This window comes from Physcomitrium patens, chromosome 14 (assembly GCF_059467195.1).
Source record: "Physcomitrium patens ecotype Gransden chromosome 14, ASM5946719v1, whole genome shotgun sequence".
Taxonomy (NCBI): domain Eukaryota; kingdom Viridiplantae; phylum Streptophyta; class Bryopsida; order Funariales; family Funariaceae; genus Physcomitrium; species Physcomitrium patens.
Window position 1 is genome coordinate 4,301,403 of NC_143423.1, and position 61,347 is coordinate 4,362,749.

Genomic DNA, 61,347 nt, shown 5'->3' on the forward strand with positions numbered 1-61,347 from the left:
CATGTGTGGCACATGGCCAATTTGTTGACCACGTTTCTAATCCCAAAAAGTCAATTAAAGACACCTATAAAGTCAAAGTAGCATCTATAAAGCTTCTAAGAAGCTTCCATATCAAATACTATAGAATTAACTTACTTTTACCTACTTTTATTTATTTCTACCTATTTATACATGTAATTATTGGCTTACATGCATATGTCCGTGACAGCCACACATGTTGGTAGCTTGAAAAAAAAGCTAACTATATGGCCTACACATAAAAAACTTGCCTTATAAGGTAAGGCATGTGTCCTGCAAAGTCAACACATATTAGAAGTCTTATAGAACATTGCCACAAAGCTCTTAATTAGATAGTAAATATAGAAGCAAGAATAAAGCCTTCTTCACTCTTGTTAATTTTTTTCTTGCTTCTAGTTTAGATTTAAGAATTTCTAATTTCTTTGTCTTTTAGCAATATCCATTCCAGTTTTTTTTTAACATATATACTACTTTATTGGTATTTTGTGATTTTTTTTTTGACATATATTTTTCAAGTTTATACATCTTCTTTCAGTTCATTTCTTTGACAATTTAATATAAAAAATTACAATGTTAATACACTAATGATGTAACTCAACAAAGAAATATAATACTAATATTCTAAAACATCATTCTAAGATGTCTAATAACCTCTAAGACCATGAATGCACTTAATAATAAGTAAGAGCAAAACTACATCAACAATTGTATGAAAAAGTAGGATTAAAAGATACTAAATACTAATATCAACAACAACCATAAGATCTATTGCTCACAACAAGAAAGACTTCAAAGAGCTTCAAAATTCACAAGTAAAGGTGAGTGGATTTACAACCTATTGAAAAAAGAGAACATTGAATTCATAACATATAGCATCAACAAGGTTGTATACAAAGAAATTATAGAATAAGATAACTCTCACTTCTAACATCTATTACTTATAAGTGGTGGTTGTTGCTTTTAACAACAATTTCCATCATTTGACTTTTACATCCATCCAAGAATATATAAAGTATATTCTTTAATATCTTATCAACTATAAAGATATATCTTTAATATATTCTTTATATTTCTAAGATCTTTTATCAACTCATCTATCTTAAGAATATTCTATAATATATACTTTATATTCTCATCAAGTTTTTGAATATTTTTTAATTGATTTTTTATCTTCTTAATCTTATTCTTAATCCTTGAGCTTATCTTTCTTTCATAAGATATCTTTTCACATACCAAGAATCAATCATTTGATTACTAACAACTTACCTAAGATAATATCTTCAACAAGATAATTTATTTCATTTTAATATTACTTTCTTATTTTAATATTATGTATGATTTAAAAAAATAAGTGAACGAAAATATCAAGCTAATATGGCTTGAGATTTTTTAACTTATCCCATCCCTTTGATGGATTCAAAGTAATTGAACCTCGCCTCTAGATGCATGCCTTTCTTGCCAAATTATTCATTCAAGATTTGATATTAAGATTTGCTCCATAGAAGATCATCTTGATATATAGAACTAGAGGACTTCAGCCAAAATAGATAAGAGTTGGGTTCTTACATATTTATTTAATTATCTTTGATATATTAATACAAAAATCAGGCTCTAAACTATAGTAGGCAATGAGGAGGTACAAAAACAACTGAATATTGTTTATATGGATATCTGCCAACAAAAAAAGTCTAGAGGAAACTAGAGCCAATCTAGCATAAGTTATATAATATTCATTATTGTTCTTTAATCATAGACATATCTACAATTATTTAAATAATATGAATAAATAAAAATAAATAAAAGTATGATAATTTCATAATATCTTCTAAAAAAAACTTCTTAAAAGCTTTATAGATGTGATTTCATCTTCATACATATTTATATGTGATTGATAGATTAGAAACTTGGCCAATAAATTAGCCACACATCACATGTATTAGTAGCTTGTGATACAAGCTAATAATATGACAAACATATAAAAAATATGCTTTGCAAGTTTAGATATGTGTCTCACAAATTGAACATGTATTAGAGGACTTATAAAATATTACCATGTAGCTCTTAAATAAATAATATATATATAGAAAGAAGAGTGAAGCCTTCTTTATTCTTATCAACTCTTTTCTTGTTTCTAGTCTAGTTTCAAGTATCTTTAGTTTTCTAGTCTTTGCCAATAGCTATTCCAATTTCTTATTAAATATATTTATTATCTTATTTTTAGTTTGTCATTTCTCTTGATTCATTCCTCATTTGTTTATGTATTTTTTTTGAATCTTTATCTTTGACATCTTAGAGAGAATTTCTTATGAGTATCACCCAAGGGACTCTCAATAGCTTGGACCTCTCACCTTCTTCTTATTCATACTTCAAAGCAATAGATATTCTTAGGACTACTATCTTCTGGCAAATTTAGTATGTCAGATATTAAAGGACATTTGCCAATGACCATTTTTTTCCAATTCAAGTTTTTCTTCAAGCATGGTGTGATACTATTGTAGCAAGCATGGCTAGATGTAACCAAATTATGAACACCTTCAAATCATGCATCAAGCAACTCCAATAAGAACAATTGACCAAGTTCTATATTGTTTGGTATTTAAATAATGTTTTTTTTTTTTTTTTTTTTTTTAGTAGTTTAACTGATCTAGTATGGAACTTAATTCAACCTTGTAACATTTCACCTGTCTTGATTTCATGGGATCTAGGTAGATGATATAATTTAATTTTGCTCTAGTGTGGATAGAATCCACCTCTTATTATTTCAATTGGATGACAACTATATCTTGTCTTTCATTGATAAATGCCTTCTTTCAAAAACAAAAAAAAAAAAAAAAAACAAACAAACAAACAAACAAACAAACAAACAAACAAACAAAACAAAAACAAAAACAAAACAACAAAAAAAAAAAAACAAAACAAAACAAAATAAAACAAAACAAAAAACAAATTAGTAAATGAAAATCAAAGAAAAAGTTTAAAAAATCATAGCATCATTTATTAATGTTTAATTTTTAAAAATCAAATGTTAAAAACAAACCACTAATTAAAACTATAAAATTTATATGGTTACATTTTTATAACCATATGATTTATAATACATTTATTTAGTTTTTTTAATGAAGCATATATATATATATATATATATATACTGAATTGGGCAATATTATATCTCAATAACTTGCTAAGAAAATCAAGGACTGTCATTGTTACTAGGATTAATAATAGGTTACAAATATAAAAGTATTGACCTCTTAAATGATAAATAATCTCTTTTAGACAATATTTTTTACATGAATGAAAATAAGTGTACTGTTGCAAAAAAAAAAAAAAAAAAAAAAAAAAAAACTAGTGTATACACGTATGTACACGTGGGAGGCACATCACACATAATAATCTCAAAGCAGTTTTGTTAATTTTGCATCCTTTACCCTCAATTATATCACATCCTATGTTGCATAAAATCAAGGTTGTCCAACCATTGCAAAGTCAACTCATTTAAATGAGTCCTAAAAAAAAAAATGAAATGAATGAACTCCACAACCGCTGGACATGGACAAATCACTTCAGTCCTTGATAAATAGAAAAATCTGTGGCATAATGTTATTCAATGTTCTTCAACTCTTTAATGAGCCAAAATTAGATAACACCAGCCAAGCCTTCTTAACAGAGGACTTTGAACAATCGGCGTAGAGTGGGTTTTGCAAACACCCAGTCATAATAATAATAACAATAATAATAATAATCATCGCAAAAATAGGCACTGAGTACATGTGTAAGTGCATTTGTGTGGAATATATATATATATATATATAATGAATATTCTAAGACATACTTGATTTCAGGAAACAAGAATGCTGTGAAGACAAATAAAGGCTTACAAGTCAGTCGGTAAATAATACGCTTCGCTATTCAACCATGGCTGTTTTTATTTATTTTAAACTTTCATTGCTTTTTTAATGCACGCCTTGAGTTCCACGTCAAAGACTGCAATTTTGTTCGGAAAGAGCAAGAGGGTTCAGTCCAATTTCCCAAATCGCAGTCCAAAATCCAGAGTACTCTCATAGTTTCGATTTTCCCATTAGGATATCCAAAAGTTTAAAAAAATAGTGGACCTGGCAGAGTGCAACTTGTGCAGGGCTCATCTCGGGGGATAAATTTTCATTGCCACAATGCTGGATTTCTGGGGATAGCTGATATTCTTCTAAGTCCCGTTTCCATATGTGTTTTTGGGTAAGTCTTTTTAGGGTAAAGTAATTGGAGTCGTTCTCATAATTAACTAACCCTAGTGTTGCACCCGATGTGAACCACTTTATACATAGATGCGGTATCCTAGTTCATGTTCATTGTATGTCCTGCTTGCATGTCAAGGTAAGAATTGAAATATATCAATAAAATTTGTTTTAGTGCGCAATAGTGATCTGCCAATGAACACTAAATCCATCCGTTGCCTGTTTCCAATTTTTGAGTGATGATTTATTCTTTTCCTTGTTTGAGATTTTGAAGAGAGTAGCAAGTGAGGAACTCCCTCGCGGATTGACAGTTGCTCATCTACCATTGACGACTGCTGTTTGTACTTGGTGAATTCGGACAAATCTTATGAGTAATACAAATGTTTTACTTCTTTATTCATTGAATATTTTTGATCGGTCTTCCGATCTTATCTTCAACGACAGCGCAGGTAACTTGCATCATACCACATGCATCACTTGGTTCAAAACAGTTGATCTCAATTGCAGTTTCTGTGGCGTGCATCAATCAGGTTCTGTACATGACCGTCTATTCTGGGAAGGCTTAACCTTACGATGGCAGCACCTACCACGGTTGATATATTTACTGCATTCGAAGAATGGCCTTTTAGTTGAAACATGTTGATTCCAGCATGTTATAACGAGACCTTACTATTGGTTGAACAAGCACAACCGACTCAAAACCCTCTTAACACTGGAGACAAATTGATGACTTGATTCGAATCATGACTAACTGCCAGGAATTCTGCATCACATCCTGGCAGGTGAGCCTCGTGAATTAGACAGATGAACATAAATAAAGCCAGTGGCAGTCTGATTCAATGCAGTTTGGGATTTCACCTCACTCGCAGATCATCAAGTGCAACAGAAATACATAGAACTCGTCAGAAGTTGGAGAAGAGTAGAATCAATGACACATCTTAGATACTCGTTTGTATACTACGAACATCACAGTTCAACCTCCACAGGTGAACGAAAGTATGGCTGTTTCATCAAATTGTAGAGCACCATCAATCTAGAAGAATTGCATGCATCGTATCCATTTCTATCCACCACTCCATGCCATAGGATTAAGTATTGATGGTAATTGGGTCTGGTTTAATCCACTGTTTTCTCCAGAAATCCAGATCCTTGAGATATCACAAATTCTGGTTGCAGCTCTATGCAGGTGGCATTGTGCAGGTGCAGTTCCTTCGATCCACACATCACAAATGTGAGAACCAAGACCAACTTGTTTCTGACAGTTTGGTGATGTGATTTACGCACTTGGTTGAAGAGGGTGGAGAGCATTAGCTGCCTGTGCTACAATGTGACCGCGTACGTGGCACTGAAGAATGCCAGGCGTAGCTTCGATTGCTGTTCTTCTTCGAGGGCGCTTCAAACAAGATCTCCAACGAGGTGGCGTTTTAAGACAGGGATAACCACGTCTGGAGAGCTGAGTTGGGGCAAGTGACCTTCTGTATGCAGCACCTCAACAATGCTGGCGCCGCTGATTCTTTGGTGAATGTAATCCGACACTATCACTGGTACTGCGAGGTCCCTCGAGCTTTGCAAGATGTGGCAAGGCACAGTCACCTGCATGTAGCAAAAGTTTGAGACATGACCAGTCATGTAGGTGTGCACGTGTGTTTACTTGCCCCAAAATTAGCACGTAATTCTGCATTGCATACGGCATTTAGATACTTGGATGGGGAGATTGAGATGGGGAGACTGCAAGTATGACGCGTACCTGTGGTAGTATACTCCGCAGATCGCTTTGGAAGATGGTTTTTGCCACGCTGAACGCAATGTCAGGACGAATGTTAAAAAGAGTTCGACCAAACTCCTGTACTGCCATGGATTCTATGTCTGCACCTACTGCTAATGGAGCAAATCCTGAGACCCAAGCCTTGAAGTTTGATTGCATGGCTTGGAAGAGCTGGTTGAGATCGTCCTGCTCAAACCCCCCGAAATAATCTGCATCATTGAGATACCTGCACGGTTGCTCCATTCAGTTATGCTGAACTCACACACACTGCAACTTTTTGACATTGATCAGAAACACTTCAACCTCAAAGCAGTTAGATATTATAATTAACGTCATCAACATGCAACCCTCTCATCGAGAAGCTGAGCAAATGTTTACGAGATTAGGGCTGCTGAGAGTCCGAACCTGGGAGAGGCAGAAATCGTAATGATCTTTGTAAAAAAATTTGGCCGAGCTAGCGAGGCGAGACACCCAATCATACCAGAGACTGAGTGTCCAACAAAAATGCACGAAGTGATCTCAAGCTCATCCAGGATAGCGAGAAGGTCGTCAGCATAGCCGTATAGAGAAGAGTATCTCTGAAAGCAGTAATATTCAGGATCGGTTGTGCCGGCTCCCATGTTGTCAAACAAGATAAGTCGGTACTCATCGATGAGGTGAGGGAGGACATGCTTCCATACTGATTGGTCAGTACCAAATCCATGTGCAAGAACCACCAGCTCTTCGCCGTGGCCGACCACATGAACATTATGAGCCTCCAACAGAGTCGGTCCCGGACACATGCTCTACAGCACGTCTGTACCCTTGAGCCTCTCAAAATCTGGTGATTATCTTCACAAGGTGCGCAATGTTACTGGAATTCACAGATTTCAAGTGACCTCTGCACATTAATATCAACAAACAGTTAATTAGATACAAGGCATCCAACTGAGTACTTCACACTATGAAACATTGAAGCTTCGCCAATCTGTAACTGCGGCATCCTAGTTGTTCCCTAAAGATCGTTTTGAGCAGCTTTGACCAAGGCTAGCCTCAGATATGTACATCAAGCATCTTCTCATTGAGGAGGTAAAGCACATGTTGCTTGTACAACTTCATGGCATATTCGAATCTCCCACGAGAGTCACACCCAATAGTCTGGAGAGAAAACTATACAACCAAAAACCCTTATCACCCCATCGGTAATCACGATCCGACTCCGTGATTACTTAAATGCTGATATGATATTCAATTTCGGCAATTACTCATACAACTTGCGGGCAACTATCTTACACATAACCAAATTAGAAGCAGAAAAGCACGTTAATAGTGTCTCATTCAAGTAGACATGTTCCGAACTTCTAAACTTGATTGAGTTACGAGTGGGCCAGGTTATGCTTCCCATGAGATTTCGAAGCACTGATTAGGCCAGGACGCTCACCGAGAGGTATGCTTGACCAACACAATTAAGCACGGACGAACATTTGAGCCCCCTAGAGAATAGTCGCTCTCGCCACCATGAAAGCAAGAGTAGCTACCGACTTGCAGCTATGGGAAGAGCACCGCACGTTCTGAAGGCACCAAAAAAGGGTCCACGTCACATTCTACATTGCGAGGAGTCTTCGCAGGAAGACTGAAGATGATCGTCAAAGAACACTCGTCATGTCGTTCGATATGCAACACATGGGGCTCCTACAGACACAAACCCCTCAAAAATAAGCTCTTCAAGGCCACCCCTGCCCCATCTCATCAACAACCAAGTAAAAATATAATCGCTGGCGCAAACCACTCTCTATACCAATCACACACCACTCCTTCGACAGCACAATTGCACGATCCCACTTTCAAAGTCGCACCCCAAAAACAGCCAGGCAGCGTCGGCGCATGTAATACGTCGAGAAACGTCCAGATTGGAGCCCAATAATTTAAGCGCCGTGAAATCCTAGGCTTATTGCATGGCAATTTAATAAGATAGGAATTGTGATTGCCACTGGCGTATGGCAAGCAGCAGCTTCAGCGGTTTACTGTGCGCACCAGAATGCGAACGTCTTGGAATTGGCTACCCACAGCTACCAACAACCTACACATTCTCAATAATGGATGCTGACCGTAGCCCAGTAGATCAGCTATTCAGCCAAGGTTATGGTAGACTCTTGTCTAGAGGCAGTGTACCTTCGTCATTAGGTACATGGAGCATGTACTCCAACTCCCGAGTGGATTCACGAGTTGGTGCAAGGACTGTACCCACTTCGCAGGGTTCTGTAGCGGGAATGCCACTGACATAATGTGTGTTGCCTGAGTGGACATTGACAGAAGGACAGATAGGGGCAGACTATGTGAGTAGGTTGCAACAGTGCTGGTGGGCTATGGCTATTGGTGTCCAGATACATCCTCACTTGCATATCGTCCTCGGTAGCGTTTTCAATTACTTCCAATCAGAAATGTTTCCTAGAATTAATGTCAGATGTTTGCAATGTGAAATCCAAGGAACGTGAGATCTCATTATTCCGTGAGGAAGCCCCTCGGTGTTCGAGCGTCACGAGGCAGCCCTCGCTCGAGGCTCATTCTCTTTCTCACGGTCCCCCTCACAAGTACCCTCCGTTTGTTCCGTAGGAAACCAATTCTACGCATTCTCTTTGTTCCGTCGATATAACTTGACAGTGCAAACGCGGAAATTGAAGGTTGTGTGTGCGCTTTGGTGTTTAACTTGGGTAAACGTACAGGTTAAGGTCTCTCGCACACCAGAAATAATTGAAGCATGTCTTTCTTGAAAAAAACAGAATGAAAAAACTGATTGGCAAAAAAAAGCACAAATTAACTGAAACTGTTCATTCTTGATGCATCTGCTTGCTATAAATGTGCAAAAATGGTTCCGAGTGTAACTTCATCCTATAAATCTTACTAACACATTCACCTTGATATACCAGGTGATGGCGATTCGGATCACGAGTGGAAGTTGTTCAAAAATCGTGGCCAAAATTTTAAACCTCCTCGTCACAGCATTAGGAAGTAGCAACTTTGGAGACTTTCAGTTGTATTCTTTCAGTTCAAGGAGGGAACCACTCGTCGTGGAGCCGCGTCTAAATCACATATCCGCTTGTGCAATTTTCAATCCTCCATTTTCACAACCGCGTTGTACAACAGACCTGTACAAGTTTTACACGACGTGAAGTGTGAAACTGCTTCTGTGCTAATCGAGCGTGTTCCAAACAGGGATGAGGTGCCGGAGCCTCTGGTTTCCAGCATCCCCAACTGTATTTGCCTGAAAGACTGGAGTTGGGGTTTTGCCTGACAAATGGATGTTTCCAGCAAATCACGTGGATAAAAAGCACTTTGCATGAACATGTCAGCTGTCCCCGATTTGGTACTTCAGATGATGCAATGCCCAGGCTTAAACAACAAAAAGCAAATTCATCTGGAAGGAGCTACAACTCCCATCTTCAGTCTTAACCAACAGCTCTAATTCTCAGTCAATCAGATCGACAGATCAAGGAACTGGGTTTTCTGAGGAATTCATGGATCTGAGGCAACATTAGCCAAAATATTCGTAAATCGAGTTTCACAACACAACGTCTAAATGCAGCCATGGATTATTGGGTTCGAGAGAAGGATGTCCGCATGCACGGTTTCAAAGGTTGGACAGCGAGAAACAACGATAGCACAGTGTCGCCCGTCGGCTTCTGCGAACCCAGCTCTCTCCCTGTTAAAGCGTGGCTTTGAAACTTGTAGCATGCCTCCCATGGGCTATCTACATCGCATGGTGCTCTCTTAGTGTCACAGCACAACGCGGAGTACGAGAGCGTTCTATTTGAGGTGTGTGTATTTGAAGCTCAAAAGGTGACGATGCTATCTGAGCTCCATTTGCACCATAAAGTTATAAATAGGAAATACTAGACGATGAATTAACGTGTCCTGGAATCCCGGCGCACCCGCTGCGCTGCGCAGTGGCGCGCTCAATGAGCTGGGTTCCTCGGTTCTTCTCAATTCGAGATTGAATTCCAAGCCATCTACCTCTTTTCGCCCGTGTCTGTTCGTTTCTCTCGATCTCAATCCCTATCCCGTCTCGCGCTCTCTCTGAATGAACTGGTGGATCGCTGCACACCACTCCCTTTTAGTTCCAGTCCGGTGGATTACTGCACAACATTCAGGTACGCGTGAATCAGCTTTCTCATCATTATATGAAGCATGGGGTTCACCAGGGAATCCTCGATGTCGGTTGTCATGCCAGATCTAGATGTCCGTGTTGTAGACATGCATTGTAGTCCACAGAAAGTACTATACACTTCGTTTGGGTTGAACCCATCGACCTGAATCCACATTGCCACTCGCGGAGTACTACATTGATCAACACTGTTAGTCAGAGCATGACCAGGATCTGCATTGTGTCGAGATCATTATCTGGTGGTTGAATTCGGTAGGTCCAACGGATTAGACTCATCACAACTTGTTGGCGAGCACAGTCGCAATGGCATGATTTACTAGAATTTTATTTTGTTTCTAATATACTCTCAGTCTTGACAGAGTAAGGAGAAGACTGCGAGTGCACATTGTCGGACAGCACTGACCTCCGCAAAGTTTTAAACGCTACCATCATGGCCGCTCTGGATAGGAGCGCGTCGGGCTCCTTGTATCAGAGGTCTTCCTCCATGTCGAAGACCGAAACGAGCGACACTACTCCTCTCGGGGAGGCAATTCTAGTGAAACAAGCGTCGCAATCTCGTGATCGCATGCGCGCGTCACCAGAGCGCACGTCCTCGCCCCGAAGTGAAGGGGCCAGTGCTGGAGTCTGGTACCGCAACATTGTTATCGGGCTTGTGGGTACCCTCCTCGTAGTTGCTGTAGTAACCTGGCCCAGTTTCGGCTCTCCAGCGATCCCTGGCGAGCCTGTACCGGCTCCGGCTACGGAAGAGGACAAATGGGAGTCTGCCTCAAGAGCTCTTCCCTTCCACCTGTACATCAGGAATGCTGTTGGAAGGTCGAAGTTTCTTGTGACGGATCTAGTTCCCGATGTTACGTATCACAGAGGGCCTATCCTTACTGGTGACAATAGAAAGGTACTGAAAGTGCATGTGATTTTTTACGGTGCTTTCACTAGAGCCCAGAAGTCTATTGTCACATCCTTCTTGCAATCATTCACTGCCCCCAAGTCCTCCCGCAGCTTCCCCACTGTTGCTAGCTGGTGGGCAATCGTCACTAAATACAAGAATTCAAGAGGTGCCTCAGTTGCACCCACGGTGACGCTCGGTACCCAGGTTCACGACTGGAAGTACTCCTTGACTAAAAGTTTGAAGCAAGGTGACATGGAGAAGATTGTCACATCTTCTCTGAAGAAGGGATTGGCTTTGGATCCCGCTGGTGTCTACCTCGTGCTCACCTCCGACGACGTGAACGTCCAAGGATTCTGCAGCTCTCAGTGTGGAACCCACAGCTCCATTCGTCCCTCACCTCTCACCAGAAAGACGAGACTCCCTTACGTCTGGGTTGGTAACTCTGCAAAGATGTGCGGAGGTTACTGCGCATGGCCATTCTTCAAGGCTGCCTATGGAGCTGGGCCTCAGACTTCTGCACTGAAATCTCCTAATGGTGATGCCGGAATAGACGGTATGCTCATCAACGTAGCTGCGATGCTTGCCGGCACTGCAACCAACCCCTACGGTAATGGCTACTTCCAGGGCGACGCTAGGGACCCGCTAGAAATTGCTGGGGTATGCGCAGGAATCTATGGGAAGAACTCTTACCCTGGATATCCGGGTGAACTTCTCAAGGATTCTAGAGGCGCCAGCTTCAATATGTATGGCGCTAACCGTCGCAAGTTCTTTCTGCCGTGGGTCTGGAACCTGTCTAAGAAAGAATGTGCCGGTCAGGCGTAATCTTTCACTCATTATCAGTGATCGCTGTTCAGATATCCAGTGCACTAAGGCGCACCACGCAGCATGAAAAGTTCCTGCTGATGAACAGCCCAATGTGTAGATTTACGAGTTACATGATTTTTCCCCATTTCTAGCCGCTTGGAATTAGGATTAGCACGATTACTTCTAATTGGCGGCGTGAGCCGGCCGCACCAGATAGAAGAGTCATGCATCGCCGTCGCGGATGTAAAAGATAGAGCCGGCGTCTGATTGTTCAATGCGAAACCAACATACTTGTTTCGCTCCGTCGTGTTGAATGCGAAGCATACTCAACTGCAGACAGTAAAATTGTTTTCCAATATGTGAGATATGCAAGTGGGCATCTACAGAATCCTTTCAGTCTCTGAGCGCTAAGGTCCCCATCTCCCCCAACTCATCTGCAGGACATGTCACAATATAAAACACCGACCACACTCTGCGTTTTTACGTTTGTGGACAAACCTTCAACGTATTGGGGTGTCTCAGTGATGGATCATTGCCACAACCGGGACAAACTGACAAGTAATCTACCCCCCCCCCCACGTGTGACGGCCACAGTACAATTGTTTCCTGAAGTATTCATCTCTTGACAGTTGGTGGACGAATCTTGTATAGCAGAGAAACGGGTTATCAGATTGAGTACATCCGAAGATGTAGCACCTTTTCTATTGTACGAAGACTTTGCATTCAAGCTGTTGGTCGATCGTACACACTCATCAATGAGGGGGTGAGGTCTGTGCAGCACACTGAACGTCCTGCTCCATCCTATAACGAGCTCCAATTAAATAACCCGAATTTGCCGTGATGTAGCGCAGTACCGCCTTGTTCAGATCTTGTGCACTAGCTTGTAAGGGTATGCACTTTCTTTGCATCTGCAAAAGGTCCTGCCAGCCACACAGTTCTGTATTCTGAACCACCTTTTGTAATGTCTTGTATGTAGCTATTGAAACGTTGCACCGTCGCGAGTAACCGACCTAACGCAGCCTGCGTATCCCCAGAAACTTGTCGTATCGCCGTAGATCTGGATTAAAATATCATGGCAGTTTCGATCCCTTCGTTCGCAGACTTGTCCTCGTATGTAATTTGAACGTGATTGAAGGTTATCCGATTTCGAATCCTGTGGTGGTTTACACTAACCCACTTGTGCAATATGCACAGAACTTCGTGCATCGTTGTTGCAATTTTATGACCTCCGGAGTTGCAGATTTTCAACCCTGTCCAATGTATTCTTCAAAGCATAACTTTTTCTTGAAAAAATTCTGAGTTCTCTACCTAGCGGCGATGTCCATCGTAGAGGCACAAACCAGTATAACAATGCAGGGAACCAAAGCAGCAGGGAAAGATCATGGATCTACCTTGTTGCGAGAATGCGATACCGAACCAGCATTGCATCCCATGCCGTCACTCCGACACTCACAAAGATTAGAGGATATTCCAAACTAATCATTAACATTGTCACTCTCGACAGACCTGAAAATCGTTTCCCCCCTTCCTCTTCAACAGGTTTTATATAACTAACCTATTCCAGGATGCACCTTTGAAGGCCCACACATTATGTAGAACGAGCGGCATGTATACAAACAAAAACAATACCACTGATTTTTTCTTCTTTGCAACGCGACATTACTCCTACAAAACAGTTGGATCTTGTTTAGATGACCTATTCTTCCACCGGCCCACAATCATTGCCACAAAAGCAAACAGCAGGGGATTTACTCAATCAACCCCTTGCTGCGGTAGGAGCAGCAGGGTTTGTCTCTTTAAGGTAGAGAGAGGGAAATGAAGAGCAAGAGTCACAGCCAGTGACACATATCTGATTGCAAATCTATACTCAGACAAGGACTATTTCGCCATCACACGGCTCCAGTGGTACCCAAAAACAAAAAAAAAAAAAAAAAAAAAAAACACCATTAGAGGTACTTCTAATGTTTTTAAAAGAGTTTTCAAGTCGTTGGGTAGGCCAAGAGACACCAACGTGCTCAATGCAACACCATTCAATAGTAATTCTCAGTCCTGCCTTCTTCTCAGCCCACATAAAAACCCACTCTTTATTTGATTTTATTTTATTTCCCTAGCTTCAACTGACGAAACTCTGCAGTAAATCTGCACATTTCAGAAGGAGATTTTATCTTCGTGGAATCACCGAACATGGGGTCGTGCTAGCCTCTAATTTGCATGGAGCTGGTGGTTGCTTTTTTCGACTTGATTGAGGCTTAAGCATCAATTTGTTGCTAAGTAAGCGAAGTTTGATTTGCCTAAGTGACCTGTATGAAGATAATTAGGCTGGTGCGATCAAGTGTCTCCTCTTTCATCTGGAAAGTCTTTGCTCAATTATTAGTGAGCCACTGCTTGCAAAATAAATAAATGAACAAAATAAATTTAAGTAAGAAACAAAAACAAACAATATAAATTGTACCGAGATGAACTTTAAATCGAAATATTTTGTTTCAGCAAGTATTTTATTTTTTATTTTTATTTTTATTGTTGTTATTATAACAAATATTTTGTCATTGATATCGAAACTTATCTTTTAGAAGGCATCTGTTTAATCCTTAAGTCGTCTCTTGCGTTTTTTATAATTGGGCTGAATGTGAATGTAGATGATTAACAGTTGTAACAACAAGAAGAACGCAAATCGAAAAGAAAAAGGCAAATGAAACTGGTAAGAGATTCTTAAATTCTAAAACGAACCATGAACATGTATGGGTTCTTAAAGTGAGGTTTGAGGCATTCGCTTTCCACGTACTCCTTTCCAGTGTGGAGAAAATAAAAGGAAGAAGTGTGCTTAATAAGAAATGTGATACTCTGGGGTCATGGAATATCCCTTTTTCTGCATTTCTCTGCTAACAATCATTGAAGATACAAATTCCCCCAATCTGTGAAGTCATTTGAAAATCCAGCACACAAAGCATGTAAAATCATGATTCTCAACTGTGTTGAAATTTGACACCCAGAAGCATTGGCTGTGCAGGTGACAAAGTCATGCTGTACCAAACTCTGTGCCGAAGGAAGAGTGGGAAAATATATATCTTCATATATAACTATAAATAAATGTATATCATAAAAACGAAGTTTTATTCTTTACCCTAAAGTATGTCAACGGATCAGAACGACTACAAAACAGCTACTGGGAAAATTGACTCAGATTTACTGTATGCCAATCCAAGGGCAAGTTGGTTTCAGTTTTCGTTTCAAACAAGTTTCGGGGGTTTAATATGATATCCACATCAGCAATACGTTCGTTTTATTTGTAGAAAAGGTACTACACCACAAACCTAAGCAGGTCCTCTGCAGAACAAACGGTAACGAATTCATCACACAGGAAAACTCGCACCAACTGCGCTGCACTACATGCATGCGACTTTTTTGAAGTGCACAACAACACGATCATGGCCACCAACGATGTTTCTGTAGCCAAGCCGAGAATAGTCACGAAAGGATTCAACCCGAGTCGACGAAGTGGTCACGTTCCATTCTGGTTGGGAGTGGATGTGCGACAGTCGAGAGTTTTCGTATGGATGACGGAGCGTGTGCCGAATGATCCGAGGGGATGCAAACGAGCAACGCAAGCGCTTCGTCGATGAGATTGGCAATCGTGAGAGGGACCAGAAGCCCAGTGCGTCAAAATTACGCCAGGCAGCCCATACGATGGAGACCAGGTGCCAGCCAGCACTGTGCGAACAGACAGGAGAGGATGGCTAGCGCGCAGGCTGCGGGTAAGGGGGCGATGGCGGAGAGCGAGAGAGAGAGAGAGAGAGAGACCCACTTCCCCTTCCTCTCCCATGTGGCATCGGTAGGGACGGGGGAGAGCATCCAGTGCATCATCTCTGCTTGCCGCATAAGTCCGCCCCACTTGTCTAAAGCCAGCGCGCGCTTGTTGACTGTAGCCCCCAGCTACTCATGAGAGTCGCCGCACCCCCCATCTCCACAGTTTGCTATTTTCCAGGCCGTGCCTTTCCCTGCTGTCCCTGTCCCTAACACACACCGGTGTGGTAACCCACCCCCACTCGCCTTGCATTATCCACACGAGCTTAAGCTTAATCGCTGATTAGCTGGTGGACCACGACGAAGGTTGACCCGCAAATAAAACGTGTTCCTTCGCACGAGCCTGTTTTTGGTGGGTGGTAAAATTATGCTCGATCCTGGCTCTCAAACCCATCAAGCCTATCATCCCTTTCAGCGATTCGCAGCAACTCCCTGAGCTTGTCAACTGGGTCCCTGGTTCGAGGTTGGGGGGGGGAGAGAGGATTTGTTCTCGAGTCCTGGCGCCGAGGTTAGCTTTTGAATTAGTGAGGTGAATTTACTTTCAAATCAAGGTTGGGTTATCATGAGATGACGGTCGAAACCTCCGACTAGATTTATGCAGTCTGTCAGAAAAGTGCAGTGCGCACAGTCGTCCGCACAAGATAATTATCCCTTCACGCGGCCTGTGTTGTGGGGCTTATTGAGAGACTCAAGTTAACGTTGTGTGCTCTGGTGCCGCAGCATTCCAGTAAAGGTTGTGGTGATTCTTCCGGCTTGTGGCAAATCATTCATCGATGGTCCAAATTCTCTCCATTTTCGAGCTCATGCCTTATTGCCCTTTGGTCGCCTATGGTGGACCCTTCCCATCTTTCACAGTTAACGCTGACGTCTTGAAGCTCCAAAGCAAGTCCTGGTAAAGGGAATCTAGGCGCCCAGATTATGCGCTCTCCTTAACAAGCGATCTTGTGCTCTCTGAGCCTCACCTCCCTCGCTCCCTTGTCTTGCTCTGCGATCTCTCGTCAAGCTTTTTTTTCCCCCCTTTCTTTCTTTTTCTCCCGTCCTCTGTTGTGCTTGCGCCAGCCGATCGCCTACACCTAGCAGCCGCGGTTGGAGTGCTGTGTTTTTAGCTTTTTGGAGTCCTCAGATCTGGCAGACAGTTTGATGTAGGGACGTTGGTGTAGGTTTATTCAGCTGATCGATTGAGAGTGCAAAAGGCGAAGCTGTGTGCGTGTGCGTGTGCGTGTTTGCTCGTGAGTGTTTGGGAGTATTGCTAAAGGGTAGCAATGGCGATCGGGAAGGTACTGGGGTGTGCCGGGTTTCAGCACAGTGCAGTGCCAACGCTCCGTGAACCAGTGCGGCTGAGGGCGCAATGCAGACGCCGGGGAAAGACCGTGTCTATGTCGGTTCAGAAGACGTCGAAAACGGTACAGCAGGCGGAGAAGATGTTGCAGGAGTTCCGTCAGTCTTCCTCTACTCCCCTGCCTCTTTTGCACCAGGTAGCGGACGCTCTCGTGCAAGAAATGTATGCTGGATTGGCGTCGGAAGGTGGTAGTGATCAGCTGAAGATGCTTCCGACCTATGTCGAAAACTTGCCTTCTGGGTGCGCTGCTTCTCAATACCCTCTCCTCGTCGATCCTTCTTTCGTTGATGCGAAGTAGATTCTTCTCCCAGACCTCAGCACCCTTTGTTTGTCGAAAGTGCGGCATGCAATGCTCCCTCAGTCTGTCACGGTGTCCCGAGCAACTTCTAAAAAAACACATATTCACTTGTTTTGCGACGTCACCGCGTAGAGTGTAGCAGTCAGATATTTCAATGACCTGGTCGTGGGCGTTCTCTCTTTCCTGTTGTTAAACTCTCCCTATCATAACATACGGCGCAGTTTGATTGAGCTTGAAACACTGCTTGAGCACGATCAACGAACATTGTACTAAGAGAACATTCGCGATCGCTGGGGACACGAGGCCGCGTCTTGAGAGAGATGCCTATTGTGAATTTTGGCATTCTTACGAATCCCTTCGAGTTTTCAATTGCAGGAGCGAGAAGGGGCTGTTCTATGCCGTGGATTTGGGCGGCACAAACTTCCGTGTTCTGCGAGTGGAATTGGGAGGCAAAACAGGCCAAATTTTGAGCCAAGAGTTCAAGGAAGTGGTAATCCCTCCAGAGCTTATGGTGGGCACTGGTAAGGTAAGACTTCATACACTCAACACCCATTTCTAATAACTCTTCGTATGAAGAGCGGGACGAGTGGCGAATGATTCTCTGGGCATGATGAGAAGGGCCATGATTTGATTCTTATGGCGGGATGCCGTGCAACAGGATCTTTTCGACTTCATTGCTGGTACACTCGCATCATTTGTCGACACTGAAGACGAGTCAATTAAAGCTCACTTTGTTCAATCGGGAAAAACCAGGGAGTCCGGTTTCGCTTTCTCCTTCCCCGTTCGACAGACCTCAGTCAAATCTGGCATTGTCATCCACTGGACGAAGGGCTTCAAAGTTGATGATGCGGTGCGCCACTTGTGCAGGCCTTTTCACTCACAAATTCACTACTCATACACACACATTTATCCCATGAGAGGATGCATTTGCCAATTTAAATAGCGTTTTCGATACGAGTAAGCTTAGATTTGCATCTTCTTTCTTCCCTTGCGGAGGGGCACTTTTCTGAATGTTTCAGGGACTTGAGGATTATCCTTTACGAACCCCTGTTGTATGCGCTGATGGTATTTGCAACCCAAATTTAGTTCAAACTTCCTTAATGGTTCATCTTTCTGGCAGGTGGGCAAAGACATCGTGAAGCAATTTCAGGATGCAATCAGCAGAAGTAACCATCAGATTATGATCTCAGCCCTGGTATATCTCACTTTTCTTGAACTGCACACTCTGTTTGGATTTAAGTTCTTTACGTAATAGCGTCCATCTTCTGTATAACCTGTGTTTGCAATGATAGACTGAAGGATTTCTTAATTTTGAATCTTTTACAGGTAAACGACACCGTTGGCACGTTGGCCGGAGGCAGATTCAACTTCGACGAGGAGACCATGATTGGTTGCATTATTGGAACAGGGACAAACGCATGCTATGTCGAACGTGCCGATGCTGTACATAAGTGGGACGAGCCACTGCCCAAATCAGGAGAAATGGTAATCGATTTCGCCGCATTTCTCGGTTTGTAGGCACCTGAGCAGGAAATCATGCTAACAAACGTCTTCAAATGGGTGATTTGCTGACGATCATTGAGTATATGAGCAGTTTTTTCCTTACATTTTGTTATTACGTGTGGCAGGTTATCAATATGGAATGGGGAAATTTCCGTTCACCCTACCTGCCACGAACATTTGCTGATGAGACTGTTGACAAAGACAGCGTCAATCCAGGGGACCAGGTGCGAAGTCTACCGAGAGAACTGAGTGCATGAGGTGTTGAATTAGGTAATTTTCAAGAGCAGACCTATTCACCCTCTTTGGTGGTTTTGTGCAGTGGTTCGAGAAAATGATCTCTGGAATGTACCTCGGCGAGATCGTGCGCCTTGTTCTGGCTAGGATGGCCAAAGAAGCGGAACTGTTTGGTGGCAATGTCCCCGTGAAGCTCTTGGAGCGGCTCACCCTAGGGTAATTCCACGGTACTTGCAGCCATTTCTCAATGAATTAATCCTCAGTAAGCCTAATCGTATTCGCTCTTGGCAAAGCACAGATCATTGATCCTTCACTGTTTGTACAGCACCCCACATGTTTCCAAAATACATCTGGACAATTCACCTGACCTCGACGTGGTTGCCAAAGTTCTCAAGGACGTCTTCGAGGTGAGTGCCTATGAGCAAATGCACGTTCGATGACATTGAATGGAATCCGAACAACATTGACACCACTTGCACTGGTACTAAGTACTTGATTCATGGCCCCCTTTTGCAGATCGAAACCACCACACTTGAGGAAAGAAAGATAGTACACGAGGTGTGTGACATCATGGGCGAGCGAGGTGGAAGGTTGGCTGCAGCAGGTCTCTACGGAATCCTGAAGAAGATCGGAAGAACCGGCAAATCTCGAAACGGATCCAAGAAGAAGACCGTGATTGCAATGGACGGTGGCCTGTTCGAACACCACGTCCGTTACCGGTCATACATGGAGGAGGCGCTCCAGGAGTTGATGGGTTCTGACGCAGCGTACGAGGTGGCGTTGAGACTACAGAACGATGGTTCTGGAATCGGTGCCGCTTTGCTTGCCGCTTCCCACTCACACTTCAAATAGGATAAAACGCACACAAAGCTTAGGGGGATCATGGCAGGTGATGAGCATCGCCTGTTTTGCATGCCTGTACAATATTCCGAGTCCTGATGATCTGTCTATCTTCTGAGATGCACCCATCGTCTGTACCATTTGTACCGGCTTATCGTACCGCAGGAAGACGCCGTTCTTCAAGTCGTTGTCTATCTGGTGACCAAAACCGCAGAGTTTCAAGCTGAGAGGCCTAGTAGGGGTAGTGTAGGCAGAGTCAAGTTTTATTGTCTCTGGTCAGTTACGTAGAACAGTTTGCGGTTGAGTCTACCCATCTCATCTAGATCTGCACTGCACACCTTTCAATAAGCTGGTTTCACTTGAGGTTGCCGTGCGCAAGCTAGTATCTGGCACAGAGATGAGAGGTTCATTGCTGCGCATTCTCTTAGCAATCCTCACAATTTCCGAGGTGATTGTGGGGTGATGGAGCTGGGCGTCTTTATAAAACTCCATCATAGATGCGTAATAAACCGAGTAATCCTGTCAAGATGAAAGTTGACGCGCTTTCTCTCTTCCATCCTTCCCTGTATCCATGATTTTGCATGAGTTTTGCATGTGTTTTCACAACATGTCGACGCTTGAATCTTAAGGTTTGCAGCTCATTCCTCTGCACTCACATAGCACCAGTGTTGCACAGCACCCGCCTTGTGTGCTGCACCATAACCGCCTAACGCTTGTCATTCTGCCGCGACAATAGCTCCATGTCTTAACCAGAACTTGGTTCACGCGGACATGCTCGTTGCCTTGATTGACAAGTTTTTAACAGCAATTTATCAAGTTTGGAATCCCTGCAACAAGTCTTTTTCTTGCTTGGTTTCCTTCCTCACGGCATCTCAGTCCAAGTTATACAATTGGACTTATTCAATGGATAATGATGGAAGAAGGGTGAGTGTGGAGAGAAGGTGCATACACATGTCTTTGTAGCAACATTATGAAAAGTTAGATGAAACTAATTATGCTGATTTTAGGATGTGTATTTGACTGTTTTTATCACATGATGTGGGATTGTGTGTAAATGACAATGGAAAGAAGTGTGCATATAAGAAATTCTAATAATAGTAGTGTAGTAACAGGAAAGTTGAAGATAAGAAAAAGGTACATAAAGAGATCTCATTGCACACATTTCTATGTACTTCCTTTGGTTTTTACTGGAGCAAGTACAATCAAATCTTATCTTACAACACTTTGAAAACTTAAATTATTGTAATTTAGACAAGTTGTAAAGCAATATATATTTTTTAAAGTCTTTTTTTTTTGGTTGTCAAATACATTCATATATTATTTTTTATCTAAAAGAAATACCTTTTCATAATATATATATATTTAGATATATATAAATGATATGAAGTATCTAATGTCTCTACTACACTAATGTTAGAAATAAAATAATAAGTTGAATAATTATATTGTCTCCTAAATTATAGATTCTTGTGTTTAGAGATCCATACTGAGAATTTGGTACAAAATTGTCTTTCTTAATGATAATAATAATAATAATAATAATAAGATGCTATATCTTTGTGAGGTTTTTAGTCAGCATTTATAAGAAGATGACTGGGGGCAACACTTACAATCTTTTGATAGCTGAAAGTCATAATAGATTACCATTAAAATATAATAAACTACAAAAATAATAAACCAAAAATCTAGTTAATAATTTATATTTCATTCAATATGTTTAATATAAAATATTAACTAGATGCATTATTGTATTTTTGAATGTATTATCCTTTGTTCTTTGAAAATTTATAGTAATTTTTTTTTAAATATAAAAAAATAAGGTATATTACAAAATAAAATATTTCAAAAATATATATATTAATTTAAATATTTTTTATATTAAACTATAAAAAATAATTTAATAATTAATATTTTACTTTATTTTTTATATTTAATTTTTTTAATTGTAATTTTTATTTCATATTTAAAAATTATTATTCTAATTCTAATACATTTTGCAAAGTGTCTTTTTATTCTTTAAGGTTATTTAAGAACAATCAAAATAGATTTATACTAAATAGTCTTTTGTAGGATTGAATTGTTAATGACTACTTAAAAATATTGGCATTATGAGATAGCCTCAAGTTGTGAATAACAAGAATTGATTCTTAATAAGATCACAAAGAACTTAAATGTTGACAAAGATTTGTAAGTCCAACTAAATGTGGAATCTAACAAAGTTTCAACAAGTCTTTTTGAATCTTAATACTTATAATTGATCTTAATTAAAGAATTATCTTATAGTTTAGTATCTCTATTTTTAATTGCTATCTTATAATGATTAAAAAGTAATTGAAAGAGATTATAGTAAAACTCAGAATGACATATTGTAGAATAGTAATATTGTCAAAGATTGTAGGTGCATTAGGAAATAATGCTATAATATGACATTAGAGAAGTATAGAAGTCTATTCTTGGTTTAGATTAGCTATTTATTTTTATAAAATTAGGGATGTAATTATATAAAGCTAAAACAAAATGAAAGAATACTAATTTTATAAAAATTTGTATACATGAGTTTTGTCTTTATTAATCTTTGCTTTGATTTTAGATCTTGTAGTAATAAAAATAAAAATTTATGTATAAAATTTTGATATTTCTATATATGAGATATAAAATTAATTATCTAATAATTGATTACTTATTTATTATTACTATTATTATATTAAAAAATGATGTACAACTATATAATCCAATGTTGCTCAAATTATTAATATTATGATTTTTGATACTTGATCAAAGAAACTTTTGAGCAATGAATATTAATAATTATGAAGCATTTGTAAAATAAAAATTCTATGTGTATGTTTATATATTGAGATTAAAAAAATAGTATTTGGAAAAGAATTTATGTTGTTATTTAGTGTCCTAAAAACATATTTATTTGTAATTTTGGTGAGTGTATATGAAAATTTTAAATAACTTTATCTTTCAATTTTTTTTATTTCATCAAAATCGTTTTTCCAACACATTCTTGAGTATTTCAACTGGAAAAGAAAAAAAAAAAAAAAATGACAAGAAATGTCTTTTTTATCGTAAGCTTTGTGTAGAATATAAAATATTGAAAATTCTGAAAAACAGTTTTAGATCCTTCTATTGATATGTTAATACCACAGATCATTATTTGTAATATAAAATAGGTATAAGATTACCTGTTATGCAAAAAGGGTTTAGAATCATGTAAAATCAAAGCTCTAATGGAGGTTTTTACACATGGTTTTTTACCACAAACAAAACCACTCAAAACATGAAACATCAATCCTCTTTTTTCCCTTGATTATATATATATATATATATATATATATATATTGTCAAAATTGGATACAATTTTGTGTACTTTGTTGTGTAAATACTTCCATTTTCTTCTCCTCATTCTCATTACTACACAATGATCATTTCATTATTGTAATGATTTCTACTACCACATACCCACAAACTCATTTTTACATTGTCGATCATTTTTATGTTAATTGATATTTCCTCTTAACTTAAACAATTTCATAAGACTTCTTTCTTCTTCTTCTTCTTCTTTTTTTATTTTTAATTATTTGAGAAAGTGGGAAAAATAAAAAGTTCCTTTCCACCATTGAAGGTGTGAGTATGCCACACACCTGCTATGAAAGATTTTTCTTCTCTTTTTCTTTTTCTTTTTTATTTTTTTTAAAGATTGTTAATTAGTGAATGAGCTGAGCTGGCAGTTTTCTACAAAACAAGACTTCTATGGTAAACTTGTTATTCTGATTGTTGATATGGGTTGGTCAATTTAGTTGTTGGCAGTTTAAAGGATGCAAAAGGAGAAGCCGTGGTTTTGCTTACAACTGCCCATTTCTGTGTTGAGAAGGATGGATTTTTGTGGTTTTACTATTTTTAAGATTTGGGTATGTATACAATTTTGTGGACAATTTTGTGGAGAAGAATAGATTGATAGAAAACTATCTAGAGAATAAATGAAGTCAGATCCCCCTTTGATGGGTTGGGATTTCATTGACTTAATTTTTTGATACTTTGTATTTTTCTTAAAATTGAGGATTCAAAAGCAACTAATGCATACTCATGACAATGACTACTTTAGATTAAAAAAAGAATGAATCTAAAAATTCCTTTGAAAATTAACTTCTTCAACTGAAACTAGGAAACATTTTTCAACGGTTAATTGCACATGTCATGTTCATTGCATTTGTTGCATTTTCTTTTTTTTCCTTTCTTTCTTTTATTTTCTCCTATATTTTTACTTTTTTCTTTTGTAGCTTTTAAGATTCATTGTCCTTACCAATTACTCAATTTGTCTCTTTCTTTCTATCTTGTGCTATATTATTTCTTACATAAAACAATTCATGTTTTGTTTCTACTTTATCTGGAAGTAAAGGAATTACATGCACGTAAAAACATTTAAATCTTACGTTTTTTTTTACATTAAAAAATCGTTGGAAAATAGGTTTTAAAAATAAAAATAGAACTGAGATTTGATTCTACATAAATTTTTGTGGTTGTATGGCTTATTTATTTGTGCAAACATACATGAGTAAGAATGTAGATATAGAAGGCAGGATTTGAATGAAGGAATTATATCAGATTGAAATAAAATAAACAAGATAATAATTAATAAAATTTAATATTACATCATACGTTTTATTTTGAACATGTATATGAGTATGAATATGTATATATATATATATATATATATATATATATATGACATGGAAATCAAGTTTTTTCTTTTGTATCATTTTTGGAAACATTTGAAGGTTACAATTACTAATGTTTTATTTTACAAATCCATAATTATATCAAACATAACAATGTTACATTTGTCAAACTAAAACATAGTTTCATGTTCATTATCCATCCATAGGAACTATATAAAAATCTTTAAAATTAAATAAAATGCCCTTTCTTGTTTAATTCAATGCTATACAGTTTCTGGATATTTTACAATTTCTTTTAACAAGCAGTATGTTATATTCACGTATGTTTATATATCTCAATGGTTGCTTTACAGAATCCAAATTTACACAAATACTACTTAAACTTTCACAGTGCTGTATTGATTCAAATGTCTCTCTCAACAACCTTAAGAGATATTAAAATGTATAGATTATCTGGTACAACTCAAAACACATGGACAGCCAGCTTTATTAAGTCAGAGCAAGCAAGTTTTTTTTATTTTTTTATTTTTTTATTTTATTGATACACATAGCATGCAACACACATGAAACAGACATATTTCAAAAAGCACCAAAAATATACATTCAGTCCTTTCAAATGCACAAAATCTGCCATCAGGGCTGCACGAGATAAACTCTATTTTAATAATCTAGCATTAACTACAACGCCATCTGATCAACTGTTCACTTCACCGCTTTAACAGCGAAGATAAAAATGCATCAAAATCCAAGGAAAGTAACCAAAACTATTTTTTTAAAAAACAAAAAGAGTCAAAGTCGAACAGAAGAATCTGAGGCATAAGATTAATCTGACCCATGTGAATCACTGCTACACGAGAATGTAGATGTGTCTCCTGCAGGACACAGGGGTTCAATTGCAGGCAGCATCCACGCTTCCATGCCACTCAACGTCTCTGAAAGTAACTGAAGACTTCCACCACTCTCCTTGAATTCCTTCACACGCTTCCCCAAAATTTGTTCAAATCTCATGCGCTCTTGTTTTTGCAAGGCTCGAAACTCCCTTGCGATGTTCTTGTGTCTCTGCAGTACCAACGAGGACACATGCCGTGGTAAGTTGTGATGGCAAGAGTGTACATGAAACACGACACTTTTGGTGATAAGTTTCGGTTCAGTAGTTCTGTGAATGATTAAACGACAAAAAGAAACTGGGTATCATACCTGAGAGCATCTCTCAAGTTCCAGATCTCTCGTCTTTCGAAGTTCGTCGCTCCCTTGAGCAGCCCGTTTCAACAATACCTTCATCTCATTTTGTTGCTTGGTTCGGAGCGCTTGTTCTTTGAGCCCTACCTCAGTTGCATATGCAACCCGTGTTGCTTGTAGCTCTGTGTGCTCCATCCTATCCACAATATGTTTAACTTTATCTGCCTCCAAATAATTCCCTTGTTTCCCAAGAAAGGTCTACACAGCCATAACATTGAGAAAACCAATGAATTAGACATTATGCCGCCAGAAAGTAGTATGACTAAGCTGAACAAAATATCGTGTCAAGTCGACCTGATAGAAGGACATGATACAGGGAATTTGCATATTGTATACAACCGGCTGATGTTCCACATAACATGGATTACTTGCACTTTCTTATGTTTGAGAACCTCCCGAGACCATTGAGGTTTGGTGGGCATTTTTGCAGCCATTCGTTGTCTAAAGGCTTGTAAAACACTGATTTGTTGACGTTTCAGCTTGGCAGCATGTTCTACAACAGCTTTGAGAAACTCTTGTAGCTTCTCATCCCAAAGCTGCTCAAACACAAACATAACCACTAAGATGAACTCCGAAAGATATGAATGTCAGCTTTGCAACATATATATATATATATATATATATATATATGCACACACATGTATTTACAGCTTTAAGTACACAAATCCTATGCAGTAGAATCCTCAAAGAATGCTATTTTACATACTCGATTTCTTTCAAACATTTCTTGTTTATATGCTTTTTCAGATTCTTTTCTTTGCTTTTGGTGTCTTTGGACCATGACTCTCTTCCTCTTATTATCTTCCAAGACCTGCAAACGTATCCCGAATGAATCATGCTGAAGTTTCTAAACATTGCATGACAACTGCATCTCATACATGAAAGTGTAGACGTTGCACGAGTTCCGTGAAACAACACCTTAACCCCGTTAAGGCGCTGAGTAGCAGCTCGTGCCTCCACGTAATTGCCATCGAATTCAGCTTTCTTCTTGTGTGCTTCCAGGGCATTGATAACCTCCATTACCTGCACATGCAATTTTTCAACATCTTAAGCTCGAAGCACCAACAAACACTTTAGCGTAGAACTTGCACATGTGCATTGATGAATCATGCTGTCAATAACACAGTATTGTAATGTAACTACACCTGGGGAGAGAAAGCAGGGTGGATGAGCTCTATGGAAGTTCTCCTGCTGGGACTCCTTTGCAACGTTCTGAACGACCTAGCTGATGGGTTTTCTGTCACGCTCACGCTACTCCTGCAGTTGTGATTTCCATCCACAAGAGTCCGCAAGTACTTTATTAATACTAGAAAAACTTCAATTTCCTTAACAAGATCTCCATGTTAACTTTTAAGAGAATTTATTTGAACTTGAGATTAACTTCGATTTCTATACCGAGATCCAAAGAATGAAGGGTAATGAGGTTCCTTTGTCTCAAGATGCGCCGCTAGCTGCACAAGTGTAGTCCATGAGATCAAAATTTCCGATCATCACAGTAATTCGGTAATATACCTGACACTAAGTGTCGAGGTTAAAATCAGACAAGAAAGCAGAGTACATGTAAGATCATTGGCACCTCCACGGATACTGGCAAAGTCAATCAAACCACCATAACGATAATTGCAACTGAAGCAGTAGAACTGTGGGTAGATTGCATACCAGAGAGACGGGGATGCCACTCTTCTGACCTGTCGTCTCTTTGAAAGCATAGTAAGTCATCTTGAGCGAGGAGACATCGTCTTGCTCGTAGTTGCTTGCCAGCGAAGGCGAATGAATCTTAGCATCCCAATACCTGCTCGATTCGGACGCTAACAACGAATTCTTTGAGTACTGGTTATCACCATCCGCATCATACTTGGGCATTTCAGTGGTGGAGATGAACTCCCCTATACCCTCATCAACAACCAACTCCTTCACAAACTGCGAAATCTCCTTCTCCACATCAGTTTGCTGGTTAATCTCTGAGAGTGTCATCTGAAACGGCGCGTGGTCATCCTCGCTACCCGAAGACCTTGAAGACGATTTGTCAAAAGACTTCCGCGACGATTTTCTTGAAGACTCGCTTGAAGGAGTCAGATTTCGTGACAGAGATCGTCGCAAGCTGCTATTAGCGCTGTTGGAGCTTGCCATTTCAGTTGAGTAAGATTGACTTGAATCGACGTATTTCCCGACGGGGGTCTTGGTTACATCAGGCAGAAAATCCTCTATCTCCTTTAGCTCCTCCAGCATTCCTCCTCAATCCTTGGTGAATAACAATGAAATCGATTTTTACTGTGGATCCTGTTGCTGTCTTTTCTATGGGCTGCATTGACACAGCTTCTTATCCTATGTCCATACAGATCCACATTGTTTACGCCGAGTGCTGCTGTGGTACTGTCTGTCGAATGATGCATCCCATCCTCGCACGTCATGGGGATCACACATGTGACGCATAGTTCTCTCTAAAAGAATTTGACAGTAAGCATCGAGATCCGACTAGAGATCTGGGCAACGAGGAAGAGCATCAATGGCGAACATCACCTAAAATCCAATCAATCTCGTGGAGGGATAACGGAGCAACGCAGGCCCCGGCAGTTCCATGCTGCAAAATTTTAAAGAAACAGAAATCGAAGACCTGAAGCTTGTAGAATCGAACGGAGTGAATAATCTTACAGACTGTGTCCCTCAAGATCTACATGGTATCAGGGCCACCATTGTTGGAATGCTGTATTACTTCCAGAAACCGATAGAATCGGCTACAATCCCATGTGACTTCTATGGCGTGGGAAACTGCCTCAGTATCCATTCTTCAAAACCAGAATCCCACTCATACAGTTCAATGCCACCGTTATGTATCTGTGTGTGCCATACGCTTGTGCCCATATCAGCTACATTTCAACCCCAGCGCTCGAAAATATCACCTTATATCCTCCCTCAACTTAACCAATCTCTCAGTGAATCAAAGTTCGTGTCCATGCCGCTTAAGCTCATCAGGAGAGGCATAGTCCCAATGGCCCGCTCCCAGAATAACCCACAAGATGCCACAGAAATTCGGCCATGCGTCGTCAACAAAGATAACAACCCAACATACACAACAGCCACGTTTCCGCTGCGATCATCTACAAAGCCCTAGAAACGCAGAGGCTACAGCAGCTGCCACTCTTCAAATTTCATCAGAAGACGTAAAAGGAGACGACGTCAGGCAGCGGTTGGGCATTCGGGAGTCTGATTGTTAAGCATGCAATGCTTACGTGGTCTCTACGTAAAATTGGAGATCTAAACTTATTCGGTAATTCTCCCCTAAATATGCGGTATGCTCCTACCACGTCATTTTTTCCTCCATCCAATTGTGGATTCCTTTCGTCGCAATTGGATTTCGTGGAGTGACGGGCTCGATTTGCAAAACTTTTTCGATCGTGGGTTTTGTTCTAAGAAACCTCTGTCTGTGGTGCTTTTGGATTTGTTGCAGAATTTCCTCGTATTGCAATTCCAAACTCTTGTATTGTAGATCTGTAGTGGGAGTATCCCGTTAGCAGTATTATTGTTTGAGTCTCCCGGAAGTGGAGCTCGGAAACTGGCACGCGGTTTGTTAGGTTAAGATTTTAGAGCATATGATTTGGAAGAGGAAACCAATCAGCAAATGAGTTGGATCACTGGCAGCCCTAAATTTTTATAAGCTTGCGGACTGAATTTTTTTTTCTTCCTTTTCGTCTTGTGTTTTTTCCCAAGTCGAAGTGCTTCAGAAGTTCGATTTGTAGTTTCTCACAAGTGCACCAGATTCTGGGTTCCATTTGGCGTTACAGAGGATGTTCTAGCTCTTGACTAGCTGGCGTGAGGAGGTTATTGGGAGTTAAGGATCGAGTGAAGGGAGTTGTGGATTGGTTGGCGGTGATTTTAAATACGAAAAATGTCGAGCACTGCCTGCTTCGTTATCGTGTCGCGCAACGATAGTCCTATTTACGAGAGTGAAGTTGGCACTGCCCCGAAGGTATTGCTTCTTACCCATTTTAGAGCACCATGTCTATAAGCTATCAACTGAGAATTTTTGAAAGTTACAAGGTGCATTTCGATTAGGGTTTCGTGGTTCGAGTGTGGGTTTGTGGGCTCTTTAAGCACTAGTGTATTTGCGGGAGATTGAATTCGACCTCCAACGGTTTCCCTGAATATTGTGTTCGTTGTACCAAAGGTGAATTATTGGTTGATGCAGACTAAATGTGTAGGAAATTGTTTACCTCTTTAGTGTGGTTTTTCGCGGGAAAACTTTGCAGTTTAATTTGCAGCGTGAGAGATTGTTTTTCGTGACCGTGTTCTAGACAGTGTAATTCTGGAAGACATGTTCCATCTGCAGTTGTATTTTGTATTTGTCAAAGCCGATAGCTGCTCTTCAGGCGTCACGGATGCCCTTCAGCAGATGATACAGTTTATGTCTTCATGCGCGTGATTGACTCATCATTCGGGCTGCAGAAAGACGAGGCGGCACACTTGCATCAATTTATACTACACGCTTCTTTGGACATTGTCCAAGATGTTGTTTGGAACACGAATAACATGTATGTCTTCATCACCATACTTATTATACCATTAAGAATGAGCAAGATATTTTCGTGATAAGGAGAGTGTCGATTCAATGAAGTGGTTATTGATCTCTAGGGGCTTATGGGGACCGTTCCATTGCTGTAATCAGTCAGTGATGAGTTCAGGAAAAAGAGTCGTTTAGTTGCCAGAAAGTACATGAATTAGTATCATGTTATTTCGCGACTTGTGAGTACGTCCTGTTTTGTTCATCTGTTTTAATTTTCCATTTACTTCCATGATCGTCGCATCTCATAGGCATGTATTATTCTACATCTGCTACATGTTTAAAAAACAAACTGTGCTTCTGTTGACGTTTTTCCAGGTTTTTGAAGGTAGTAGATAAATTTAACGACTTGCTAGTCTCCGTGTATGTGACTGCGGGCCATACTCGGCTCATGCTACTGCACGACTCTCGTAATGAGGATGGTATCAAGAACTTCTTTCAAGAAGTCCATGAACTCTACATCAAGGTAATTGCTTACATCTTTACAACCAGAAACCCTCCTTTCCTCTTTTTCTATGTTTTGACTGGTACAACACCAGCATTATCGCAGCTGATGAATTTACCACCTTAGCCGAGCAGAGTAGATTATTGGAAAAGCGAGCACATAGCTGTCCTTCTACGTGTTATTCAATATGTGCAGCACAAGCTTGAATTTTTAATTGACTGTCGTCCTGCTCTTCATTCAATGCACCTGTTGCAGTACTTGATTCTGTGCACATTATCGTCGATTGACTGCCTCATCGTCTAACGCAAACTCCTTGGGCTGCAGATGCTGTTGAACCCTTTGTATGTGCCTGGGTCACGCATTTCCTCTCCATTTTTCGATACACGGGTCCGAGCACTTGCTAGGAAGTACCTTTGAGGGCTGCACAGCAAATAATGATATGTTTACAAGACATCTACAATGAAGACATCTAGTTGGTATACCGCCCTGGAAGAGAGTTGCGCAACTATCTTGGAGATAGCTGCGTCACTCGTTCTTGCAGAAGCCGCTGTATACTCGGACAGTTTAGGTGTTTATATCCATGTTGATTAGATGCTAGACACTCTCACGTAAGACTTGGTTTAGTGCAATTGGCTCGAATGTCACTAAAGCGCACTAATTCTTTTTGGGTATGAAGGTCAGAACTTTTATTCTCTAGTTGATTTCATAATTTCCACTGCATTGTGGAACCCATATTCCCACACACCTGTAACTTGGTCTTGGAGGTTCCTGTCCTTTTACGTTGCAGCTTGTATTTAATGTAAGTTATGGCCCCGCACAATTATTGTGCATTTTACTGTCGGGATGAGTGTCTTCATGCTAAAAGTTAGGTCTGCTTTTCAGAGTTTGATGTAAAGTCAGAGCAAGCAATGGGAAAATAGCGTATTCAGTGTAATTAGAGGACGATTGTGTATACGTTTTTTTCTGGTAGGTGCTACTCTGAAAACTGTTCATTATGTTGAACAGTTTTCGTTTACAAGTGAATTTGTGTTACAAATGAGCATACAAAAAAGTCGATTTACAAAAAATTCGATTTATTTATCTTGCTGCAAATTACAATGTTGATGGTCAACCGGCCATTGATTTGGCTTCCGTTGGTTCGTAAGTCTGCGGTACGTATACAAAAGAAGCAGCATTGAACATAACGAAAAGAAATTTTCTTTTCAGGTTTGCACTTCGTTGAATTTTGCCCTAAGCAAAGTACTTATACATATCACAAAGCTAGATTATCCCCTTCACGATGACTTCAAAATTGCAGTGGGCCACTTCCCTGCTTGAGCTCTTGCTGTAGATAGACTAGAAATCATGTGTTGCGACGCAGAATTGGATGTTCACGAAGCAACCATGAATCGGCAGCTTCTGATGATTGAACGCCGTAACACCGTAGGTCGTTGTCGAGTTTCTCCATAGATTCCTGGCTTGGCATTGCGAGCAATATCTTCACGCTTCTCCTGCCTTTCCCGCAGGAAGTGAAGAGGATAACCTCGCGGTCGGGGAGACAAGCAGGGCTAGTGCTCATTGGGTAGCCCCAACCGAAGTCCACTGTGTGGAAGGGGAGCCGCAACCAGGTGGTGACGAGAAGAGTGGCAACGAGTGCAGGTCTTGAGCGAGTGAGCTCGTAGAAATCCAGAGCAGAACGCATGTAGTCGTCGTTGATCATGGCAATGGCATCCTGTACGAGCTTCACAGCGTATGAGAGAGGTTGCTGAGTCAATTCTGCGGCGGTGGTGATGGCGCACGTCAAAACGATGCCGTTGCCAAAGAAATGCTCTGGCAGGGGGGGGTCGAACTTGCTCCGGCCATCGACGGCGAAGAGGAGCCGGGTCTTCTGTTTGAGTGGCATGTCCATGGCTTGTGTCCTGGCCCGCCATGTCAATGCCGTGAGCGCTTCGAATGTGGAGACTTTCTGTATGGCACCGTCTTCGAGAATTGCTTTCTTCACAGCTTCCAAATCGTCGGGTGTGAGAATGAAGTTCTTGTACACGAGACTATCGCCCATGAGGAGCTCCCCACCAGAGAGATCCTCGATTTCGTCAAACTCGTGGTGGGGGAATTCTACTCTGGGTGGATCTCGGGATCGCAGCACACTGCGATCGATGTGAGGGGGGTGGGTGATGTCGACACCACGGGCGAGCTCCCCCCACGCTTGCAGAAACTCGTTGGCGGAGAGCCCATCCATCATACAATGGTTGTTGTGCAAGCTGAGAGAAAATCCCCCACACTTGAATGTAGTAACCTGCAGGTTGGCCAATAATATTAGTCGTGTGACTTATCAAAGGCCACGAATGTTTCGCCAATCTATTGTGTAACGGCACTCAGCTCCTACTGCTAATGTTTAAGCACTTTAACAAAAACAGAACTCGAAATTGCGTGTGCACCTGTACGATCAGCGGAGGCACTTCAAGAATGTTTTTGGCATTGGGGAACTCGTAAACCAGCTCCCGCATGAACGGGGTAGGGCTGGATATCTCCCCTAACTCTGCAATGCACTTGTTCGCCGTGGCCTCCACAAACACAGCACCTTGCTCCTGGCAATCAACCTGCAGCTTGAAGTCCTCGCTGATGCCCAGCCTCCCTGCCATGGGATAGAAGTGCACCAGCAACTTCGACAGCGCATCCTTTATGACTGGTGCAGGGTCTTCATGTTTCTTCTCCTCCCGCGCCATGAAGAAATACACCGTGCGCATGCTCACCGCAATGTTCTGGTCCAAATTGTTCAAAAAATAGACAAGGTGCGGCGTCGACTCCGCAGGGACCACCAGCTGCGGCTCCTTCACCTCGACGATCAGCTTCGGCTCCTTTACCTCGACGTCCAGCTTCTTCATCGCCATCTCGTCACCTCCAGGCATTGTTTCCTGCTGCTACTGTTACACACTTCCACTAGCTTGCTTCTTCTCAGGATCTTTGCAACGGAAGGGCCAGGAACCTGGAAATGAGCTGGCCCACCGCAAGCTGGTTCAACCTCTCGACCCCCACCGTCCTTCCGAGCAGCACATTTCAGCTCAAAATTCGTGTTCTAAAAGACCAAACCTGACACACACACACAAAAGTCCTACTGCAGGACCTGACAGTACATCACTTCGAAGTTACTATCCTGACGAATCCTAGAAGGATCCACTCTCAAATTTCCTCTCCTCCTTCCTCCTCTTCTTGCAATCAGGTAGACACCCCAGCTTGACTAGAGCGACATTGCAATATTCCTGTTCCAAATCGACCAACGCCTCTCTATCAGCTATGGCGTCCCTGACATATATTATTCGGAAAGATGGGGTGGTGGGCATTGACGTAGAGGAGATCGAGAGGCTGATCTGGCAGGTAGGGCAAGGCAGCGCGGCTATAATGAAGGCTAGGGTGCGACTTGGAAAAAAATTGGGTGCGCCATGAATGTCCCCCAGTCCTTGCTCTCGCCATTACTGCACTTGCAGGCAGTGAGATTCATGGCAGTTGGAGCTCACCACTTTCATGGCTGCTTTCACTTGAACTCATCAAGTGGTGGCCGCTCCCCCCTCCTCCACCCTGCAAAACAGTCCCCCTTGCAGGTGTGTTGGAGTTTAGCTTAACCTCCCCCTCAATCCATCTTTGATTTTGTTGTCTTGGTTACTACGCCTGCCTCTCACCAAACTCCTCCCCCCTTATCTCTCCCACCAGTTTCAATGCATTTGACTGACATCATCAGTCAATCTCTAGACGTGGCTACCGTCATGCTTTGACTAGTGGTTTTGAGCTGCACTGAATTTTCCTGCTAAGACTAGTTTTGTGGGCAGTCATGCGCAGTGAAAAGCAGAGTAGAGTTGCAAAATTAGTCTGCAGAAAACGTAGTGGTTATAACGGTACATGACACTGGGTTGTATTGCTGCTATTCACACTCACTTTCTTTCTCAAAATGCGAGTTTACATATGTATGTATGTATTTTTGGTGCTTGGGCGTATATGTGGTCGTCGCCGCTGTCAGGCTACTCATGGCCTAAACCACTCATGGCAACAATAACGCTGGAAAATAACATCACTAGATTGTCAAAGTCTGAAAAGCGTGGCATTATGGTTGTGAGGATTAGCCACCAAAATGTTGTAAAGGAGTATGAGATTTGTGGTAATAATGAAATTGTTTTTATTTTCTATCCATAACATGCATGAGCTTTTTATTGATTTTTAAATCTTATTTATGTTACAACATTTTGGCCAGTTATAAAAAAGTAATTTAAGTTGTGCTCAATAGATACAAGCTTAAAATAATCAATCAAGCAATGGCTTCAAAAATATATTTTTTAATTATTTTTATTACTATTATTATTAAATTTTATTAAAATATAAAAACTTGTGACAATTGATATATATTTATTTATTTATATAGGGAGTTGCTAAAGCAACATTTTCATGTTGTTAATGTGACACCTACTTGGGTTCTACTGATTAATTTAGTCCATCCTCCATTTCATGTTTCCAATCCATGTCCCCCATCTTATATTCCCAATCCATGTCCCCAATCCATGCTCCATGTCAAATGTTTCCAATTTATGTTCCTTTCCCAACCTCCTTTTATCCCCCATTCTTGTCCCTTATTAATGCAAATGGCAATAATAATTTTCAAAAGAGTTGTTTTTTCATAAAACTGTTTTGAGACTAAAGTGTTGTTGATGTTGCATTGCAATCTTCTAATTGCAATTAAAAAAATAATACATCTTGTTTTAATTTAAATATTTTTGGATTATTTGATTATATATATATATATATATATATATATATATATAAGTAAATTGATTTAACATTGTGTTTGATTGGTCTTGATTAGATTTTTAAAATTTTGATTAATTTTTTTAAAAATTAAAAATTAGAATTAAAACCCTATTTTAATACGAAATTAAGACTAATTTAATACCAAAAAAATACAAAATTCATTCCTTCAATTGTTGGAGAACTTGAAATTGACAAAAAAATACTTTACATTACTATATGTGAAGGTTTAACACACATCCAAGATAGGTAGAAATATAGAGAAATAATTTAATATTGCATTTTAAGTCAAGAAAATTGTGAATCCTCAGTTAACCTCATAGTTGTATAAAAATCAACTTTCTTTTGTCTAAAAATATGTCTTGATCCTAAATGGTTTTTGCACATGAACTTTCAGTTTAAGAATGCCTTTACAATATGTTTCAAAAATATTATATATATATAACCCCTTCAATTTTATATTAAATTTATATAAATATAAATATAAAAATATATATATAAAATAGACATACACACACTCATACTACTCCTACCCACAAAGAAAATAAATTTAAGAAATAGAAGTGGGAAAGGATAAAAATTAAAACAAACAGACACATCGGTGATCAAGTGAAGTCCAATTCAAGGGCAAGTCAAAACACTGCAGCTGATTGATGAGCACAACTAAAATGTACAATGCCTCTAGAATGCAGCTACAGTTGATAAGGACTGAAATATGTGATTATAATATTTAGGACAAAATGATGGGATTTAATCAAACCCCAATTTTCTGCGTTTAGACTGCAGAGATTCCTCTCAGCACAAACAGTACAACTCTGTTTTGGTAACAGTCAGAGAGGAGCAGTGAAGAGGTGAAACAATTTCCTATCAGTGAACCTCTAGAGCCCAGCAATCCAACGAAGTTGTCACATGGAACGCGTTCAACATGCTGTTGATGAGCCCCACTTGCACAGCAGCATCCAAATCTGGAATCTCAGAAGCTTCATGAAGTCTTAGCATGTGAGTTTCGTATCTGCATCTTCGTGAAGTGTGATGTGACGTCAGTACTGCACTGGGATTCAGCACTGGGTTGAAACATGATTTGGAGTGAAGACCCTCTCTGGTTCCAGAGAATCTGAGAGGACTCTATCTCCAGAAGCAAAAAAGAGTTGCAGAAGAGTATATCCAGTGGTCGGAGAGTTTGAGTGTGAATGTCAAACATTGTCTTGATCGTAAGTTATTAAACCTTGTTTCTACATCGGTTTGTAGCTAATGAATATCACATGCCTACAAGTTGAGTCTCTTTAGATTCGTTCCTCACAGCTCCTATATTATCCGGAGGAAAGCGTCACTTACAAAATTTGAAACTAGAAACGGTGCCAACATTGTCTATCTGCACAGAGAGCCAAACCAGGTCCAAAAACAAAATTGCATAAAATACAAAAACTACTGATAAAATACCAATTCACAAAAGCGAAGGTTCTCATTTCCGAGAGACTATCTTCCAAAGTTCAGTGTGGACAGACATCACTGAAAATCACTAACACTGACCTTATATCTCAGCCCTTCTATTTACTGTGTCTTAATACCTGAGTGTGAAGGTCTGGGTGAAAGTTATCAAATAAGATTTAATCAAAATTTCATTGAAGGAAAAAGTTCTATATCTACAACCTAAATCTTCAACCAGTGCCTAAGCAACTTGTACTACAAAACTTTACTACAGCGGGCGAAAAAATTGCAGAGATCCTCCCTGTAAGTGAGGAGGATATAACTGGTATGAGAGTGAAGGACGTCCACCCTGAGCGCAAGGAGGAGGGCCCCTGAAGTGCTGATGCTGAAAATGTGGTGGAGGTCCTTGTTGCGAATAACCATAAGGAGGAGGACCCATAGGTCGTCCATCATACTGTCCAGGCTGGGGACGTTGCTCCGAATTAGAACTTCCTCCTTGCTCTGCACCACTAGAATCTTGTTTCATAACCGATCCCATGCACTGCGGATCCATGGAGGGATAAATGGGTCGATCATTTGATTAAGAGGGCGGAGGTAGATTAAAGTAGTTTGCGGTTTGTTCCTGACCAGGATGAAGATGTTGCTGAGGAATAAGTGCACGAGGAAGCATTCCACCATGTGACAGGATCCCAAATGCTGAAGTAGATGTCCCTTCTTCATTCTTTCCACCTGCAGCCTCCATTTCAGCCTTAGCAATTTGTGGCCTTTGCCACATGAGCTTCAACCTCAAGCCGTTAATAACTAGTTTGTTAGCCAGATGATCGGCAGCTTCCTCGGCACCCTCGCGGGTGGTGTAGGTAACAAATGCACACGCTCGTTGACGGACCATTCGAATTGATTCAATTTCCCCATAGCTATAAGACTGAACCTTAAGGTCCTCTTCTGTTACCCTGTCGATCAAGCCTCCAACATAGAGAGTCTTGATACTCATGTCTTCTGGGGGTGCCAAAGAAGGCATTTCCCCGGCCTTTCTGAGTAATTTAGCCGCCACAGGATCATTCACACTGCACAGGCAAGGGAACATATTAGCGAAGTGCACTTCAGAACAAAGCTTGTAAACAGTAGAATGCTGTTCTCTATTTTACTCTCGCTATAACGTCTAAATTCATGATCATGTGCCAAAAGAGATGACGAGCCATTAAAAAACCAGGAAAGATTCAATAAGACAGAAGTATATCCTTTTATATCACTTTGATATTAAAAATAATAAATAAAAATGAAAACTCTTAAGTGTGTTATATGATTTATTTAATTCTAATCAAGCTGTGACGTATAAGTAAACAATCACCTAAACTTCACTCATAATACCTAAAGCAACTGACCAAGATCATTTCGGTAGGTGAATTCAAAACTCAACGTATCCATAGTAGCGATCTTTGATATTCTGTTGAGAGAGTTCGCCTGTGACTGGCATTTCATGTCGGTACGGGCACTCAGATCCTCGTGTACACTCTTCCCTGACATAAAAACTACAAATATGTGCACAGTTTCTTTTGTAATATGGTGTGGTCCGTTGCAACTTCAGAATTGCATCAGTTGGACGAGCTTTGTCAAAAAAAGACTCATAGTCCAAACCAGCTTTAGCCTACAAAATTGAGGGGTGCGTGTAAATACCATTTGTAGTCACCACAAAAATTACAACCTACTTCAGCATTTGCTAACCATGTATGCCAGATGTTTGGTGACATATAACGGTCTCTCATTCGCGATTAAAAATTTGCGAAAAAATCAGTAAAAAGATAAATATACTGCTGTCTTAACCCCAAGCACTAATGAGAGTGAGCAAAATTAGGTCTTAATGATATCTTCCTGTCCTGATCCTCTGCAAAAAAACTCCATATTTACATCACTTTTGGGTATCGACTCGCTTGTGTTGATACCGAGAGCAGTGTCTCTCACTTGAACAGGCAGCCCGTACTCAAGATCAAGCAAACAGACTTGACACACATTCTTCAGCTTGCTATAAGTTTGACACACTTCAGTCTTCTCATACCGAGCATCTCTCCCAGACCTCCAACAGAACACGGTAAAAGGTCGAATGCAGATTTTACACTCCTTTTCGAAATTGGCCTTTGTCTAGACCACACCCACATCCACCAAGACTTCAGCCAGGGTCACGAACCCACAATGTAAAACCCTCAACATCAGACCCTAAACCCAAATCTCACACAGACCAACACAAGATGAGAAGCTACAAATAGATACACAAACACACACCATGCGCACGTAGGGATTGTCGCCCAAGCAACAGTCGCAAGTGATGGGGAAATCCGAGCGCTCCCAACCATCCGCTTCCGTGACGCGCAGCATCTTGTGCGCCATGGCGCTTCAATTTTGCCATTGTTCTCTCGGGCTCTTCCACCTCGCGCCGAGTCACACAGCTCTTTCGGAACGAAAAAAAATAAAAATAAAAAATAAAAAAATTCCCCGCCACATGCAAGGGGGCAGTATACGCTATGTTCCACAACGTTCCTGCATTGTTTGTAAGATCGACGGACTCCTTCAAACCTGCAGCGGAGCTCCTTCGTTTCGGTGCTGAGCCCTTCGACACTGGCTGCAGTCGACCAAACGCCACCCGCTTTACGATGATGTGGCGGCTCACCCCGTCTCTTTGGCGCTGACGTAAATGGTGACTGGATACCCAAAAGTGAGCGTGTTTCGAACATCGATTTTTTGCCGTGGTCTAAACATGTGGTGCGATCATATTACATTCTCGCAAGTCGGTTTAGAGTTGTTTAAAATGACTTTTAGCAAATCTAGATGATATTTCAAAACTGCAAAGGAAATGGGAAAAGCAGAACAGTATGACTTAACTGTAGTGCAATATCAACGATTACCCACTTGATATGATAGTACAAGCAGTTTAAACCGAAGGTTAATCAATGCAGGATTCAGCTTTCTTCTGCAATTTTGCAAACTGGTTGTTCAAAAGTAATGTAGCAGGGTAGGAATGCGACACTGTTTCAATTGCAAGGGGTTCAATGGGCCACCAATACCTCTCTTTCAGAAATTTGGCAGAAGTTTTTGTTGAGTGGTTTCCTACTAAGAAGAATCCTCGTGGGATGATTTTAGTAAACCCAACTCAAATATTCTATCGATTCTGAACAAGTTTTGGTTTCTACAACATACATAGTTTGCAACCACATTGTCTTTCTCCTGTGTATATTCCAGAACTGGTATATATGTTTTGAAAAGCCCATGAAATATGACCATTTGTACGACTCTACATCCTGCATCATCACATTTTTGTAGCTATTGAATAGACCCATCGTCATTTTGAACGTGTTTTCAATACCCAATGCTGCAAATTACTAGACATTATTGAACCACGACAAAACCAGACCAAAGACTGTCAAACAATATGTAGACGGATACTTGAAGAAATCTCCATGAACCTAGTCTAAGACATTCGGCAAGGTTACTCAAAAAATCATTTTTCGTAGCTGTGTTTCAGCGTGGAATAGTAAAATGAAGCCACAAGCTAGACGTTTAAATCATGGACTGTAGTTATTGCATTATTTTTTCTTTCATAGAAAGAAAGATAAGTTCGTTCTATATAATAAATTAATAAATAAATCGTGTAATAAAACAATGAAATATCCCGATTGAGCGATTTCATTTTCAAAATATTCTATGAAAAGCCATTGCAAAAAAGTACAAAATGGACTTAAAAACACTGGTACCAGTATTAGTACATTCTACCATGTAAGGGTGACTGATTCATCACCAATACTGACATGATATATACTTTTGAAATCACGCTACCCTTTGAGAGCAACCTCTTGTTTCGCGTCATTGATCTGTTACTATTTTGTAACGCCGCAGTGTGTCAAAGCAGCATCACAATGCAAGCACAAACTTGCACATTGGAAATTAACCAGCCATACCCACAAATGAGAGGCCACTTCTACCGAGAAAGAGTAGTTGGAAAGGCTCAGCCGAAAAGCTTGATAGTTCACATTCATCGAGATCCGACGCTTTCGAGCAAAAGTGAAGATCCGTTTCCGGTCCTTTCAACTCAATTGCGAAATATATCAACTAGTGCCGGAACAAGTTAATTTTATTTGCTCGCAGTTTACAGGATGCTGCGTAAACAAGCTCGTTGTGATGCGAAGCGAAAGTTGTAGTTCGTGTCTCTAGATCATGCGTACGTGTCTAAAAATTTTGGAATACGATTTGGATAGAATTTGCTCAGCTTTCGCTTCTGCATGTTTGTGGTTTCGAAGCTTCAGAATCGATTGTTATTTGATGACATTACATGAAGTCTGGACGGATCTGCTAATTGTGTGAGGGTAAAATGTGATTGTAATAAACTTCAGAGTGTGTTATTTTTGGTTTTTTGGTTTTTTAGTTTTTTGGTTTTTTAGTTTTTTGGTTTTTTTTTGTGTTTTTTGTTTTTGCTGTCTTCTTTTCTTCGTTTGAGGGTTATCATGATGCTGTGTGTGTATGCTAAGTTGTGATTGAAGGAGAAAAAGGGAAATATTGGGAGACAGAATGCGGAATAGGATGAAATGCTTGGGTGCGAAGTTGCGTTTCGCTCTCATAAAGGGGGGGGTTGCTTTGGCAGCTCTCACGTAGTGGAAAAAAAGCGCAACCAAATGGACATCACCCACATTCAGTGCCTTCAACGCTTCAAAGATGAATGCCTCGGTTAGAGCAAGACAAACACACAGCACACTGATTAAGTCCCGTTGGAGGTAGCTGAAGCTTATCCAAAAGACGAGGGTATCGGTCTCGCTCTATCCTCGTGGTTTCGCATTAACGTGCCACCTTTTGCTTCCCCAGGGTAAAAATCAAATAAAATAAAGATAAAGCAAGCAAACGTATCGCCCCGAAGTAAACAAAATCTACACATGATTCGCGAAGGAGACGGAAATTGCGTCTGCGTCGGCTGAGAATTGTGAGGATTTCATGAATTCGAAACGCATAGCGACCCACCAGAAGAGACCCCAACACTTGTCTCCACCGCAGACACTGCCTCCAGTAATATCTCCATCAGATTCTTTACCCAGATAAGCCTGAGCTCATGCCACGCTACTCTTTACATGTTGAGGCGTCGTGTGCATTGGTAACGTGCGCTCGCGTGTTTCCAGACGATGCTCTTGTGTAGCACTGAAGGAATGGGTATCTGTATCGGAAAAGGTCAAACCAGGTGGATTAAAATAAAACCCAATAAAATAAAAATAAAAATAGACAAACAAAACTATCTAGCGGCTGAAGCAACCTCCGCATCACTCCTCCAACAAACCCAGTAACGAACAAAATCGAACGAGAGTGTGGAAAAACGGAGTTGCGACATTCGCCAGCCGGCAAGAGCTACACCCAGAGGTTGAGCTGAACCTCGTCGGGAGAGGGAGGGACGAGGCATATTTGCAGCAGGGATGTTGGAAAGCAATTGGCGACAAGCCGGGGGTGTTCCCCGACGGTAATGGTGGAATTTTTCCATGTGGGTCCCATAAAACTGAGCAACGCCGATGCCGTGCGATGCTGACAGCCCCACATGGTGGACCCTCGCGATCGCACCGCCCCGGCAGGAAGATGAACAAGCCGCTCCGGTGGTGGTGGGCATAAACACCATCACCAAATTAGGGTTTCCCCAGATATCAAGCCTGCCTGCCTTCTTAGGTAAATATATATATATATATACATACGAACATTTCTTTCTTTTGGGTTTAGTTTCCCTTTCCCTTTCGGCGAGATATTTGTATTCTTGTGTAGATTTTTCAGTCGCCAGAGTGCCTGCCCCCATGTGCTCGTTTTTCCATTGCGCTTTGCTTGCTTGCTTGCTGGGGGTTTTGAGTACCTCCATCACTAATTATGTGTCCACTTCTTTGCTACACTACCCCCACCTAAATTGGTGACCTCTTGTTACAATTTCTCGTTGTATATGGTCATTTTGGCGTGCTTCTAGCATAACTCAATTCAACTTAATGTTGACTGTTTTAAAGATGAGCGTTGAGAATGTTGTTGTGATTTGGTATTTTTGTTTGCCTTTTTATTTTATGTTAAATGGGTAAAATAAGTACTCTGTGTAAAAATTTAAACATACCAAATGTGATGAAATAACATGATTCTTGCAATAATATTAAGACAGCTTGATAACAACCAGTTTTTATTTATTTTTATTGTGCTAAACATTATTATATTTATTTGTTTTTGTGTGTGTGTGTGTGTTCATCTTCTTTTGTGTATGTGTGTATGTATATGTTTTGTATCATTAATACCTGATAACACATTAGTACCTTAATTGTTCAAAAAAGGGCCTGCTGTTACATATTTGTTATATTCAAATTATGCTCTGGTTTTCTTCATTAAAAATAAAATTTATTACATGGATAGATGTGATTCTCATAAGTTCTTGAATCAGTATGCATGTATGTTTTTTTTTATTCTTGCTTATTTATAAACAGGCACATATAAAAAATGTATAAATCTTTCAACTGTTTATTTTTATTTTTAAACAAAAATCAAAATACCCAAAATTGGTGGAATAAAAATACCAAAACTCAACGTTGAATTATAATGCCGAGCTCTTTGGCATAAATTACAACAACTTTAGCAACGATAATGCACAATGATTCCAACTTTTGTCACTTCTTACTTGACCTCAATCCCCTCAATAGTATAGATCTGCAGTAACAATAATAATATTATTATTGTTTGATTGTGCCCTTTTTTAAAAAAATTGACAATATTGTTTTAAAATATAGTTTCATCCAACTTATTAACCTTTTATTTAATTTTCAAAAATACTAAATTGACTGTTATATGTTTCAAACACACTCCATTCAATAAGCGAGGGCTTCAAGAAGCTTGTCCAAGCTTGGATTCTACGCTCAGAAGTTTTCCCAAGTCTCACTTATAAGTGCTGATGGTATCACGGTCACCTTCTCTTTTGAGCTTCATCCTCTCCTTAGCACTGAAGTTAACAAACCCCCGGCGAGGGTTTGAAACCTGTTTGTTGCACAAACACGTCTGAATAGCTCTAGCTTGTTTGCAGAGGGGAGCAAGATAAAAGACAGTGAGGGGTTTTATGAATGGGAATGAAGTGTGACCTAGAGCTGATAATAAAGAAAAAGTAGAAGAAAGTAAAAGAAGAAAAAGGTCAGAGAAAAAAACATGTGGTGGATGTTTTGTTGGGTCAAGCCCTGCAGAGCTCAGCTCTCAATCAAGGCAATAAATATGGATGACATCCTTTACCACGGAACCAAGTTGTCGCGGATCCCATCTCCACTGTTCACACTGCCGATAAGAATTGACCTCAAACAGCCCTACCAATGACAGCCCCGGATCCCCCCCCATGGTTTACGGTCCATTCACACTGGCCACCCCCTCGCCGGTGTCCAAGTAGGCATGACAGGGCTGCCAAGTCAGCCAGCACTCCAAAAGCGAGAACTAGCAACAACGCTTGAGGAGATGCTCTCCCGTCACCGAAACAGCGCGGGGCCCAGCCCAGCCCAGCCCAGCCCAGCCCGGGTCCCGCCCAGCCAACTGCCTACAATAGGTGTTACGTAGGATCTGGCCTGTCGTGAAACCGGTGAACTCCCCCTCTTGATCGTGCTCGCATCGTGACCGTCCACTCGAGGATTCGATGAAGGATCTTGCTCTCTAGCTCTCTCTCATTGCTAAAGGCCATGGAAAGTACCATTGTCAGATCCAGGTTCTGAAATCGTGATCGTCCGATGGAGTTGGAAAAGCACGTCGATCGAAGCCGTCCATGACTCGGGGACAATTCAAAGCGGTTTGTGCAAACAGGGCTGGGGGGGTGGACGGGTTGGAGTGCGTCCGTCCGATGGGGTGCCCCTCAAGGAGGGCCAGGATCTGCCGACGCGGACGCAACTAGGATGAGCGTGTGGCTTGACTGCGCGGGGGGGGGGAGTGGAGGATTGAAATGTGCGCTCTACGGTGATCGCCTCCATTTTGCTTGTATCCAAGCACCGCAGTTTTTATTTTCATTGATTTTTATCATACGTTTTGCACTCTTCTCACAGAGGAAACCCTCGATTTCACATCCAGTTGTAAAAGTAAGTCGAGACTAGACAACAACTGCCACATGTCCTGTAAAAACTTTAGTCGCATGAATTGTAGGCTATAATTTTAGTTACCGAATTGCAGCTTTGAGAGGAAGGACTTTTCCTTTGGCTCCGGATAGGCAATCAACCGGGTGTTGGTTGGGCAAGGTTTGGTTTTTTGGTGTGGGGAGGTCGTGATTCAGATTCGTGCCTTTCAAGGGGGGAATTGTGTTCACTTTCACCAGATTGCGTGGGTTATTCCCAACTGGGTGGGAGCGAGAGACCAGAGATGCATGATTGCTATCCGGAGGGAGGGAGAGAGGGAGGGGAGGAAGGAAGTCAGAGGGGGGTGGAGCGAGAAAGAGGCGGGAGGTAAAAGCAGGGCAGAGTGCGTCACCGCAAATATAGAGGATACCTTCAGAGCAACACAAGCAACGAACATCATCTGCCAGTGCGGCAATTCGGCCACGTCGGCGACCGTGGCAGCCGGCCCTCCTCCGCCTGAACTCGGCCGCGCTGCTGCTGCTGTGCCGTGCCGGAGAAGGGCCGGCCCCTCCAACGAGGACCAGACGAGACGAGACTAGACCAGGCCAGTAGAAGCAGCAGCAGCTCGGAGGAATGATCCTGCACTTGCCCCGTTCCGCCCACTTGTTTTTCCCCCTCCCCCCTCAACCCCCGCTGACTGCACTTCCTTCTCCTCACCCCACCCCACCCTTTTGTTTTCCTTCGTCCTTGTTCCGTCAATTGGTCACTTACGCGGATCTGATCTCACTGCCCTTCCACTTGCTCAATACTCGCTCTGCGGGATAGGAAACACTCGTTAGTATTTGTGGGCTGTTGTCGTAGTATATTCGCGTCGCATACTCGGCTTGCTCATATGTCCACTTGCTGGCGGCCTTGGTTCTGCGACCAACTCTGGGATAGAGGAGGAGTGTGTCATTCGGTGGTCCAAGGTGCTGGTCTTGGCACTTGGAGCGAGACGAGCCTGCGTGTGGCAGTGTATTTTGACGTGGTGTTTAGTCGGCAAGAGGAGCATTGTTGGTTTGGCTCGTGAAGCGAGCCAGTGGTAATCTTTTTTATATTTTTATGTTTATTACCGGAGTGTGAAAGGCGTGCTTAGAGCTGCGGAGTTTTCGTGCGCCGAAGCACGGTTTGAAGAGGTAAAGGTGTTTTTTGGATAATTTGGGAGCATTAACCATTTGCGAGCGAGGCTGCGTGGGTTTTTTTTTTTTTTTTTTTTTTTTTTTTTTTTTTCTCTGTTTGCGGCGAGGTTGGGAGAAAAAAAGGATTCGCTTGGGTATTGGGCATTACTTGGATCGGCACTCGTTGTTTCTTGTTGGAGGTCTTGTAGCCGCCGCATTAGAGGTTATTCAGTTAGTGAATCCTCCTGCTCGAAGAGAGGCGCCATCCTTTGACTTTGTTTGGAAGGCCTTGTGCACGCTTCTTCGGAGCCGTCTTTCTGGTGTCTGTTAGTGACCTCTCGTGCCTGTGTAATGCATTTGTCTCGAGCGAAGACTTCAACAACTTCTTCAAGTAGATGACCCCTGTACCAAGAGACTGTTACGATTCAAGGTGGGTGCACCAGCGCTCACCGCTTTCACTTCTATTCATGTCGTCTGGAGAGATCCTCCTGTGCACCTTCCACTGGTCTTTCATGTGTCACATTTTTGTCTAAGCGAAGTAAAAGTGTCGGTTTAGTTGTCGGCGAGATAAATGAGCTGGTCTTCGCGAAGTCAGTTGGATAATGGTGGACCAAGTCCTTGTGGGATTTAAGTATTTTGGAATAGGATGTAAATGATTTGCATGTTGGAATTGATAAGTTGATTCAGGTCTTGGGTTTTGTGGTTGTTTTTGAGGGTGGTCCTACACAAACTTCTTCTAGGATTTCCTTGTCTGTTTTCTCCCTCGTTCCGTTTTAGTTTGTTGTAAAGCTTGCATGATCTCATGACTTTTTGATTTAACGGCTATGCCACCTTGCTGCCGCAACTTCTTTTTGTTTCGTCGCATTTACTCGTTGCAGGATGGTGATTATTTATTTATTATTTTTTTTTCTTGTTTTTCAAATATATTGACTTAGGTAGTAAGAGTACATAGGTCAGCGGTATCATGTATGCAGTGTTGTCAGCTTTTGGCTCTTCATTCGAGACTCTCATATTTTCTCCCTGCTGTGTGTCCTTCCTGAAACATTTGTGTTCAATGTCGTGTTTGATATACAGATAATGCATTGACAACACGTTATGACTTACTCTGTTTAACAATGTGCATTTTGCTTACTTGCCTATGTATTAAAGCTCATTTTGGTTTCTGCTCATGGGTCAGGGTTTGGTGTATTATTCAGAATGGCAAGTGAAGCTTTCAGGTCCCTTGCCTTGTCTTATTTAGTGTCTTCTGTTACAGGATTATGGAGGCTCCCGGAGAGGTGAAGAAAGAACCTGTGCCTTTGAAGTCGGCTGCCGGCAAGGAGACCGGCCGTGCGATTAAGAGGAAGAGGGCAGCCTCTGAATCCGAACACAGTCACAAGCGCTCTCATGGTGCCAGCGGGACAAATTCCAAATCCCGAATGCCGTCCAAGGTTAAGGCCCCCAAAGATGCTGGTGCTGTTATTAGCAGCGCTTGGAAGCGAAAGAGGTCAAACATGGTTGAGGAAGATCCAGAACTGGACTCCGAGCACGTAATGAATGCCGCCCAGGCGCTCTTCGACCTTTTCGCTGGTGCCGGGATTCCCCGAAAAGACACCGTTGAGAGCAAACCTGGTGACGTCAAGAGCGGTGGTGTTAAATGGGCAGGAAAGAAGAGCAGATCCAGCAGATGCAGTAAAAAAGCAGACGATTCCTGTGCTTGCAAGCTGAGTTCGAGCTCCACCACGAGTGCAACTGTTACCGATATTCCTGAAATTTTGGACTCCTCAACCTCACGTAACCACCAACTGGTGGTATCCCATCCCCATGCCTCCGAGGCTGGTGTAGAAACTGTGCACGTCGAAGTAGACTCTGAGGCTGATGCAGACGCCAAAAGTACAGACATGAGTCCATGCGGTCTGGACTTTGATAGAGGATATCGCTTACTCTCGCAGTCGAGCGTGGAGTCCACACTTCTCGACTCACGAGCCGAGAGTCCGAGCTCCCCTCTCCGCGTTCTCAGGTCAGAAGCGGATCTCATCCCGAAGCTGGAAGAGGAGCTCATGTTGCAGTTCGGGTTTCAGAGAAATCTCCCAGTACGGCCTGTGACCAAGCCGTCACTGTTGCGGAAGCCTAAAGCTGAGGAGAATTGTACTATTGAGGGTGATGAGATGAAAGAGGCGAAGGTTGCACTAAAGCAAGTGCAACGCCGCAAGTCACGAGCTTCGAACGTTAAAGGTCAGTCTCTGATTTTACAAGGCGATGTTCTGGATGTACCAACAACTTCTTCGGGCACGGTGCTGAAGGAATGCATAGAAGAAAACAAATTTCAAGTTCCTGTTACATTGAATTTGTTTGAACCAGTTAAGACAGAAACTGGAAGAGTAAAACTAGAAGGCAGGGAGCTTTATCAGACGGGCTCGTCCACCCAAGTCAGGCTCAGAAGTGCACTGAGTGAGGTACGTTATAGCACTTTGTTTTCTTGCACATCTTTTTCAGTAGAAGTGTTGTCTCAATTGGAGTACGATCTTTATTCTTTTTCGAATGAATGAGTTTTCTTTGTCAATTAACTTTGTATTGATGGGAATTGTGTTGTTATCCTTCCTGGCAGGCTGAGAAGGAGGCTCGCAGGCTACGTCGTGTTCAAGCCAATCGCGAGTCTGCTCGCCAAACCATCCGGAGAAAGCAGGTTTTGTGCGAAGAGTTAGCTCGTAAGGCTGGAGAGCTTCAGGCTGAGAAGGATAATTTGTCTAAGGTATGTTGTATCGTAAGGCTTGTGTTGTATAATTTTTATTATCAATATCATTATTAGTTCAGTGCCTCGAAAACTAAGCAATCACACTTTTTGAACTTACAAAAATGGAATATTTGAGGATATCTCTGGTGTTCTCGTGCAGACACTAGAGCAAAAAGCCAAGGAATTAAGAAATCATCAGGAGATTAATCGGCATTTGAAAGAACAGGTTAGATACTTCACACAGCTTTTCATCCACTCAGTGTAGGCATCCCACTAGTGTGATTTACATACATAAATCATACATATTGTAATGATTGTGAACTCACATTCCGTTTTAATATGGCCTTGACATGGTGTAATCGTCTGTCTGATGTTCAGATTCTATTACAATCAGGAAGTGCAGAGACATCACTTCCTGCAAATGATGGTGGTAATTCGGCATCACCGGCTCCCGCAGCTGGTCCAGTGGGAGGAATGCCTATGCTGCCTTACTGGTGGGCGTTTGCATTAGCCCAGTCTGTCGCAGCCACTCAGTCCTCTGGAGTACCGCAGTTACCCGAGGGTGTTGTGGTGCCACCAGATTTCAATGTAGTTTTTGCAGCCACTGTAGCGGCGCTTAACAACGGAGCTGCCATGAATCCAAACATGTGGATGAACTTGATGGGAAATATGTCCAAAGCTCAAGTTCCTGGAATGGTTGCGGCACCTGATCAGCAAGCTACCTTGACTCACTCTGCAGCCAGGCCATCAGTCACTTCAGAATTACCACCAGCTGGTGGCACGGACAGGTTTCAGGTTTTGGGACGGTCACCTGTGGCCAAAAGCAGTGCCTCCTCATCACCCATGAAAGGTGTTACAAATACAGACGCAACTGTCATAATGTCGAAACCGTCGTCCCAAGTGAGTGGGAAAATACCCTCAGGACTTCCGAGTATGCTAAGTACGTCTCATTCTAGAGGAAAGTATCAGGTGGCAAGCCTGGGAGCTCCTGCATCACATTCACTACAAACTACAGGCTCGGGAATGACACAGTATCATGTTGCTGGAGATGGAATTGCTAGTGCATCTACAACTTTATCTTTGGGTCCAGGTTCCCATCAACTGCAGCAATCTGGCCGAATGGATCAGTTGAGAAAGGCAGGGAATCTGAGGTTTTTCCCCACGATAGGAAATGGTGTTCAAGGCTTTCTTGGACCTCGAGTGGGAGCTTACCAATCGGAGGCAGCGGCCAAGGCTACGGAAGCTCGGAGGCGTCGCCGAGAGCTTAAACGAACCAAGAGCCTACAAAGCCAGCTGCAGCAGGAGAAGAAACTTGTCTCAACTAAATCCTTGTAACCTAAAATCATATATATTTTTTTTACTTTTTATTTATTGATTTTTCTTAATATTTGAAGGTGCCCCTTTCTTTTCTCAGATGTGAGAATTTGTAGGGGTTTATAAGGTTCTTGGTCTTGATCCTGTATTCTACTGATTCATGTAGGAACTTCATTTAGATTCAGGAAATATTCTTTGACGGTACATGAACCAGTTCTTAATTCAAACACAATTGATACACTTGAGCATCATGGCTCGCTTTTACAGAGATCGAGTGCACATTATGCACTAGAGGTTTTGGTCAGCCAGCTCGGCGACTCTTATGTGACTACAAAGAGTTTAGCACCTTAAACGTCATCGGTATGGACATATTATAGTATTGATCCTTATCCCTCACTACAGAATGAAGGATTTGTATACAGTTTTCAAATGTAATCAAATGATGTACTGACTAGTCTAAATTTACAACTCCTTTCTGGTAGCATTGGTCACTGTATTTGTCTTTCTTTCTTTCTCAAGTGCGTGATTAGGCGAACAAACTAGGAAGTTTGGCGGGTGGGAATCTCACTTTACAGTTTCCTTGCATGACATTCAACGTTTCATGGTTGATATCACCCACAAACTGTTTTTTTGCCTTAAAGACCTGTTTTTAGCTATTGACTCTAATCGAATTGTTCCTGGCAAACATAACTATTCTCAGCGTGCTAATGTGTTCGCAATTGTGTCCACATTTTGGATCTGTCTTTTTAAGAACTATACGTAAGTGCTCTATTCTTGAGCTTGCATGTTGATTCGAAATTGTTCAGAAATATGATCCAGCTATGTAGAGTAAATAAATGTCACACACCAATTGCAAATAAAGAGTTATATATAAAAAATAAATAAATTGAAGAAGTGTTTAAAGCATTTGATTTTTTTTTTCATGCTTTTTTAAGTTTAAGAACTATAAATGAATTTGAAAATGTATATTCTAAGCATATTCAAGTTATAATAATAATTTTTAGTAACATTACATATAATATTTTTAATTATAATTGTTTAACTTAATTTGGAAGTGGTATATATATATATATATATATATATATATATAAACATACATACATAGGATGTTTCTAATCCCACCATAGTTTTGCTACTACTACCACAAAATTGTGCTTTTTGATATGCAACACATCTTTAGGGAAAAAGAAAAGAAAAAGAAAAGAAAAAAAGTATAAAATATTGATATAGCTACTCAATAAAAACAATAGAATAAAAAATGTAGAGTTTGATAACAAAAATAATTATAAAGAAGATAATTTGTTATGCTGTATAGTTGATTCATTAAGATTTTAGATGATTATTACTTTTAATGATATATAAGATTGTAGTGGTGAATATATATTATAAGACTACTATTTAGATAAAATTAATAGCAAGGTATTTAATGATTGAAAAACCATTTTTTGATCTTGAAAAATGGCTAAAGACAATAAGATCTTTTATTTAATAATTAGTAGATATTTGAACTAGTACTTAAACATTTAAAAGTAGAAGTATTGTAATCTTAAAACACTTGATTTGGAGACCTTAGAAATAATCTTAATAATGTATATGTCTAAAAATAAAATAAAAAGCTACAATATATGGAAAATACTTATTTATTATTGATATATATAAGTTAAATTATACTAGCTCTAAAATTTGTAATGGCAAAGCAACTAGATAGAGGCTTTTGTATTATTATTATCTTTTTATTTTTTTTTCTAACTACAATAATAAGTATAACTTATCTTAAAGTGATTACTTTTAATTTTTATAAAGACCAAGAGACTTTTGAGTCTATTAAGAAGTTGACTATGGAAATTTAGATTTAAGTGAAAGATAATTTTTATATATACTATTAGAAGTGTACACAAGTAGGCCATAGATAGAAGAATGGTTCTATAAAAGAATTTTCTACAAACAAAAATTATAGTCAAACTCTTACTAATAAGGATAAGAAAATTAAAAAAAAAACCATGGTTAATATGCAAAGACTCAAAGTATAAAGATGATAGACAACATAATACTAAAGTAAATCCATACACCTTGTAGTTGAATAAGACATCTAAAACCTTTATGTTCAATAAAAAATCCATAATTAATTTCAAAACTATTTGCACTACAAATTATACAAGGAAACATAACAACTAATAGTATATTATAGATTTAACTATAGACCATTATGTAAAGTAATAATAGAAATTAAAACAAAAAATAATTTAATAGATTACCAAAAATATATATTGCAGTGAAGGAGTTTATAACTTAATATAATCAAGATTTGAATTATAAATTATTGACAAATAATATAAGATAATCTTGGTTGTCTTTTTTATTTGGCTTAGATATTATAGGTAGTAGTCCAACTTAACAACTAAGAACTAAAATAATAGATAGTAAAAAGAATAAGATATTAAAAAGTTTAGATATCAAAATATCAAAGATTGAGTTATTTTTAGTAAATTAATTAGAGTGAGGATTTTTATGCATATATATTCTATTAAATAATAAAAAATAATAAAAAATAAAATAATCTAAATAATTACAAATATGGCTATAAAAAGGATAAAATAATTATTTTTGGTTTAAAATTATAAAAGAAAAAAATTGCTAGGTGGATATATTTTTTATTGGATATATATATATATATATATATATATATATATATATATATATTTATCATATGGACATCTCATACATTTAAGTTCCAATTTTTATTTATTTATTAGATGAATACTTTCCTTTAACTACATAAACAATTTCATACATTTAAGCTCTAAATCTCTTGACTTGCCTATTGTGAAACTTGAGCAACTTAGCAACTATTGTTTACTTGAGCTTATTTCAAATTCATCTCCATATATAAGCAATGTTCAGCAATAATAATCAATATAAAGGTAGTTAATCCATTCTTGACCACCTTCATATTTCCAATGTGTAAGGTGGTGTATTTTTGATCAACTTGACATAATAATACCAATCAATTCTAATACCTTATGGTTTTATATTTTGTCTCAATTCCATAGTACTATTGGATAAAAAATTAAGAATTTTATGCCAAATCAAAAAATTCTCCTAAAATCAAGTATTCTTGATTTTGCAATCAACCACCGGTTGGAATTAGATTGGCCTATATTTTGGATTTAATTTAAAGAGAATCTTTAATCAAGCCTTAATATATTTAATTTTATACAAAATTATATAAAAATACATAGAATCTTCTTGAATTTTGTTTTCTTATATATGGATATTTTTTATTTTTTCATACATTTATGGTAAATATGCTAAAATGCTTAAGTTATCAGAAATGGATTGACTATCTTGAACAATTCCAATATTTTTTAAAAATATTATTAGCTTTTTTACAAACATAGTCAAGCCAAAGAATTGTTCAAGAGCCAAAGAATCTTAGAGATATCTTTGTTTCCTTCTATGATTCAATCTAACAAGAATCTAACTTGGTTGAAATGAGTAATTTGAATCAACTCCAAGTACTGCAATAAATGTTCATCAACATATTGATCTTTTAAGCAACTCACAAAGATAGAAATATGGCCTTCTGAAATTGCTCTATGGATTAAAATCATTTGGAAAGAAATCTAAATGGCTAAACAAAGAATCATCTATTTGAAAGTTTACAAAATCTTCTTACAATGGCAACATTTAAATTAAATTATTTTTGTAGTGGTACCACTCCTTAGAAGTTCCATATCTTGAGAGTTGATCTCAATTGAAAATGACATTACATTATAGCAAAAGAATTGATACAACCAATAAATTCCAAATAAGATGTCTATACATGCTTCATACTCAACTAATTAGAATGGCAAGAATAGCCATATAAATATAAGGATATTCCTATGTTTTCTATGTTATGAACTTAAAGGAAATATTAGAAGTCACGTTCAACGCCCTCTTTCACTTTGTAAGTTCTAAACAAAGCATAGTTGCTTAAATAACATTGTTTTAGTTAAGAAAAATTTCAACTTTGTAATATTTTGAAATCTTTGTATTTAGCATCTTTGAAGTCTTTGACCAAAGGTTCACATTTATAATATAAAGAATAAATTCTTGGTCTACATCTTACTTTTACTATATAAAATCTAAATTTTTCAAAATATAATAAGTAGCAAAGTTAGAATAAAGCATCGATTTGAGAAGAATCATAGGTATCAAAGTTTGAGGTAGTTCCATCTTGAAATTGAATAAATAAATTATCTATGTTTGTAATAAAGTAGTCTATTAATATTTTGAATAAGGCAAAGAAGGCTTGAATCATAGTAAGTAGAGATTCCAAAATGGTTTGATTGCAATAGATTGCACCTATCATGATGGAAGGTTTTGCTATAAAATAAAAACATATAGAGGTACTATGAGATTAGATTAGAGATGCATAACAAATTGAGCTTACTTTTGAATTTTTTAAATAATAAAGTCCTTAATTATTTAGTAAAGATGTCAACTAGTTGTTCAAGGGTTATAATATACTCAAATGCCAATTTATCACTTTAAACCTTTTTATAGATAAAGTAATAGTGTGTGGCAACATAGCAAATATAAGAATTAATACCAAGATTGATAGCCATGTGAATATATCTAATGTTGTTATAGTAAATATAAATGGGTGTATTGATGCTGAAATGAAGGTCATCAAAAAGCATGCATAGCCATAATATGATTTTAGTGACTTTAATTAGGGTCTAATATTTAGCTTTAAAAGATGATAAGACAATATTAAGTTATTTCTTTGAATATCATATTATCAATGATTTTGTTGGTTTAAATATAAATCCAATGGTTGATTTGGCATCATATGAGTCAATAGCCAAATTTGAATTAACATATTTGTGCAGCATTGTAGAATAAGTAAATAAAATTTGTAGTAAGTTACTGATTGGTTATTGATAATCTTGACAATTAGACTGATGGTTAGGCAGTTTAGTTGGTAACAGTAGGTTGTTAATGGAATAAATGGTTAAGAATTCAAAAGGTCATAACCTTTGAAATCCGCTGGCAGATGGATCATCTTTCTGGTAGGATAAATAGGTTGAAAAAAGAGAGATTAGGACCAGTTGTGAGAGTCATAAGCCAGAGTAAGCTTGGTGGTACCTCTTTGTTTTCTTTGCTTTTATTATTTACTTATGAAGAATTGTGATTGAGAGAAGTACTGTTGAATTGATAGTCGTAGGATAGATTATGTGTTGAATCAAGATGGAAGTAATAAGCCTTAGTGTTTTGTAGTTTGATAATTGATTTCAGATAGCTAGAGTATAGTCAATTGTGACAGTAACAGACCCAATTCATATAACCAGTCTTTCCCTGTATTCAAACCCACATCTATTAGTTTAATTGCTTTGGTATACTGAAGCTTGAACACAATGAGAACAACATTTTGACACCGCTGTTGAGGAAATGATAACAATATGAAATGTTAGAAATTGATTGTATAGGAGATGGAATTATATATTGAATGAGAACATGAGAAGAACCAGTTTTAGGGTTATAAATATGTGAGTTATAATTCAAGGCAGTATTAATTTTGTAAAGAAGAATGAAAGATTATGAGTGATAATCATAAAAGGGAGGATTATCAAAGAATTAATTGACAAGCGAAAGAAAGACAAGAGCGATTACGCATAAGAAATCTCCTACGGGAATGACAAAAAGGAATTATAGGTCCAAATAAAACCAAAGGAAGAAAAATTCAAATTCAAATAACAAAGAGACCAATGATAACACCAATGGCCGCGGGAGTGCCAGAAGTATCAATTACAGTACAAATGGGAGTAGAAGGAGACCGAACTACAAGTGTGGCACTATTACCTACTTTTAGTGGTTGGCCGAGCTCTAATCCCGATGACCATATATTTCAATTCTTAACAGCGTGCGTGGCTAATAATGGTAGAACTAAAGACATTTGGTTAAGATGGTTGCCAGCAACTTTAAAAGATACAGCTTTTGAATGATATATTTGGCAACCAGTGGATAGATTTCCCAATTGGGAGGCCTTAAGGAATGCCTTCTTAATCCATTTTAGACCAATTGGATTTGAAGATCAGCTTCAAGAAAGTTTTATGAATAACACGATGTTTGTAAAAGAATTTGTAGAGTCCTTTCATGGCCAGATCATGGATATACTTTGTAAATGGTAAAATAATCAAATGCCAGATGTGTTTATATTGTCGATATTAATTAACAGTTTGCATCCACCAGAATTGAAAATGTTTGTAAAAGAGGCTTGACCAGCTATAGTAGGGGCATCGTTGGCACGAGCAAAGGTGTGGGAAGAATGTCATTATGACCAATTGTTAACAGTATGGGCTACAATTATTCTAAGTTCAAGAAGCCAACAAACAGAACTAAGAAATGTGTCGATGGATAATTATCCACAAATGGTTGCCTCCGATGTGAAAAATGTTATATTGCAACAACCAATTAATACTACACCACTCCAAGCATTAGCACCAATAACAATGACTTGATTAATAATCTTGATTAATAATAAAGGTGGATTATCCCTTTTTCTTGATAAGACATAAGTATATTAGAAGTTGCGGATTACCCTCTTCTAAACTGATATTGTCCTTAGTATTTTCTTTGTTCTCAAGTCCTCTCTTCTATTTGTCTTGAGTGATATTAGACATCTTCTCTCTTCTAAGTGTTATCATGGTAGAACTTGTTGAAATAAAGAGTGCAATGGCACAAATGTAAGAGCAATTGAGGGAGTTAATGCTTACGATGCATTAACTCAATTTATCACTATAAGGAGCAACAAGATTAGTAAGAAGTGAAGATATAGAAATGGTTGGAGCTGCTTCAATATCTGCACCAAACCATGTCCATTTTCCTATGGTGGAACGCCCTTCAAATATTAAAGAACCAAGAATTGCCCTACCTGAGAAGTTTGATGGCACCAGATCTAAGTTTTGAGGATTTATCAATCAAATGCAACTTGTGATTGAACTTCAACCCCAAAGCTATCCAACTCCAGGATCGCAAGTTAGATTCATTAGTATGCTTCTTTCAGGTTCAGCACTATCGTGGTTTTTATCTTTTCTTGAACGACGAGATTCAATATTGGATAATCTAGAGGCTTTTTTGGTGGAGTTTCAATCCATTTATAGAGAACATGATGCAATTCATGTTGCAACCAATAAGATCCATATTTTACGACAAGACAATCGATCAGTAATGTTATATGCTTCACAATTTCGACAACTTGCAACTGATATCAAGTGGGATGATGCTGCACTTATTAGCCAATTTCTCTACATATTACAATATAAGGTAAAAAAACTAATGTTCAACTTACCTGATCCTCAAACATTGAGTCAAGCAATTAACTTTGCTATGAAGTGCGACAATCACCTTTTTGAATTCCGATCTGAAAACCGTACAAGTGGACCTCAACGTTACTATAATTCAATGGCAATACCAACACCTCTTCAACACATACATTCGGAAGTAGAGGATATGCAAATTGATGCAGTACGTTTCAAACCTCTTATTGAGCAAGAAAAGACTTGACGTCATCAAAAAGGATCATATTTACATTATGGAGAACCAAAGCTCACTGCTCAATATTGTATAAAGAAATGACGCAATCACAAAATGAGGAATATGGCTGTGAAAGAAGACAATATGTCAGAAAACGAGTTTGTCCAGCTATAATAGGAACCGTGCGGTTGGAACCTTGCACAACATCTAGTAAAGGTCCTATTCTCTCCTCAGAGCCCTCTCCTTGTTTTACATTAAATGTTATTTTAGGACCTAAACATTACAAAGTCTCTGCCTTGTTAGATTCAGGAGACTCATCGTGTTTTTTAGATGAAGAATTTACTAAAAGACATAGCATATCTTTAATAAAGAAAACTAAACCCGTTCATGTAGAAGTCATAGATAGTCGTCCATTGTCTTCTGGAGATATTACTCATAAACCCTTCCTATAGAAGTAATAATCAATGATCATAATAGTTTTGTAGTATTTAATATCATTAGATCTCCCTCTAATCTAGTCATTTTAGGTTTATCGTGGTTAGAAAAATACAACCCTCAAATAGATTGGATTTCCCGAACACTTACTTTCTCTAAAAGTATAACTAATAATGTAGTTAATCAAGTAGAGAGTCAGAAGTCCAGTTGAATTAAACCCATATTTATAGATACAAAAGCTTTCTTGCATGCTGCTATGAAAGAATCACCATATATTATTTATGCCACACCCGTTTCTACTAGTGAAAAGACTTCAAGTCGCATTCCAAGCCAATATCAAGAATTTCAAGATGTATTTGAAAAAAAGAATGTGGATACACTCCCGAAACATCATTCCTATGATTGCTCAATTGACCTTCAAGAAGGAGCACAACCGCTATTCGGACCAATCTACAGTTTATCACAAAATGAGTTGGCTGAACTCAAGGAGTATATTGAAGAAAATCTAGCCAAGAATTTCATACGCCATTCTAAATCTTCGACAGGAGCTCCAATTCTATTTGTGAAGAAAAAAGATGGATCATTATGGATGTGTGTTGATTATCGAGGACTCAACAAGATTACCATCAAGAACAGGTATCCACTACCTTTAATATCTGGACTTCTTGATCAGCTGAATCAAGCTAAGATCTATACAAAAATAGATCTTCGGGGAGCATACAATCTAGTACGCATTAAAGAAGTTGATGAATAGAAGACTATGTTTCGAATTAGGTATGGACATTTTGAATACAACGTCATGCCTTTTGGACTTACAAATGCACTAGCAGCTTTTCAACATCTAATGAATGATATTTTTCGAGAGTTTTTGGACGATTTTGTGGTCTGTTATCTAGCCGACATCTTGATCTATTCTAAGAATCCAGAAGAACATGAACTTCATGTTCGTCGTGTGTTACAAAAAATAAGAGATGCAGGATTCTATGCCAAGATAGAAAAGTGTATGTTCCACACTATTCAAGTCGATTTCTTAGGTTACATCATTTCAAATGATGGACTTATGATGGATCTTAAGAAAGTTCAAACTATTATAGATTGGAAGATCCCAAAAATGGTAAGAGATGTCCAATGTTTTTTGGGATTTGCTAACTACTATCAGATCTTCATTAAAGACTTCTCTCGAGTTTCAGCTCCACTTACACGTTTGACTTGTAAAGACAAATTCCAATGGAATCAAGAAGCGGAAGTTGCTTTTGAATCTTTAAAGACAGCGTTTGTTTTTGCACCAATTTTGTATCGTGTTGATTTTTCCAAAGCATTCTTTATGGAAACAGATGCATCGGACTTTGCTCTGGGTGCAGTTTTATCACAAATGAGAACAGATGACAAACTTCATCTAGTAGCCTTTCATTCAAGAAAATTCTCAGCAACAGAAATCAATTATGAGATCCACGACAAAGAACTTCTTGTAATTGTGGATTCTTTTCAAGAATGGCATCATTATCTAGAAGGTGCCTCCAATCCAGTCACCGTGTATACAGATCACAAGAACCTCGAATATTTTATGTCAACATACGTATTAAATCGTCGCCAAGCTCGTTGCAGCATGTCTTTATCAAGATTCGAGTTCATCATCACTTATTGGCCAGGAAAACAACAAGGTTTGTCTGATGCCTTGTCTAGATGTTCTTATCTTGTACCAAAAGAAGGAGATGCAGCTTTTGAGCAACAAAGAACGGTTCTCTTGAAGCTGGAGTAATTTCATCTTCGAGCAATAAAATCAACATTGACTGTTGATTTAACTTTTCTTAAACAAGTCCAATTAAGTATGTCTCCAGACCCTCTTGTTCATGATATCAAGAATAATTCTTTTAAATCTCATGATTCCTCTAAATTTGAATTCAAGAACAACCTACTCTATTTTGAAGGACGCCTATATGTTCCAGAAGGAGAAGCATATTTACATGTTCTTCAAGCTCGTCACGACTTCCCAGTAGCAGGACATTTTAGATATAATAAGACTTTAGAATTGATATGTAGTGATTTTTGGTGGCCTCAAATGTAGAAGGCAGTTAAAGATTTTGTACAATCATGTGATATTTGCTCAAGATTGAAAATTCCTCGTCATCGACCTTTTGGACTTCTTCAACCATTACCCATTCCAGAAGAACCATGGTCTTCTGTTTCTATGGACTTCATCACGGATCTTCCAATCTCAAGTTCTTATGACTCTATATTTGTGATAGCAGATCGTTTTACCAAGATGGCACATTTTGTACCATGTACAAAATCTATCACAGGTGAAGAAACAGCTAAGCTCTTTTTTGACAATATCTATCGCTATCATGGATTATCTAAGGATATTATATCAGATAGGAGAACTCAATTTGTATCAAGATTTTGGCGGACTCTTTTCAAGATTCTTAAAGTGGATATAAAACTATCTTCGACATTCCATCCTCAAACTGATGGACGAACGGAGCGTGTTAATCAAGTTTTGGAGCAATATTTAAGATGTACCATTAATTACCAACAAGATAATTGGACAATTCTTTTGCCATTGGCAAAGTTTGCTTACAATAACATGGTACATTCTTCTACAAAACAAACACCTTTCTTTGCTAATTATGGTTATCATCCACGACTTGATACTTTTGACTTTTTAAAAGTTGATAATCCTGCTGCGAAAGATTTGGCGATTCATTTATCAGAGCTACATGCAACGATGAAGGCGCAGTTAAAAGAAGCTCAAGAACAACAAAAGGTCAATGCGGATGTCTATCGAAAGAAACAACCACCATTCCTCTTGGGTGATAAGGTATGGTTACTTCGTCGTAATATCAAGACCACTCGTCCTTGTGACAAGTTGGATTATCAAAGACTTGGATCATTTTCTATTTCTGCACAAATCAATCTAGTTGCATATCGTTTACATCTACCGAAATCAATGAAAATCCATCCAATATTCCACGTGTCTCTTCTTGAATCATACAAGACAGTGGACATACCAAGAAGACGACAAGCTCCACTTCCTCCTATAGAAGTGGACAATAATGAAGAGTTTGAAGTAGAAGAAGTCTTAGATTCAAGGCGGCGCCAAAATAAATTGGAATATCTTGTCCATTGGCACAGATATGGTATTAGTGAACGTACATGGGAGCCAATAA

The 61,347-nt window shown here is 39.5% G+C and overlaps 8 protein-coding genes, 1 long non-coding RNA gene and 1 pseudogene across 20 annotated transcripts; 5 read left to right on the plus strand and 5 right to left on the minus strand.

Moving 5' to 3' along the window:
• Positions 1–3,598: 3,598 nt before the first annotated feature.
• On the plus strand, positions 3,599–4,895 carry LOC141046178 (uncharacterized). The gene is made up of 3 exons (XR_016506246.1): positions 3,599–3,709; positions 3,861–3,906; positions 4,778–4,895. It is a non-coding gene; the product is annotated as an uncharacterized LOC141046178 (long non-coding RNA).
• A 261-nt stretch (positions 4,896–5,156) lies between these two features.
• LOC112291370 (karrikin insensitive 2 receptor CA-like) lies at positions 5,157–8,091 on the minus strand. 2 transcript variants are annotated; one of them, XM_024538660.3, is made up of 5 exons: positions 7,848–8,091; positions 7,433–7,562; positions 6,418–6,892; positions 5,995–6,238; positions 5,157–5,840 (listed from the first exon to the last, which is right to left on the minus strand). In XM_024538660.3, exons 3-5 carry the CDS (start codon positions 6,792–6,794, stop codon positions 5,643–5,645), a joined length of 819 nt encoding a protein of 272 aa, XP_024394428.1. In that variant the 5' UTR covers positions 6,795–6,892; positions 7,433–7,562; positions 7,848–8,091; the 3' UTR covers positions 5,157–5,642. The 2 variants fall into 2 exon arrangements, with proteins under 2 accessions (XP_024394428.1, XP_073394809.1); XM_073538708.2 differs by lacking the exon at positions 7,848–8,091 and having other exon boundaries at positions 7,433–7,825.
• A 1,913-nt stretch (positions 8,092–10,004) lies between these two features.
• On the plus strand, positions 10,005–12,201 carry LOC112291368 (protein PHOSPHATE-INDUCED 1). Of its 4 annotated transcripts, none has more exons than XM_024538654.3 (2): positions 10,005–10,139; positions 10,513–12,201. In XM_024538654.3, exon 2 carries the CDS (start codon positions 10,584–10,586, stop codon positions 11,859–11,861), a length of 1,278 nt encoding a protein of 425 aa, XP_024394422.1. In that variant the 5' UTR covers positions 10,005–10,139; positions 10,513–10,583; the 3' UTR covers positions 11,862–12,201. The 4 variants fall into 4 exon arrangements, with proteins under 4 accessions (XP_024394422.1, XP_024394425.1, XP_024394423.1 ...); XM_024538657.3 differs by having other exon boundaries at positions 10,028–10,139; positions 10,504–12,201; XM_024538655.2 differs by having other exon boundaries at positions 10,131–10,405.
• A 3,878-nt stretch (positions 12,202–16,079) lies between these two features.
• On the plus strand, positions 16,080–20,412 carry LOC112291479 (hexokinase-1). Its single transcript, XM_024538925.3, has 10 exons — positions 16,080–16,152; positions 16,365–17,223; positions 17,657–17,807; positions 17,940–18,131; positions 18,402–18,476; positions 18,608–18,766; positions 18,910–19,008; positions 19,104–19,234; positions 19,344–19,425; positions 19,535–20,412. The coding sequence occupies exons 2-10, from the start codon at positions 16,907–16,909 to the stop codon at positions 19,868–19,870; spliced, it is 1,542 nt and encodes a 513-aa protein (XP_024394693.1). The 5' UTR covers positions 16,080–16,152; positions 16,365–16,906; the 3' UTR covers positions 19,871–20,412.
• Positions 20,413–25,096: 4,684 nt separating this feature from the next.
• On the minus strand, positions 25,097–28,921 carry LOC112291160 (uncharacterized). Of its 2 annotated transcripts, XM_024538239.3 has the most exons (8): positions 27,442–28,148; positions 27,178–27,233; positions 26,928–27,039; positions 26,701–26,805; positions 26,489–26,593; positions 26,151–26,318; positions 25,741–25,980; positions 25,097–25,602 (listed from the first exon to the last, which is right to left on the minus strand). In XM_024538239.3, the coding sequence occupies exons 1-8, from the start codon at positions 28,009–28,011 to the stop codon at positions 25,366–25,368; spliced, it is 1,593 nt and encodes a 530-aa protein (XP_024394007.1). In that variant the 5' UTR covers positions 28,012–28,148; the 3' UTR covers positions 25,097–25,365. The 2 variants fall into 2 exon arrangements, with proteins under 2 accessions (XP_024394007.1, XP_024394008.1); XM_024538240.3 differs by lacking the exon at positions 26,489–26,593 and having other exon boundaries at positions 27,442–28,921.
• Positions 28,922–28,924: 3 nt separating this feature from the next.
• LOC112291163 (uncharacterized) lies at positions 28,925–31,625 on the plus strand. 4 transcript variants are annotated; one of them, XM_090255653.1, is made up of 5 exons: positions 28,925–29,050; positions 29,565–29,749; positions 30,226–30,311; positions 30,659–30,806; positions 31,110–31,625. In XM_090255653.1, the coding sequence occupies exons 2-5, from the start codon at positions 29,669–29,671 to the stop codon at positions 31,200–31,202; spliced, it is 408 nt and encodes a 135-aa protein (XP_090111779.1). In that variant the 5' UTR covers positions 28,925–29,050; positions 29,565–29,668; the 3' UTR covers positions 31,203–31,625. The 4 variants fall into 4 exon arrangements, with proteins under 4 accessions (XP_090111779.1, XP_090111778.1, XP_024394011.1 ...); XM_090255652.1 differs by having other exon boundaries at positions 28,952–29,072; XM_024538243.3 differs by lacking the exon at positions 28,925–29,050 and having other exon boundaries at positions 29,224–29,749; positions 30,110–30,311.
• Positions 31,626–31,841: 216 nt separating this feature from the next.
• LOC112291161 (fatty alcohol:caffeoyl-CoA acyltransferase) lies at positions 31,842–34,344 on the minus strand. The gene is made up of 2 exons (XM_024538241.3): positions 33,203–34,344; positions 31,842–33,060 (listed from the first exon to the last, which is right to left on the minus strand). The coding sequence occupies exons 1-2, from the start codon at positions 33,671–33,673 to the stop codon at positions 32,128–32,130; spliced, it is 1,404 nt and encodes a 467-aa protein (XP_024394009.1). The 5' UTR covers positions 33,674–34,344; the 3' UTR covers positions 31,842–32,127.
• A 2,798-nt stretch (positions 34,345–37,142) lies between these two features.
• On the minus strand, positions 37,143–39,515 carry LOC112291164 (zinc finger CCCH domain-containing protein 25-like; annotated as a pseudogene). The gene is made up of 4 exons (XR_016506247.1): positions 39,261–39,515; positions 38,848–39,119; positions 38,396–38,627; positions 37,143–38,047 (listed from the first exon to the last, which is right to left on the minus strand). The product of XR_016506247.1 is annotated as a zinc finger CCCH domain-containing protein 25-like (transcript).
• Positions 39,516–41,346: 1,831 nt separating this feature from the next.
• LOC141046200 (uncharacterized) lies at positions 41,347–42,637 on the minus strand. Its single transcript, XM_073538848.2, has 2 exons — positions 42,384–42,637; positions 41,347–42,171 (listed from the first exon to the last, which is right to left on the minus strand). Exons 1-2 carry the CDS (start codon positions 42,619–42,621, stop codon positions 42,068–42,070), a joined length of 342 nt encoding a protein of 113 aa, XP_073394949.1. The 5' UTR covers positions 42,622–42,637; the 3' UTR covers positions 41,347–42,067.
• A 3,145-nt stretch (positions 42,638–45,782) lies between these two features.
• LOC112291539 (uncharacterized) lies at positions 45,783–50,692 on the plus strand. 3 transcript variants are annotated; one of them, XM_024539097.3, is made up of 6 exons: positions 45,785–46,215; positions 46,570–46,627; positions 47,453–48,632; positions 48,785–48,928; positions 49,071–49,136; positions 49,289–50,692. In XM_024539097.3, exons 2-6 carry the CDS (start codon positions 46,593–46,595, stop codon positions 50,243–50,245), a joined length of 2,382 nt encoding a protein of 793 aa, XP_024394865.1. In that variant the 5' UTR covers positions 45,785–46,215; positions 46,570–46,592; the 3' UTR covers positions 50,246–50,692. The 3 variants fall into 3 exon arrangements, with proteins under 3 accessions (XP_024394866.1, XP_024394865.1, XP_024394864.1); XM_024539098.3 differs by lacking the exon at positions 46,570–46,627 and having other exon boundaries at positions 45,783–46,215; XM_024539096.3 differs by having other exon boundaries at positions 45,883–46,627.
• The last annotated feature ends 10,655 nt before the right edge of the window (positions 50,693–61,347 follow it).

Excerpts from the sequence above, each read along its gene's own strand:
- LOC112291370 (XM_024538660.3), bottom strand. The coding sequence starts at position 6,794 with ATGTGTCCGGGACCGACTCTGTTGGAGGCTCATAATGTTCATGTGGTC. Across the intron at positions 6,239-6,417 it reads ACGATTTCTGCCTCTCCCAG|GTATCTCAATGATGCAGATT; the intron begins GTTCGGACTCTC and ends GCAACCGTGCAG. Across the intron at positions 5,841-5,994 it reads TGCGGAGTATACTACCACAG|GTGACTGTGCCTTGCCACAT; the intron begins GTACGCGTCATA and ends TGCTACATGCAG.
- LOC112291163 (XM_090255653.1), top strand. The coding sequence starts at position 29,669 with ATGTCGAGCACTGCCTGCTTCGTTATCGTGTCGCGCAACGATAGTCCT. Across the intron at positions 29,750-30,225 it reads AAGTTGGCACTGCCCCGAAG|AAAGACGAGGCGGCACACTT; the intron begins GTATTGCTTCTT and ends TTCGGGCTGCAG. Across the intron at positions 30,807-31,109 it reads TCCATGAACTCTACATCAAG|ATGCTGTTGAACCCTTTGTA; the intron begins GTAATTGCTTAC and ends CTTGGGCTGCAG.
- LOC112291160 (XM_024538239.3), bottom strand. The coding sequence starts at position 28,011 with ATGCTGGAGGAGCTAAAGGAGATAGAGGATTTTCTGCCTGATGTAACC. Across the intron at positions 27,234-27,441 it reads GTGGCATCCCCGTCTCTCTG|CTAGCGGCGCATCTTGAGAC; the intron begins GTATGCAATCTA and ends ACACTTGTGCAG. Across the intron at positions 26,806-26,927 it reads ACCCTGCTTTCTCTCCCCAG|GTAATGGAGGTTATCAATGC; the intron begins GTGTAGTTACAT and ends TTGCATGTGCAG.
- LOC112291368 (XM_024538654.3), top strand. The coding sequence starts at position 10,584 with ATGGCCGCTCTGGATAGGAGCGCGTCGGGCTCCTTGTATCAGAGGTCT.
- LOC112291479 (XM_024538925.3), top strand. The coding sequence starts at position 16,907 with ATGGCGATCGGGAAGGTACTGGGGTGTGCCGGGTTTCAGCACAGTGCA. Across the intron at positions 17,224-17,656 it reads GTCGAAAACTTGCCTTCTGG|GAGCGAGAAGGGGCTGTTCT; the intron begins GTGCGCTGCTTC and ends TTTCAATTGCAG. Across the intron at positions 18,477-18,607 it reads AGATTATGATCTCAGCCCTG|GTAAACGACACCGTTGGCAC; the intron begins GTATATCTCACT and ends AATCTTTTACAG.
- LOC112291539 (XM_024539097.3), top strand. The coding sequence starts at position 46,593 with ATGACCCCTGTACCAAGAGACTGTTACGATTCAAG. Across the intron at positions 46,628-47,452 it reads AGAGACTGTTACGATTCAAG|GATTATGGAGGCTCCCGGAG; the intron begins GTGGGTGCACCA and ends CTTCTGTTACAG. Across the intron at positions 48,633-48,784 it reads TCAGAAGTGCACTGAGTGAG|GCTGAGAAGGAGGCTCGCAG; the intron begins GTACGTTATAGC and ends CCTTCCTGGCAG.
- LOC141046200 (XM_073538848.2), bottom strand. The coding sequence starts at position 42,621 with ATGGTGTTTATGCCCACCACCACCGGAGCGGCTTGTTCATCTTCCTGC. Across the intron at positions 42,172-42,383 it reads TCCCTCCCTCTCCCGACGAG|ATACCCATTCCTTCAGTGCT; the intron begins GTTCAGCTCAAC and ends TTTCCGATACAG.
- LOC112291161 (XM_024538241.3), bottom strand. The coding sequence starts at position 33,673 with ATGCCTGGAGGTGACGAGATGGCGATGAAGAAGCTGGACGTCGAGGTA. Across the intron at positions 33,061-33,202 it reads TGCCTCCGCTGATCGTACAG|GTTACTACATTCAAGTGTGG; the intron begins GTGCACACGCAA and ends GCCAACCTGCAG.